This window comes from Prorops nasuta, unplaced genomic scaffold (assembly GCF_024137725.1).
Source record: "Prorops nasuta isolate Cenicafe-Biocafe unplaced genomic scaffold, Cenicafe_Pnas_1.2 PNAS00058, whole genome shotgun sequence".
In the NCBI taxonomy this organism is placed as follows: Eukaryota; Metazoa; Arthropoda; class Insecta; order Hymenoptera; family Bethylidae; genus Prorops; species Prorops nasuta.
Window position 1 is genome coordinate 86,796 of NW_027116855.1, and position 72,089 is coordinate 158,884.

Genomic DNA, 72,089 nt, shown 5'->3' on the forward strand with positions numbered 1-72,089 from the left:
GCCCCTCTATAAGTACTCCCTGATCACAAGTGAGTTACCCTAGTCCCATATAAGTACTCCCTGACACAAAGTGAGTTACCCAAGCCCCTTTATTAGTACTCCCTGACCCCAAGTAAGTTACCCTGGTCCCAAATAAGTACTCCCTGACGCAAAGTGAGTTACCCAAGACCCTTTATTATTACTCCCTAACCCCAAGTGAGTTACCCTAGTCCCATATGAGTACTCCTTTGACCCCAAGTGAGTTACCCTAGTCCCATATAAGTACTCCCTGACCCCAAGTGAGTTACCCTAGTCCCATATAAGTACTCCCTGACCCCAAGTGAGTTATACTAGTCCCATATAAGTACTCCCTGACCCCAAGTGAGTTACCCTAGTCCCATATAAGTACTCCCTGACCCAAAGTGAGTTACCCTAGTCCCATATAAGTACTCCCTGACCCCAAGTGAGTTACCCTAGTACAGTATAAGTACTCCCTGACCCCAACTAAGTTACCCTAGCCCCATATAAGTACTCCATGATACCAAGTGAGTTACTCTAGTCCCATATAAATACTCCCTGACCCCAAGTGAAATACACTAGTCCCATATAATTACTCCCTGACCCCAAGTGAGTTACCCTAGTCCCATATAAGTACTCCCTGACCCAAAGTGAGTTACCCTAGTCCCATATAAATACTCCCTGACCCCAAGTGAGTTACACTAGTCCCATATAAGTACTCCCTGACACCAAGTGAGTTACCCTAGTCCTAAATAAGTACTCCCTGACCCAAAGTCAGTTACCCAAGACCTTTCATTATTACTCCCTGTCCCCAAGTGAGTTACCTTAGTCCCATATAGGTACTCCCTTATCCTAATTGAGTTACCCCAGCCCTTTTATAATTACTCCTTGACCCCAAGTGAGTTACCCCTGTGCCATATAAGTACTCCCTGACCTAATGCGGGTTACTCTAGTCCCATATAAGTACTCCCTGACCCCAAGTAAGTTACACTAGTCCTATATATGTATTCCCTGACCCCAAGTGAGTTACCCTAGTCCCTTTATAAAAACTCCCTGACCCCAACTGAGTTACCCTAGCCCCTCTATAAGTACTCCCTGATCACAAGTGAGTTACCCTAGTCCCATATAAGTACTCCCTGACACAAAGTGAGTTACCCAAGCCCCTTTATTAGTACTCCCTGACCCCAAGTAAGTTACCCTGGTCCCAAATAAGTACTCCCTGACGCAAAATGAGTTACCCAAGACCCTTTATTATTACTCCCTAACCCCAAGTGAGTTACCCTAGTCCCATATGAGTACTCCTTTGACCCCAAGTGAGTTACCCTAGTCCCATATAAGTACTCCCTGACCCCAAGTGAGTTACCCTAGTCCCATATAAGTACTCCCTGACCCCAAGTGAGTTATACTAGTCCCATATAAGTACTCCCTGACCCCAAGTGAGTTACCCTAGTACAGTATAAGTACTCCCTGACCCCAAGTAAGTTACCCTAGCCCCATATAAGTACTCCATGATACCAAGTGAGTTACCCTAGTCCCATATAAGTACTCCCTGACACCAAGTGAGTTACCCTAGTCCTAAATAAGTACTCCCTGACCCCAAGTAAGTTACCCTAGCCCCATATAAGTACTCCATGATACCAAGTGAGTTACCCTAGTCCCATATAAGTACTCCCTGACACCAAGTGAGTTACCCTAGTCCTAAATAAGTACTCCCTGACCCAAAGTCAGTTACCCAAGACCTTTCATTATTACTCCCTGTCCCCAAGTGAGTTACCCTAGTCCCATATAAGTACTCCCTGACCCCAAGCGAATTACCCTAGTCCTATATAGGTATTCCCTGACCCCAAGTGAGTTACCCTAGTCCCATATATGTACTCCCTGACCCCAAGTGAGTTACACTAGTCCCATATAGTTACTCCCTTACCCTAATTGAGTTACCCTAGCCCTTTTATAATTACACCCTGACCCCAAGTGAGTTACCCTAGTCCCATATAAGTACTCCCTGACCCCAAGTGAGTTACCCTAGTCCGATATAAGTACTCCCTGACCCCAAGTGAGTTACCCTAGTCCCATATAAGTACTCCCTGACCCAAAGTGAGTTACACTAGTCCCATATAAGTGCTCCCTGACCCCCAAGTGAGTTACCCTAGTACCATATAAGTACTCCCTGACCCCAAGTGAGTTACCCTAGTACAGTATAAGTACTCCCTGACCCCAACTAAGTTACCCTAGCCCCATATAAGTACTCCATGATACCAAGTGAGTTACTCTAGTCCCATATAAATACTCCCTGACCCCAAGTGAAATACACTAGTCCCATATAATTACTCCCTGACCCCAAGTGAGTTACCCTAGTCCCATATAAGTACTCCCTGACCCAAAGTGAGTTACCTTAGTCCCATATAAATACTCCCTGACCCCAAGTGAGTTACACTAGTCCCATATAAGTACTCCCTGACACCAAGTGAGTTACCCTAGTCCTAAATAAGTACTCCCTGACCCAAAGTCAGTTACCCAAGACCTTTCATTATTACTCCCTGTCCCCAAGTGAGTTACCCTAGTCCCATATAAGTACTCCCTGACCCCAAGCGAATTACCCTAGTCCTATATAGGTATTCCCTGACCCCAAGTGAGTTACCTTAGTCCCATTTAGGTACTCCATGACCCAAAGCGAGTTACCGTAGTCCCATATAAGTACTCCCTGACCACAAGCGAGTTACCCTTGCCCCTTTATAAGTACTCCCTGACCCCAAGTGAGTTACCCTAGCCCCATATAAGTACTCCATGATCCCAAGTGAGTTACTCTAGTCCCATATAAGTACTCCCTGACCCCCAACTGAGTTACCCTAGTACCATATAAGTACTCCCTGACCAAAAGTGAGTTATCCTATTCCCATATAAGTACTCCCTGACCCCAAGTGAGTTACCCTAGTCCCTTTATGAGTACTCCCTGACCCCAACTGAGTTACCCTAGCCCCTCTATAAGTACTCCCTGACCACAAGTGAGTTACCCTAGTCCCATATAAGTACTTCCTGACCCCAAGTGAGTTACACTAGTCCCATATAAGTACTCCCTGACCCCAAGTGAGTTACCCTAGTACAGTATAAGTACTCCCTGACCCCAAGTAAGTTACCCTAGCCCCATATAAGTACTCCATGATACCAAGTGAGTTACCCTAGTCCCATATAAGTACTCCCTGACACCAAGTGAGTTACCCCAGTGCCATATAATTACTCCCTGACCCCAAGTGAGTTACCCTAGTCCCATATAAGTACTCCCTGACCCAAAGTGAGTTACCCTAGTCCCATATAAGTACTCCCTGACCCCAAGTGAGTTACACTAGTCCCATATAAGTGCTCCCTGACCCCCAAGTGAGTTACCCTAGTCCCATATAAGTACTCCCTGACCCCAAGTGAGTTACCCTAGTACAGTATAAGTACTCCCTGACCCCAACTAAGTTACCCTAGCCCCATATAAGTACTCCATGATACCAAGTGAGTTACTCTAGTCCCATATAAATACTCCCTGACCCCAAGTGAAATACACTAGTCCCATATAATTACTCCCTGACCCCAAGTGAGTTACCCTAGTCCCATATAAGTACTCCCTGACCCAAAGTGAGTTACCCTAGTCCCATATAAATACTCCCTGACCCCAAGTTAGTTACACTAGTCCCATATAAGTACTCCCTGACCCCAAGTAAGTTACCCTAGCCCCATATAAGTACTCCATGATCCCAAGTGAGTTACTCTAGTCCCATATAAGTACTCCCTGACCCCAAGTGAGTTACCCTATTCCTATATAGGTATTCCCTGACCCCAAGTGAGTTACCTTAGTCCCATATAGGTACTCCCTTACCCTAATTGAGTTACCCTAGTACAGTATAAGTACTCCCTGACCCCAAGTAAGTTACCCTAGCCCCATATAAGTACTCCATGATACCAAGTGAGTTACCCTAGTCCCATATAAGTACTCCCTGACACCAAGTTAGTTATCCTATTCCCATATAAGTACTCCCTGACCCCAAGTGAGTTACCCTAGTCCCTTTATAAGTACTCCCTGACCCCAACTGAGTTATCCTAGCCCCTCTATAAGTACTCCCTGACCACAAGTGAGTTACCCTAGTCCCATATAAGTACTCCCTCACCCCAAGTTAGTTACACTAATCCCATATAAGTACTCCCTGACCCCAAGTAAGTTACCCTAGCCCCATATAAGTACTCCATGATCCCAAGTGAGTTACTCTAGTCCCATATAAGTACTCCCTGACCCCAAGTGAGTTACCCTATTCCTATATAGGTATTCCCTGACCCCAAGTGAGTTACCTTAGTCCCATATAGGTACTCCCTTACCCTAATTGTATTACCCCAGCCCTTTTATAATTACTCCTTGACCCCAAGTGAGTTACCCCAGTGCCATATAAGTACTCCCTGACCTAATGCGAGTTACTCTAGTCCCATATAAGTACTCCCTGACCCCAAGTGAGTTACCCTAGTCCTATATAGGTATTCCCTGACCCCAAGTGAGTTACCCTAGTCCCTTTATAAGTACTCCCTGACCCCAACTGAGTTACCCTAGCCCCTCTATAAGTACTCCCTGACCACAAGTTAGTTACCCTAGTCCCATATAAGTACTCCCTGACACAAAGTGAGTTACCCAAGCCCCTTTATTAGTACTCTCTGACCCCAAGTAGGTTACCCTGGTCCCAAATAAGTACTCCCTGACGCAAAGTGAGTTACCCAAGACCCTTTATTATTACTCCTGACCCCAAGTGAGTTACCCTAGTCCCATATAAGTACTCCCTTGACCCCAAGTGAGTTACCCTAGTCCAATATAAGTACTCCCAGACCCCAAGTAAGTTACCCTAATCCCATATAAGTACTCCCTGACCCCAAGTGAGTTACCCTAGTACAGTATAAGTACTCCCTGACCCCAACTAAGTTACCCTAGCCCCATATAAGTACTCCATGATACCAAGTGAGTTACTCTAGTCCCATATAAATACTCCCTGACCCCAAGTGAAATACACTAGTCCCATATAATTACTCCCTGACCCCAAGTGAGTTACCCTAGTCCCATATAAGTACTCCCTGACCCAAAGTGAGTTACCCTAGTCCCATATAAATACTCCCTGACCCCAAGTTAGTTACACTAGTCCCATATAAGTACTCCCTGACCCCAAGTAAGTTACCCTAGCCCCATATAAGTACTCCATGATCCCAAGTGAGTTACTCTAGTCCCATATAAGTACTCCCTGACCCCAAGTGAGTTACCCTATTCCTATATAGGTATTCCCTGACCCCAAGTGAGTTACCTTAGTCCCATATAGGTACTCCCTTACCCTAATTGAGTTACCCTAGTACAGTATAAGTACTCCCTGACCCCAAGTAAGTTACCCTAGCCCCATATAAGTACTCCATGATACCAAGTGAGTTACCCTAGTCCCATATAAGTACTCCCTGACACCAAGTTAGTTATCCTATTCCCATATAAGTACTCCCTGACCCCAAGTGAGTTACCCTAGTCCCTTTATAAGTACTCCCTGACCCCAACTGAGTTATCCTAGCCCCTCTATAAGTACTCCCTGACCACAAGTGAGTTACCCTAGTCCCATATAAGTACTCCCTCACCCCAAGTTAGTTACACTAATCCCATATAAGTACTCCCTGACCCCAAGTAAGTTACCCTAGCCCCATATAAGTACTCCATGATCCCAAGTGAGTTACTCTAGTCCCATATAAGTACTCCCTGACCCCAAGTGAGTTACCCTATTCCTATATAGGTATTCCCTGACCCCAAGTGAGTTACCTTAGTCCCATATAGGTACTCCCTTACCCTAATTGTATTACCCCAGCCCTTTTATAATTACTCCTTGACCCCAAGTGAGTTACCCCAGTGCCATATAAGTACTCCCTGACCTAATGCGAGTTACTCTAGTCCCATATAAGTACTCCCTGACCCCAAGTGAGTTACCCTAGTCCTATATAGGTATTCCCTGACCCCAAGTGAGTTACCCTAGTCCCTTTATAAGTACTCCCTGACCCCAACTGAGTTACCCTAGCCCCTCTATAAGTACTCCCTGACCACAAGTTAGTTACCCTAGTCCCATATAAGTACTCCCTGACACAAAGTGAGTTACCCAAGCCCCTTTATTAGTACTCTCTGACCCCAAGTAAGTTACCCTGGTCCCAAATAAGTACTCCCTGACGCAAAGTGAGTTACCCAAGACCCTTTATTATTACTCCCTGACCCCAAGTGAGTTACCCTAGTCCCATATAAGTACTCCCTTGACCCCAAGTGAGTTACCCTAGTCCAATATAAGTACTCCCAGACCCCAAGTAAGTTACCCTAATCCCATATAAGTACTCCCTGACCCCAAGTGAGTTACACTAGTCCCATATAAGTGATCCCTGACACCAAGTGAGTTACCTTAGTCCCATATAGGTACTCCCTAACCCAATGCGAGTTACCCTAGTCCCATATAAGTACTCCCTCACCCCAAGTTAGTTACACTAGTCCCATATAAGTACTCCCTGACCCCAAGTGAGTTACCCTAGTCCCATATAAGTACTCCCTGACCCCAAGTGAGTTATACTAGTCCCATATAAGTACTCCCTGACCCAAAGTGAGTTACCCTAGTCCCATATAAGTACTCCCTGACCCCAAGTGAGTTACACTAGTCCCATATAAGTGCTCCCTGACCCACAAGTGAGTTACCCTAGTACCACATAAGTACTCCCTGACCCAAAGTGAGTTACCCTAGTCCCATATAAGTACTCCCTGACTCAAAGTGAGTTACCCTAGTCCCATATAAGTACTCCCTGACCCCAAGTGAGTTACCCTAGTCCCATTTAGGTATTCCCTGACCCCAAGTGAGTTACCTTAGTCCCATATAGGTACTCCCTTACCCTAATTGAGTTACCCTAGTACAGTATAAGTACTCCCTGACCCCAAGTAAGTTACCCTAGCCCCATATAAGTACTCCATGATACCAAGTGAGTTACCCTAGTCCCATATAAGTACTCCCTGACACCAAGTTAGTTACCCTAGTCCCATATAAGTACTCCCTCACCCAAAGTGAGTTACCCTAGTCGCTTTATTAGTACTCCCTGACCCCAAGTAAGTTACCCTGGTCCCAAATAAGTACTCCCTGACGCAAAGTGAGTTACCCAAGACCCTTTATTATTACTCCCTAACCCCAAGTGAGTTACCCTAGTCCCATATAAGTACTCCCTTGACCCCAAGTGAGTTACCCTAGTCCCATATAAGTACTCCCTTGACCCCAAGTGAGTTACCCTAGTCCCATATAAGTACTCCCTGACCCCAAGTAAGTTACCCTTTTTTTTTTTTTTTTTTTTTTTTTTTTTTTCCGACGCTTTGCGAGGTAGGGGGAAACTTCTTAAAGCCTTACGGCTTGTTAAGTACCTCCGGCGGCCGATGTTTTGGCCAGAGGTTATGTGGGATTCTAACCCACCAAAACCCCCTACCTGCCCCCCTACCCGGTACCAAGCATAGCTTATAACATCAGGTAGGAGGGTATACGCTCTACTCTACGACCGTATGCGGTCATCCCAAGACAAACAAAAACCCCAGACTCTACCCCACCCCAGAGGAGAGAGCAGCAGCCTCCTCAGCTCGGACTCTACTGTCCTTGGAGGTGAGGACCCTAACCGAGAAGCTGGAAAATGCATTCCAAGCTCTCGGCGTACTCGTAACATGGGACACAAGGGTCTCCACCTCCAACGAGGGCACACCTAAAGCATCACAGAGTTCTGCTCTTTCGCATTCCCACAGGGGACACCACAACAGCGTGTGCTCCGCCGTATCCGCGACCGGATTCGGGGAGCACCAGCAGTCGGGAGTCGCCCTGCGGCCCACCCTCGCGCGATGACTCATGAAACTACCATGCCCCAGGAGCATCTGGGAAACATGGTAGTTCAAGCTTCTACAATTAGCAGCCAGCCAGGACCGGATGTCCGGGATGAGGCGGTGGGTCCACCTACCCCGACCATCCGAGTCCCATGCTGCCTGCCATCTCTCTACTAAATTAGCCCTCGCCAATCTCCGCGCTTCGGCCACGCCAGCCGAGGAGCCACCCGCACGCGACGCATCGTACACCTCCCTGCGCTCCAAAGCTAAAAGATGGGCCGGTGGTATGCCCGAGATTACTAATAGCGCACAGGACGAAGCCGTACGACACGCGCGGGAAACCCTCAGCGCCATGACCCTCTGCGCGGAGATTAGGGACCTCGCAATGGTTGGGCGAGAGGCAGCCTCAGCCCAACAAGGCGCCCCGTAAAGAAGAATGCTGTGCACTAAATTCGTGTACAACATCCTTCCCGAGACCCCCGACCCACCCACGTTCGGCAATAAATTACTCAACGCCCACCCAGCCTTTTTGGCTTTTCCCACCATGCAATCAATGTGAAACTTGAAGGAAAGACGACGATCCAACCACACACCGAGGTATTTCGCCCGCGGGGAGACGGAAACCGTCTCGCCCCCGACCGAAAACCGCGGAGCCCGATCAGACCGCCTCCTAGAGAAGAAAACAGCCTCCGATTTGGAGACGTTCACCTCCAGGTTCCTCCCCTCAAGCCACAGAACGATACGCGACAAAGCCCTGTTAGCCTTCAACTGCAAGGACCCGACGCTTCCCGCAGACACACACAATGCCGTATCGTCCGCGTAACAAGTCAACGTGCAGCCCTCCGGGAGACTCAACCGCAGCAGACCGTCGAAACAAATGTTCCACAGGAGAGGTCCTAAGACCGATCCCTGCGGAACACCCGCCCCAACGCGCCACTGCCGTCCAGCGCACTCAATGACCCGGTCCCCCAGGTAACTGCGGACTATATCCACAATCACCCCCGGGACCGCGCCATTGGCGGCCAGGGCCTCCAAGATGGCCGCATGCGACACAGAATTGAACGCGTTCTTAATGTCGAGAAGGATTACGGCCACGCGTTTGCTCCGGTACACAGACCCCCGAAGGGCGATCCGAATAAAATTCTGGACAGCCGATACGGCATCCATGGTACTTCTACCAGGACGGAACCCGTATTGACCGTCCGCGAGAGGTGCGACCCCCTCATAAACCTCCGTAAGACGAGCGACAACTACCCTCTCGAACAACTTCCCCACCACCGGTAGGAGAGATATGGGTCTGAAGCCCCCGATCCCTTTCGGGATTAGGACAACCCTCGCCCTCCTCCAGATAGCGGGAAAGTCGCCGAGTTCCAGGCAGCGGTTGAACAACCGGGCAAAATCAGCGGGGCAGCTCATTGCTGCAACCTTAACCACTTCCGGGAGAATGCCATCGACACCAGGGGCCCCCTTTGCAGGGGACCTCCCGGCAGCCATGACAATCTCTGTTTCCGTGATGAGATCAGACTCCAAGATCGGCCTGGTGTTACCGCGAAACACGAATGGAACGCCCCCAGGCCTCACTTGCGACGTCGAGAAAAGACTCTCAATCGCAACCACCGTCTCAGACTCCGTCAGACTAGCAGATGTCTGTCTCTTCAATCTCTTGTAGGCCACCCAGAAGGGGCGACCCCAAGGATCTGCCTCCACTTCATTCACCAGCGCCAACCATGCGGCCCGCTTCCTCTCGCGTATAGCGGAGGAGAAAGCGGTTCTCGCCGTCTTATAGGCTTCGCGCAAGTGAACTTCCGTATTGGCACCCCTCGACCTCGACCACCTCCTGCGGGCAGCATTCGCTGCCTTACAGAGACGGTCGAGGTCCTCACACCACCAATACGCTGCTTTCCAGCGCTTGGCAGTTCCGTGAGCCCTGGGCATAGAAGCGTCGGACGCCCCGACGAGTCTCCGGAGATAACCCTCCGGCGAGACGCCCGAGCCGTCACCGCCGACGTCCGCCCCGGCCCTCCCCCGCCCGGACGGAGGGGAAGCTGAGCTGCTCGAGGCTATTCCCCACGCAAATGCCAATTCGCATAAGAGTGGGTCGAACCTCGAGCGAACCCAGCGCACCCCCCGCTCCGGCGAGGCAGGGCCAGGACCCCCATCCGTGAGAATCCACTGGATGAAGCGGTGATCGCTCAGAGTCTCGTCATCGAGCACCTCCCAAGAGACTACTCTCGAGGCGATCGACGACGATACCCAGGTGAGATCTATTATACTACCACGGTCGCCTGAGACGAAGGTCGGAGAACGACCTCGGTTGAGCAATGTCAACCCGAGCTGACCGCCCCATTCCTCAACAAGCTCTCCACGTCGGTTAGTGCAACCGGATCCCCATGATGTCGACCACGAGTTGAAGTCTCCACCAATGAGGACCGGCACCCCATGCTCCCTGACACTCCCCGCCAAGTCCTCCAGGAAAGCCTCGAACTCCCCGATGGGGGCATTAGGGGTAAAGTAAACACTGTAAACCCTAATGTCCCCAACGAGAGACGAACAAAACCCCCGACCGGACGAGACGGATGCCAGTTTGCACGAAGCACCGGGCAGCATAGCCGAATCCCCCCCGACATCCTCCAAGCCGGTGCTTGGGAAATTACTATTCCTATGCTGCTCTGAGACAAGGCAGACCGTGTACTCGCCAGAGTACGTGCAATGGACGGCCAAGTCCTGAGCAGATCGCGAACGATTGACATTGATCTGGAGACCCTTCATGTACGTCTCGATCCTCTCCACACCCCGATCGATCCGCACGCTGAAGAGCCCCCAGCGTGATCATGCGCAAGCCCCGAGTCCCTACAGGCGAGACAACAAGGAGAACCCCTACAACTGGCAGAGGCATGACCCCCCTCCCCGCATCTCCAACACAGCCCCGAACGGTCTGTGCTGAATTTGCAGCTACCCGAGGTGTGACCGAAGTGGTGACACCTCTTGCACCGCACGATACTGGTCGCAGGGCGAACCCTGCAGACCACCCACCCAACGCGAACGCGCCCAAGCCGCAACAACTTGCCAGCCACCTCGGGTGGCATGGAAGCGCCGACGGCCCAGGAGCCCCCACCAGTTCTTCGCGGCGCGGAGACTCTAACCCCGGCTGCCTCCTCGCCCAGTGCGGCCAGAAGGGCCGCACGCACATCCTCACCAGACGAAACCCCATCGAGGTCCCGGATCTCCACCCTCTCCATCGGAGAGAGAGCAGAGACCGGAATCCCGTTACCCAACGCCTCCGCGACCGCCCCCGCGAGCGTGGACGCGGAGCACCCTCCTTTGTTCAGCTCAATCAGGAGGTCTCCCCTGCGAGTCCTCCTGATCGACCTGACCTCAACCCCGACCTTACCGGGGTCCACCCTTTCCTTCAGCAACCTCATCGCCCCCCCGTACCCATCCGACCCGCACGCTACGAGCACGGCATGGGCACGGGGGCGACGAGGAGGTCCCCCAACACTACCCGAATGAGGAGGACGGGATATCGGGGCCGGCCCCAAATCCCTCCTCCCCCTTCCCTTCCGCCCAGCCACGACCGACCATTGCACCCCCTCCTCCCGCGGAGGAGATGCCGTAGCCACTGGTGGCGGGCCAGCTGCCCCAGAGGCCCCCTCCTTCGGCGGAGAAGGCGTCCCCAGGGCAGCTCCCCTTTTCGAAGTAAGTTACCCTAGCCCCATATAAGTACTCCATGAAACCAAGTGAGTTACCCTAATCCCATATAAGTACTCCCTGACACCAAGTGAGTTACCCTAGTCCTAAATAAGTACTCCCTGACCCAAAGTCAGTTACCCAAGACCTTTCATTATTACGCCCTGACCCCAAGTGAGTTACTCCAGTGCCATATAAGTACTCCCTGACCCAATGGGAGTTACTCTAGTCCCATATAAATATTCCCTGACCCCAAGTGAATTACACTAGTCCCATATAAGTACTCCCTGACCCTAAGTGAGTTACCCTAGTCCCATATAAGTACTCCCTGACCCCAAGTGAGTTACCCTAGTACAGTATAAATACTCCCTGACCCCAAGTAAGTTACCCTAGCCCCATATAAGTACTCCATGATACCAAGTGAGTTACCCTAGTCCTAAATAAGTACTCCCTGACCCAAAGTCAGTTACCCAAGACCTTTCATTATTACTCCCTGTCCCCAAGTGAGTTACCCTAGTCCCATATAAGTACTCCCTGACCCCAAGCGAATTACCCTAGTCCTATATAGGTATTCCCTGACCCCAAGTGAGTTACCTTAGTCCCATATAGGTACTCCATGACCCAAAGCGAGTTACCGTAGTCCCATATAAGTACTCCCTGACCACAAGCGAGTTACCCTTGCCCCTTTATAAGTACTCCCTGACCCCAAGTGAGTTACCCTAGTCCCATATAAGTACTCCCTGACCCCAAGTGAGTTACACTAGTCCCATATAGTTACTCCCTTACCCTAATTGAGTTACCTAGCCCTTTTATAATTACTCCCTGACCCCAAGTAAGTTACCCTAGCCCCATATAAGTACTCCATGATACCAAGTGAGTTACCCTAGTCCCATATAAGTACTCCCTGACACCAAGTGAGTTACCCTAGTCCTAAATAAGTACTCCCTGACCCAAAGTCAGTTACCCAAGACCTTTCATTATTACTCCCTGTCCCCAAGTGAGTTACCCTAGTCCCATATAAGTACTCCCTGACCCCAAGCGAATTACCCTAGTCCTATATAGGTATTCCCTGACCCCAAGTGAGTTACCTTAGTCCCATATAGGTACTCCATGACCCAAAGCGAGTTACCGTAGTCCCATATAAGTACTCCATGATACCAAGTGAGTTACCCTAGTCCCATATAAGTACTCCCTGACACCAAGTGAGTTACCCCAGTGCCATATAATTACTCCCTGACCCCAAGTGAGTTACCCTAGTCCCATATAAGTACTCCCTGACCCAAAGTGAGTTACCCTAGTCCCATATAAGTACTCCCTGACCCCAAGTGAGTTACACTAGTCCCATATAAGTGCTCCCTGACCCCCAAGTGAGTTACCCTAGTCCCATATAAGTACTCCCTGACCCCAAGTGAGTTACCCTAGTACAGTATAAGTACTCCCTGACCCCAACTAAGTTACCCTAGCCCCATATAAGTACTCCCTGACCCCAAGTAAGTTACCCTAGCCCCATATAAGTACTCCATGATACCAAGTGAGTTACCCTAGTCCCATATAAGTACTCCCTGACACCAAGTGAGTTACCCCAGTGCCATATAATTACTCCCTGACCCCAAGTGAGTTACCCTAGTCCCATATAAGTACTCCCTGACCCAAAGTGAGTTACCCTAGTCCCATATAAGTACTCCCTGACCCCAAGTGAGTTACACTAGTCCCATATAAGTGCTCCCTGACCCCCAAGTGAGTTACCCTAGTCCCATATAAGTACTCCCTGACCCCAAGTGAGTTACCCTAGTACAGTATAAGTACTCCCTGACCCCAACTAAGTTACCCTAGCCCCATATAAGTACTCCATGATACCAAGTAAGTTACTCTAGTCCCATATAAATACTCCCTGACCCCAAGTGAAATACACTAGTCCCATATAATTACTCCCTGACCCCAAGTGAGTTACCCTAGTCCCATATAAGTACTCCCTGACCCAAAGTGAGTTACCCTAGTCCCATATAAATACTCCCTGACCCCAAGTGAGTTACACTAGTCCCATATAAGTGCTCCCTGACCCCCAAGTGAGTTACCCTAGTACCACATAAGTACTCCCTGACCCAAAGTGAGTTACCCTAGTCCCATATAAGTACTCCCTGACCCAAAGTGAGTTACCCTAGTCCCATATAAGTACTCCCTGACCCCAAGTGAGTTACCCTAGTCCCATTTAGGTATTCCCTGACCCCAAGTGAGTTACCTTAGTCCCATATAGGTACTCCCTTACCCTAATTGAGTTACCCTAGTACAGTATAAGTACTCCCTGACCCCAAGTAAGTTACCCTAGCCCCATATAAGTACTCCCTGACCCCAAGTGAGTTATACTAGTCCCATATAAGTACTCCCTGACCCCAAGTGAGTTACCCTAGTCCCATATAATTACTCCCTGACCCAAAGTGAGTTACCCTAGTCCCATATAAGTACTCCCTGACCCCAAGTGAGTTACACTAGTCCCATATAAGTGCTCCCTGACCCCCAAGTGAGTTACCCTAGTACCACATAAGTACTCTCTGACCCAAAGTGAGTTACCCTAGTCCCATATAAGTACTCCCTGACCCAAAGTGAGTTACCCTAGTCCCATATAAGTACTCCCTGACCCCAAGTGAGTTACCCTAGTCCCATTTAGGTATTCCCTGACCCCAAGTGAGTTACCTTAGTCCCATATAGGTACTCCCTTACCCTAATTGAGTTACCCTAGTACAGTATAAGTACTCCCTGACCCCAAGTAAGTTACCCTAGCCCCATATAAGTACTCCATGATACCAAGTGAGTTACCCTAGTCCCATATAAGTACTCCCTGACACCAAGTTAGTTACCCTAGTCCCATATAGGTACTCCCTGACCCAAAGTGAGTTACCCTAGTCGCTTTATAAGTACTCCCTGACCCCCAAGTGAGTTACCCTAGTACCATATAAGTACTCCCTGACAAAAAGTGAGTTATCCTATTCCCATATAAGTACTCCCTGACCCCAAGTGAGTTACCCTAGTCCCTTTATGAGTACTCCCTGACCCCAACTGAGTTACCCTAGCCCCTCTATAAGTACTCCCTGACCAAAAGTGAGTTATCCTATTCCCATATAAGTACTCTCTGACCCAAAGTGAGTTACCCTAGTCCCATATAAGTACTCCCTGACCAAAAGTGAGTTATCCTACTCCCATATAAGTACTCCCTGACCCCAAGTGAGTTACCCTAGTCCCTTTATGAGTACTCCCTACCCCAACTGAGTTACCCTAGCCCCTCTATATGTACTCCCTGACCCCAAGTAAGTTACCCTAGCCCCATATAAGTACTCCATGATCCCAAGTGAGTTACTCTAGTCCCATATAAGTACTCCCTGACCCCAAGTGAGCTACCCTAGTTCCTATATAGGTATTCCCTGACCCCAAGTGAGTTACCTTAGTCCCATATAGGTACTCCCTTACCCTAATTGAGTTACCCCAGCCCTTTTATAATTACTCCTTGACCCCAAGTGAGTTACCCCTGTGCCATATAAGTACTCCCTGACCTAATGCGGGTTACTCTAGTCCCATATAAGTACTCCCTGACCCCAAGTAAGTTACACTAGTCCTATATATGTATTCCCTGACCCCAAGTGAGTTACCCTAGTCCCTTTATAAAAACTCCCTGACCCCAACTGAGTTACCCTAGCCCCTCTATAAGTACTCCCTGATCACAAGTGAGTTACCCTAGTCCCATATAAGTACTCCCTGACACAAAGTGAGTTACCCAAGCCCCTTTATTAGTACTCCCTGACCCCAAGTAAGTTACCCTGGTCCCAAATAAGTACTCCCTGACGCAAAGTGAGTTACCCAAGACCCTTTATTATTACTCCCTAACCCCAAGTGAGTTACCCTAGTCCCATATGAGTACTCCTTTGACCCCAAGTGAGTTACCCTAGTCCCATATAAGTACTCCCTGACCCCAAGTGAGTTACCCTAGTCCCATATAAGTACTCCCTGACCCCAAGTGAGTTATACTAGTCCCATATAAGTACTCCCTGACCCCAAGTGAGTTACCCTAGTCCCATATAAGTACTCCCTGACCCAAAGTGAGTTACCCTAGTCCCATATAAGTACTCCCTGACCCCAAGTGAGTTACCCTAGTACAGTATAAGTACTCCCTGACCCCAACTAAGTTACCCTAGCCCCATATAAGTACTCCATGATACCAAGTGAGTTACTCTAGTCCCATATAAATACTCCCTGACCCCAAGTGAAATACACTAGTCCCATATAATTACTCCCTGACCCCAAGTGAGTTACCCTAGTCCCATATAAGTACTCCCTGACCCAAAGTGAGTTACCCTAGTCCCATATAAATACTCCCTGACCCCAAGTGAGTTACACTAGTCCCATATAAGTACTCCCTGACACCAAGTGAGTTACCCTAGTCCTAAATAAGTACTCCCTGACCCAAAGTCAGTTACCCAAGACCTTTCATTATTACTCCCTGTCCCCAAGTGAGTTACCTTAGTCCCATATAGGTACTCCCTTATCCTAATTGAGTTACCCCAGCCCTTTTATAATTACTCCTTGACCCCAAGTGAGTTACCCCTGTGCCATATAAGTACTCCCTGACCTAATGCGGGTTACTCTAGTCCCATATAAGTACTCCCTGACCCCAAGTAAGTTACACTAGTCCTATATATGTATTCCCTGACCCCAAGTGAGTTACCCTAGTCCCTTTATAAAAACTCCCTGACCCCAACTGAGTTACCCTAGCCCCTCTATAAGTACTCCCTGATCACAAGTGAGTTACCCTAGTCCCATATAAGTACTCCCTGACACAAAGTGAGTTACCCAAGCCCCTTTATTAGTACTCCCTGACCCCAAGTAAGTTACCCTGGTCCCAAATAAGTACTCCCTGACGCAAAATGAGTTACCCAAGACCCTTTATTATTACTCCCTAACCCCAAGTGAGTTACCCTAGTCCCATATGAGTACTCCTTTGACCCCAAGTGAGTTACCCTAGTCCCATATAAGTACTCCCTGACCCCAAGTGAGTTACCCTAGTCCCATATAAGTACTCCCTGACCCCAAGTGAGTTATACTAGTCCCATATAAGTACTCCCTGACCCCAAGTGAGTTACCCTAGTACAGTATAAGTACTCCCTGACCCCAAGTAAGTTACCCTAGCCCCATATAAGTACTCCATGATACCAAGTGAGTTACCCTAGTCCCATATAAGTACTCCCTGACACCAAGTGAGTTACCCTAGTCCTAAATAAGTACTCCCTGACCCCAAGTAAGTTACCCTAGCCCCATATAAGTACTCCATGATACCAAGTGAGTTACCCTAGTCCCATATAAGTACTCCCTGACACCAAGTGAGTTACCCTAGTCCTAAATAAGTACTCCCTGACCCAAAGTCAGTTACCCAAGACCTTTCATTATTACTCCCTGTCCCCAAGTGAGTTACCCTAGTCCCATATAAGTACTCCCTGACCCCAAGCGAATTACCCTAGTCCTATATAGGTATTCCCTGACCCCAAGTGAGTTACCCTAGTCCCATATATGTACTCCCTGACCCCAAGTGAGTTACACTAGTCCCATATAGTTACTCCCTTACCCTAATTGAGTTACCCTAGCCCTTTTATAATTACACCCTGACCCCAAGTGAGTTACCCTAGTCCCATATAAGTACTCCCTGACCCCAAGTGAGTTACCCTAGTCCGATATAAGTACTCCCTGACCCCAAGTGAGTTACCCTAGTCCCATATAAGTACTCCCTGACCCAAAGTGAGTTACACTAGTCCCATATAAGTGCTCCCTGACCCCCAAGTGAGTTACCCTAGTACCATATAAGTACTCCCTGACCCAAAGTGAGTTACCCCAGTCCCATATAAGTACTCCCTGACCCCAAGTGAGTTACCCTAGTCCCATTTAGGTGTTCCCTGACCCCAAGTGAGTTACCTTAGTCCCATATAGGTACTCCCTTACTTTAATTGAGTTACCCAAGTACAGTATATGTACTCCCTGACCCCAAGTAAGTTACCCTAGCCCCATATAAGTACTCCATGATACCAAGTGAGTTACCCTAATCCCATATAAGTACTCCCTGACATCAAGTGAGTTACCCTAGTCCTAAATAAGTACTCCCTGACCCAAAGTCAGTTACCCAAGACCATTCATTATTACGCCCTGACCACAAGTGAGTTACTCCAGTGCCATATAAGTACTCCCTGACCCAATGCGAGTTACTCTAGTCCCATATAAATATTCCCTGACCCCAAGTGAATTACACTAGTCCCATATAAGTACTCCCTGACCCCAAGTGAGTTACCCTAGTACAGTATAAGTACTCCCTGACCCCAAGTAAGTTACCCTAGCCCCATATAAGTACTCCATGATACCAAGTGAGTTACCCTAGTCCTATATAAGTACTCCCTGACACCAAGTGAGTTACCCTAGTCCCATATAAGTGCTCCCTGACCCCCAAGTGAGTTACCCTAGTACCATATAAGTACTCCCTGACCCAAAGTGAGTTACCTTAGTCCCATATAAGTACTCCCTGACCCCAAGCGAGTTACCCAAGCCACTTTATAAGTACTCCCTGACCCCAAGTGAGTTACCCTAATCCAATATAAGTACTCCCTGACCCCAAGTGAGTTACACTAGTCCCATATAAGTACTCCCTGACCCCAAGTGAGTTACCCTAGTACAGTATAAGTACTCCCTGACCCCAAGTAAGTTACCCTAGCCCCATATAAGTACTCCATGATACCAAGTGAGTTACCCTAGTCCCATATAAGTACTCCCTGACCCCAAGTGAGTTACACTAGTCCCATATAGTTACTCCCTTACCCTAATTGAGTTACCTAGCCCATTTATAATTACTCCCTGACCCCAAGTGAGTTACCCTAGTCCCATATAAGTACTCCCTGACCCCAAGTGAGTTACCCTAGTCCCATATAAGTACTCCCTGACCCCAAGTGAGTTACCCTAGTCCCATATAAGTACTCCCTGACCCAAAGTGAGTTACACTAGTCCCATATAAGTACTCCCTGACCCCAAGTGAGTTACCCTAGTACAGTATAAGTACTCCCTGACCCCAAGTAAGTTACCCTAGCTCCATATAAGTACTCCATGATACCAAGTGAGTTACCCTAGTCCCATATAAGTACTCCCTGACACCAAGTGAGTTACCCTAGTCCTAAATAAGTACTCCCTGACCCAAAGTCAGTTACCCAAGACCTTTCATTATTACTCCCTGTCCCCAAGTGAGTTACCCTAGTCCCATATAAGTACTCCCTGACCCCAAGCGAATTACCCTAGTCCTATATAGGTATTCCCTGACCCTAAGTGAGTTACCTTAGTCCCATATAGGTACTCCCTGACCCAAAGCGAGTTACCTTTGCCCCTTTATAAGTACTCCCTGACCCCAAGTGAGTTACCCTAGTCCCATATAAGTACTCCCTGACCCCAAGTGAGTTACACTAGTCCCATATAGTTACTCCCTTACCCTAATTGAGTTACCTAGCCCTTTTATAATTACTCCCTGACCCCAAGTGAGTTACCCTAGTCCCATATAAGTACTCCCTGACCCCAAGTGAGTTACCCTAGTCCCATATAAGTACTCCCTGACCCAAAGTGAGTTACCCTAGTCCCTTTATAAGTACTCCCTGACCCCAAGTGAGTTACCCTAGTACAGTATAAGTACTCCCTGACCCCAAGTAAGTTACCCTAGCCCCATATAAATACTCCATGGTACCAAGTGAGTTACCCTAGTCCCATATAAGTACTCCCTGACACCAAGTGAGTTACCCTAGTCCTAAATAAGTACTCCCTGACCCAAAGTCAGTTACCCAAGACCTTTCATTATTACTCCCTGTCCCCAAGTGAGTTACCCTAGTCCCATATAAGTACTCCCTGACCCCAAGCGAATTACCCTAGTCCTATATAGGTATTCCCTGACCCCAAGTGAGTTACCTTAGTCCCATATAGGTACTCCCTGACCCAAAGCGAGTTACCTTTGTCCCTTTATAAGTACTCCCTGACCCCAAGTGAGTTACCCTAGTCCCATATAAGTACTCCCTGACCCCAAGTAAGTTACCCTAGCCCCATATAAGTACTCCCTGACCCCAAGTGAGTTACCCTAGTACAGTATAAGTACTCCCTGACCCCAAGTAAGTTACCCTAGCCCCATATAAGTACTCCATGATACCAAGTGAGTTACCCTAGTCCCATATAAGTACTCCCTGACACCAAGTGAGTTACCCTAGTCCTAAATAAGTACTCCCTGACCCCAAGTAAGTTACCCTAGCCCCATATAAGTACTCCATGATACCAAGTGAGTTACCCTAGTCCCATATAAGTACTCCCTGACACCAAGTGAGTTACCCTAGTCCTAAATAAGTACTCCCTGACCCAAAGTCAGTTACCCAAGACCTTTCATTATTACTCCCTGTCCCCAAGTGAGTTACCCTAGTCCCATATAAGTACTCCCTGACCCCAAGCGAATTACCCTAGTCCTATATAGGTATTCCCTGACCCCAAGTGAGTTACCCTAGTCCCATATATGTACTCCCTGACCCCAAGTGAGTTACACTAGTCCCATATAGTTACTCCCTTACCCTAATTGAGTTACCCTAGCCCTTTTATAATTACACCCTGACCCCAAGTGAGTTACCCTAGTCCCATATAAGTACTCCCTGACCCCAAGTGAGTTACCCTAGTCCGATATAAGTACTCCCTGACCCCAAGTGAGTTACCCTAGTCCCATATAAGTACTCCCTGACCCAAAGTGAGTTACACTAGTCCCATATAAGTGCTCCCTGACCCCCAAGTGAGTTACCCTAGTACCATATAAGTACTCCCTGACCCAAAGTGAGTTACCCCAGTCCCATATAAGTACTCCCTGACCCCAAGTGAGTTACCCTAGTCCCATTTAGGTGTTCCCTGACCCCAAGTGAGTTACCTTAGTCCCATATAGGTACTCCCTTACTTTAATTGAGTTACCCAAGTACAGTATATGTACTCCCTGACCCCAAGTAAGTTACCCTAGCCCCATATAAGTACTCCATGATACCAAGTGAGTTACCCTAATCCCATATAAGTACTCCCTGACATCAAGTGAGTTACCCTAGTCCTAAATAAGTACTCCCTGACCCAAAGTCAGTTACCCAAGACCATTCATTATTACGCCCTGACCACAAGTGAGTTACTCCAGTGCCATATAAGTACTCCCTGACCCAATGCGAGTTACTCTAGTCCCATATAAATATTCCCTGACCCCAAGTGAATTACACTAGTCCCATATAAGTACTCCCTGACCCCAAGTGAGTTACCCTAGTACAGTATAAGTACTCCCTGACCCCAAGTAAGTTACCCTAGCCCCATATAAGTACTCCATGATACCAAGTGAGTTACCCTAGTCCTATATAAGTACTCCCTGACACCAAGTGAGTTACCCTAGTCCCATATAAGTGCTCCCTGACCCCCAAGTGAGTTACCCTAGTACCATATAAGTACTCCCTGACCCAAAGTGAGTTACCTTAGTCCCATATAAGTACTCCCTGACCCCAAGCGAGTTACCCAAGCCACTTTATAAGTACTCCCTGACCCCAAGTGAGTTACCCTAATCCAATATAAGTACTCCCTGACCCCAAGTGAGTTACACTAGTCCCATATAAGTACTCCCTGACCCCAAGTGAGTTACCCTAGTACAGTATAAGTACTCCCTGACCCCAAGTAAGTTACCCTAGCCCCATATAAGTACTCCATGATACCAAGTGAGTTACCCTAGTCCCATATAAGTACTCCCTGACACCAAGTGAGTTACCCCAGTGCCATATAAGTACTCCCTGACCCCAAGCGAATTACCCTAGTCCTATATAGGTATTCCCTAACCCCAAGTGAGTTACCTTAGTCCCATATAGGTACTCCCTGACCCAAAGCGAGTTACCTTTGCCCCTTTATAAGTACTCCCTGACCCCAAGTGAGTTACCCTAGTCCCATATAAGTACTCCCTGACCCCAAGTGAGTTACCCTAGTACAGTATAAGTACTCCCTGACCCCAAGTAAGTTACCCTAGCCCCATATAAGTACTCCCTGACCCCAAGTGAGTTACCCTAGTACAGTATAAGTACTCCCTGACCCCAAGTAAGTTACCCTAGCCCCATATAAGTACTCCATGATACCAAGTGAGTTACCCTAGTCCCATATAAGTACTCCCTGACACCAAGTGAGTTACCCTAGTCCTAAATAAGTACTCCCTGACCCCAAGTAAGTTACCCTAGCCCCATATAAGTACTCCATGATACCAAGTGAGTTACCCTAGTCCCATATAAGTACTCCCTGACACCAAGTGAGTTACCCTAGTCCTAAATAAGTACTCCCTGACCCAAAGTCAGTTACCCAAGACCTTTCATTATTACTCCCTGTCCCCAAGTGAGTTACCCTAGTCCCATATAAGTACTCCCTGACCCCAAGCGAATTACCCTAGTCCTATATAGGTATTCCCTGACCCCAAGTGAGTTACCCTAGTCCCATATATGTACTCCCTGACCCCAAGTGAGTTACACTAGTCCCATATAGTTACTCCCTTACCCTAATTGAGTTACCCTAGCCCTTTTATAATTACTCCCTGACCCCAAGTGAGTTACCCTAGTCCCATATAAGTACTCCCTGACCCCAAGTGAGTTACCCTAGTCCGATATAAGTACTCCCTGACCCCAAGTGAGTTACCCTAGTCCCATATAAGTACTCCCTGACCCAAAGTGAGTTACACTAGTCCCATATAAGTGCTCCCTGACCCCCAAGTGAGTTACCCTAGTACCATATAAGTACTCCCTGACCCAAAGTGAGTTACCCCAGTCCCATATAAGTACTTCCTGGCCCCAAGTGAGTTACACTAGTCCCATATAAGTACTCCCTGACCCCAAGTGAGTTACCCTAGTCCCATTTAGGTGTTCCCTGACCCCAAGTGAGTTACCTTAGTCCCATATAGGTACTCCCTTACTTTAATTGAGTTACCCAAGTACAGTATATGTACTCCCTGACCCCAAGTAAGTTACCCTAGCCCCATATAAGTACTCCATGATACCAAGTGAGTTACCCTAATCCCATATAAGTACTCCCTGACCCAATGCGAGTTACTCTAGTCCCATATAAATATTCCCTGACCCCAAGTGAATTACACTAGTCCCATATAAGTACTCCCTGACCCCAAGTGAGTTACCCTAGTACAGTATAAGTACTCCCTGACGCCAAGTAAGTTACCCTAGCCCCATATAAGTACTCCATGATACCAAGTGAGTTACCCTAGTCCTATATAAGTACTCCCTGACACCAAGTGAGTTACCCTAGTCCCATATAAGTGCTCCCTGACCCCCAAGTGAGTTACCCTAGTACCATATAAGTACTCCCTGACCCAAAGTGAGTTACCTTAGTCCCATATAAGTACTCCCTGACCCCAAGCGAGTTACCCAAGCCACTTTATAAGTACTCCCTGACCCCAGGTGAGTTACCCTAATCCAATATAAGTACTCCCTGACCCCAAGTGAGTTACACTAGTCCCATATAAGTACTCCCTGACCCCAAGTGAGTTACCCTAGTACAGTATAAGTACTCCCTGACCCCAAGTAAGTTACCCTAGCCCCATATAAGTACTCCATGATACCAAGTGAGTTACCCTAGTCCCATATAAGTACTCCCTGACACCAAGTGAGTTACCCCAGTGCCATATAAGTACTCCCTGACCCAATGCGAGTTACTCTAGTCCCATATAAATACTCCCTGACCCCAAGTGAATTACACTAGTCCCATATAAGTACTCCCTGACCCCAAGTGAGTTACCCTAGTCCCATATAAGTGCTCCCTGACCCCCAAGTGAGTTACCCTAGTACCATATAAGTACTCCCTGACCCAAAGTGAGTTACCTTAGTCCCATATAAGTACTCCCTGACCCCAAGCGAGTTACCCAAGCCACTTTATAAGTACTCCCTGACCCCAAGTGAGTTACCCTAATCCAATATAAGTACTCCCTGACCCCAAGTGAGTTACACTAGTCCCATATAAGTACTCCCTGACCCCAAGTGAGTTACCCTAGTACAGTATAAGTACTCCCTGACCCCAAGTAAGTTACCCTAGCCCCATATAAGTACTCCATGATACCAAGTGAGTTACCCTAGTCCCATATAAGTACTCCCTGACACCAAGTGAGTTACCCCAGTGCCATATAAGTACTCCCTGACCCAATGCGAGTTACTCTAGTCCCATATAAATACTCCCTGACCCCAAGTGAATTACACTAGTCCCATATAAGTACTCCCTGACCCCAAGTGAGTTACCCTAGTCCCATATAAGTACTCCCTGACCCAAAGTGAGTTACCCTAGTCCCATATAAGTACTCCCTGACCCCAAGTGAGTTACACTAGTCCCATATAAGTGCTCCCTGACCCCCAAGTGAGTTACCCTAGTACCACATAAGTACTCCCTGACCCAAAGTGAGTTACCCTAGTCCCATATAAGTACTCCCTGACCCAAAGTGAGTTACCCTAGTCCCATATAAGTACTCCCTGACCCCAAGTGAGTTACCCTAGTCCCATTTAGGTATTCCCTGACCCCAAGTGAGTTACCTTAGTCCCATATAGGTACTCCCTTACCCTAATTGAGTTACCCTAGTACAGTATAAGTACTCCCAGACCCCAAGTAAGTTACCCTAGCCCCATATAAGTACTCCCTGACCCCAAGTGAGTTATACTAGTCCCATATAAGTACTCCCTGACCCCAAGTGAGTTACCCTAGTCCCATATAAGTACTCCCTGACCCAAAGTGAGTTACCCTAGTCCCATATAAGTACTCCCTGACCCCTAGTGAGTTACACTAGTCCCATATAAGTGCTCCCTGACCCCCAAGTGAGTTACCCTAGTACCACATAAGTACTCTCTGACCCAAAGTGAGTTACCCTAGTCCCATATAAGTACTCCCTGACCCAAAGTGAGTTACCCTAGTCCCATATAAGTACTCCCTGACCCCAAGTGAGTTACCCTAGTCCCATTTAGGTATTCCCTGACCCCAAGTGAGTTACCTTAGTCCCATATAGGTACTCCCTTACCCTAATTGAGTTACCCTAGTACAGTATAAGTACTCCCTGACCCCAAGAAAGTTACCCTAGCCCCATATAAGTACTCCATGATACCAAGTGAGTTACCCTAGTCCCATATAAGTACTCCTTTGACCCCAAGTGAGTTACCCTAGTCCCATATAAGTACTCCCTGACCCCAAGTGAGTTACCCTAGTCCCATATAAGGACTCCCTGACCCCAAGTGAGTTATACTAGTCCCATATAAGTACTCCCTGACCCCAAGTGAGTTAACCTAGTCCCATATAAGTACTCCCTGACCCCAACTGAGTTACCCTAGCCCCTTTATGAGTACTCCCTGACCAAAAGTGAGTTACCCTATTCCCATATAAGTACTCCCTGACACAAAGTGAGTTACCCAAGCCCCTTTATTAGTACTCCCTTACCCCAAGTGAGTTACCCTAGTCCCATATAAGTACTCCCTGACCCCAAGTGAGTTACCCTAGCCCCATATAAGTACTCCATAATACCAAGTGAGTTACCCTAGTCCCATATAAGTACTCCCTGACACCAAGTGAGTTACCCTAGTCCTAAATAAGTACTCCCTGACCCAAAGTCAGTTACCCAAGACCTTTCATTATTACTCCCTGTCCCCAAGTGAGTTACCCTAGTCCCATATAAGTACTCCCTGTCCCCAAGCGAATTACCCTAGTCCTATATAGGTATTCCCTGACCCCAAGTGAGTTACCTTAGTCCCATATAGGTACTCCCTGATCCAAAGCGAGTTACCGTAGTCCCATATAAGTACTCCCTGACCACAAGCAAGTTACCCTTGCCCCTTTATAAGTACTCCCTGACCCCAAGTGAGTTACCCTAGTCCCATATAAGTACTCCCTGACCCCAAGTGAGTTACCCTAGTACCATATAAGTACTCCCTGACCCAAAGTGAGTTACCCCAGTCCCATATAAGTACTTCCTGGCCCCAAGTGAGTTACACTAGTCCCATATAAGTACTCCCTGACCCCAAGTGAGTTACCCTAGTCCCATTTAGGTATTCCCTGACCCCAAGTGAGTTACCTTAGTCCCATATAGGTACTCCCTTACTTTAATTGAGTTACCCTAGTACAGTATAAGTACTCTCTGACCCCAAGTAAGTTACCCTAGCCCCATATAAGTACTCCATGATACCAAGTGAGTTACCCAAGTCCCATATAAGTACTCCCTGACACCAAGTGAGTTACCCTAGTCCTAAATAAGTACTCCCTGACCCAAAGTCAGTTACCCAAGACCTTTCATTATTACGCCCTGAACCCAAGTGAGTTACTCCAGTGCCATATAAATACTCCCTGACCCAATGCGAGTTACTCTAGTCCCATATAAATATTCCCTGACCCCAAGTGAATTACACTAGTCCCATATAAGTACTCCCTGACCCCAAGTTAGTTACCCTAGTCCCATATAAGTACTCCCTGACCCCAAGTGAGTTACCCTAGTACAGTATAAGTACTCCCTGACCCCAAGTAAGTTACCCTAGCCCCATATAAGTACTCCATGATACCAAGTGAGTTACCCTAGTCCTATATAAGTGCTCCCTGACACCAAGTGAGTTACCCTAGTCCTAAACAAGTACTCCCTGACCCAAAGTCAGTTACCCAAGACCTTTCATTATTACTCCCTGTCCCCAAGTGAGTTACCCTAGTCCCATATAAGTACTCCCTGACCCCAAGCGAATTACCCTAGTCCTAAATAGGTATTCCCTGACCCCAAGTGAGTTACCTTAGTCCCATATAGGTACTCCCTGACCCAAAGCGAGTTGCCGTAGTCCCATATAAGTACTCCCTGACCACAAGCGAGTTACCCTTGCCCCTTTATAAGTACTCCCTGACCCCAAGTGAGTTACCCTAGTCCCATATAAGTGCTCCCTGACCCCAAGTGAGTTACACTAGTCCCATATAGTTACTCCCTTACCCTAATTGAGTTACCTAGCCCTTTTATAATTACTCCCTGACCCCAAGTGAGTTACCCTAGTCCCATATAAGTACTCCCTGACCCCAAGTGAGTTACCCTAGTCCCATATAAGTACTCCTTGACCCAAAGTGAGTTACACTAGTCCCATATAAGTACTCCCTGACCCCAAGTGAGTTACCCTAGTACAGTATAAGTACTCCCTGACCCCAAGTAAGTTACCCTAGCCCCATATAAGTACTCCATGATACCAAGTGAGTTACCCTAGTCCCATATAAGTACTCCCTGACACCAAGTGAGTTACCCTAGTCCTAAATAAGTACTCCCTGACCCAAAGTCAGTTACCCAAGACCTTTCATTATTACTCCCTGTCCCCAAGTGAGTTACCCTAGTCCCATATAAGTACTCCCTGACCCCAAGCGAATTACCCTAGTCCTATATAGGTATTCCCTGACCCCAAGTGAGTTACCTTAGTCCCATATAGGTACTCCCTGACCCCAATTGTGTTACCCTAGCCCCTCTATAAGTACTCCCTGACCCCAATTGTGTTACCCTAGTCCCACATAAGTACTCCCTGACCCTAAGTGAGTTACCCTAGTCCCAAATAAGTACTCCCTGACCTAAAGCGAGTTTCTCTAGTCCCATATAAGTAATCCCTGACACCAAGTGAGTTACCTTAGTCCCATATAGGTACTCCCTAACCCAATGCGAGTTACCCTAGTCCCATATAAGTACTCCCTCACCCCAAGTTAGTTACACTAGTCCCATTTAAGTACTCCCTGACCCCAAGTGAGTTACCCAAGTCCCATATAAATACTCCCTGACCCCAAGTGAGTTACCCTAGTACAATATAAGTACTCCCAGACCCCAAGTAAGTTACCCTAATCCCATATAAGTACTCCCTGACCCCAAGTGAGTTACCCTAGTCCCTTTATAAGTATTCCCTGACCCCAACTGAGTTACCCTAGCCCCTCTATAAGTACTCCCTGACCACAAGTGAGTTACCCTAGTCCCATATAAGTACTCCCTGACCCCAAGTGAGATACCCTAGTCCCATATAGATACTCCCTTACCCTAATTGAGTTACCCTAGCCTTTTTATAATTACTCCTTGACCCCAAGTGAGTTACCCCAGTGCCAAATAAGTACTCCCTGACCCAATGCGAGTTACTCTAGTCCCATATAAGTACTCCCTGACCCCAAGTGAGTTACCCTAGTCCTATATAGGTATTCCCTGACCCCAAGTGAGTTACCTTAGTCCCATATAGGTACTCCCTTACCCTAATTGAGTTACCCCAGCCCTTTTATAATTACTCCTTGACCCCAAGTGAGTTACCCCAGTGCCATATAAGTACTCCCTGACCCAATGCGAGTTACTCTAGTCCCATATAAGTACTCCCTGACCCCAAGTGAGTTACCCTAGTCCTATATAGATATTCCCTGACCCCAAGTGAGTTACCCTAGTCCCTTTATAAGTACTCCCTGACCCCAACTGAGTTACCCTAGCCCCTCTATAAGTACTCCCTGACCACAAGTGTGTTAACCTAGTCCCATATAAGTACTCCCTGACACAAAGTGAGTTACCCAAGCCCCTTTATTAGTACTCCCTGACCCTAAGTGAGTTTTCCTAGTCACATATAAGTACTCCCTGACACCAAGTGAGTTACCCTAGCCGCTTTATAAGTACTCCCTGACCCCAACTGAGTTACCCTAGCCCCTATATAAGTACTCCCTGACCACAAGTGTGTTACCCTAGTGCCATATAAGTACTCCCTGACCCCAAGTGAGTTACCCTAGTCCCATATAGGTACTCCCTTACCCTAATTGAGTTACCCTAACCTTTTTATAATTACTCCTTGACCCCAAGTGAGTTACCCCAGTGCCATATATGTACTCCCTGATCCCAAGTGAGTTACTCTAGTCCCATATAAGTACTCCCAGACACCAAGTGAGTTACCCTAGTCCTAAATAAGTACTCACTGACCCAAAGTCAGTTACCCAAGACCTTTCATTATTACTCCCTGACCCCAAGTGAGTTACCCTAGTCCCATATAAATACTCCCTGTCCCCAAGTGAGTTACCCTAGTACAATATAAGTACTCCCAGACCCCAAGTAAGTTACCCTAATCCCATATAAGTACTCCCTGACCCCAAGTGAGTTACCCTAGTCCAATATAAGTACTACCTGACCCCAAGTGAGTTACACTAGTCACATATAAGTACTCCCTAACCCCAAGTGAGTTACCCTAGTCCCATATAAGTACTCCCTGACCCAAAGTGTGTTACAATAGCCCCTTATAAGTACTCCCTGACCCAAAGCGAGTAACCCTAGTCCCATATAAGTACTCCCTGACCCCAAGCGAGTTACCCTAGTCCTATATAGGTATTCCCTGACCCCAAGTGAGTTACCTTAGTCCCTTTATAAGTACTCCCTGACCCCAACTGAGTTACCCTAGCCCCTTTATAAGTACTCCCTGACCAAAAGTTAGTTACCCTAGTTCCATATAAGAATTCCCTGACCCAAAGTGAGTTACACTATTCCCATATAAGTGCTCCCTGACCCCCAAGTGAGTTACCCTAGTCCCATATAAGTACACCCTGACACAATGTGAGTTACCCAAGCCCCTTTATTAGTACTCCCTGACACCAAGTGAGTTACCCTAGCCCCTTTATAAGTACTCCCTGACCCCAACTTAGTTACCCTAGCCCCTTTATAAGTACTCTCTGACCACAAGTGAGTTACCCTAGTCACATATAAGTACTCCCTGAACCCAAGTGAGTTACCCTAGTCCCATATAGGTACTCCCTTACCCTAATTGAGTTACCCTAGCCCTTTTATAATTACTCCCTGACCCCAAGTGAGTTACCCTAGTCCCATATAAGTACTCCCTGACACCAAGTGAGTTACTCTAGTCCCATATAAGTACTCCCTGACCCCAAGTGAGTTACCCTAGTCCCATATAAGTACTCCCTGACCCAAAGTGAGTTACACTAGTCCCATATAAGTGCTCCCTGACCCCCAAGTGAGTTACCCTAGTCCCATATAAGTACTCCCTGACACCAAGTGAGTTACCCTAGTCCTAAATAAGTACTCCCTGACCCAAAGTCAGTTACCCAAGACCTTTCATTATTACTCCCTGTCCCCAAGTTAGTTACACTAGTCCCATATAAGTACTCCCTGACCCCAAGTAAGTTACCTTAGCCCCATATAAGTACTCCATGATCCCAAGTGAGTTACTCTAGTCCCATATAAGTACTCCCTGACCCCAAGTGAGTTACCCTAGCCCCTCTATAAGTACTCCCTGACCACAAGTGAGTTACCCTAGTCCCATATAAGTACTCCCTCACCCCAAGTTAGTTACACTAGTCCCATATAAGTACTCCCTGACCCCAAGTAAGTTACCCTAGCCCCATATAAGTACTCCATGATCCCAAGCGAGTTACTCTAGTCGCATATAAGTACTCCCTGACCCCAAGTGAGTTACCCTAGTCCTATATAGGTTTTCCCTGACCCCAAGTGAGTTACCTTAGTCCCATATAGGTACTCCCTTACCCTAATTGAGTTACCCCAGCCCTTTTATAATTACTCCTTGACCCCAAGTGAGTTATCCCAGTGCCATATAAGTACTCCCTGACCTAATGCGAGTTACTCTAGTCCCATATAAGTACTCCTTGACCCCAAGTGAGTTACCCTAGTCCTATATAGGTATTCCCTGACCCCAAGTGAGTTACCCTAGTCCCTTTATAAGTACTCCCTGACTCCAACTGAGTTACCCTAGCCCCTCTATAAGTACTCCCTAACCACAAGTGAGTTACCCTAGTCCCATATAAGTACTCCCTGACACAAAGTGAGTTACCCAAGCCCCTTTATTAGTACTCCCTGACCCCAAGTAAGTTACCCTGGTCCCAAATAAGTACTCCCTGACGCAAAGTGAGTTAACCAAGACCCTTTATTATTACTCCCTGACCCCAAGTGAGTTACCCTAGTCCCATATAAGTACTCCTTTGACCCCAAGTAAGTTACCCTAGTCCCATATAAGTACTCCCTGACCCCAAGTGAGTTACCCTAGTCCCATATAAGTACTCCCTGACCCCAAGTGAGTTATACTAGTCCCATATAAGTACTCCCTGACCCCAAGTGAGTTATCCTAGTCCCATATAAGTACTCCCTGACCCAAAGTGAGTTACCCTAGTCCCATATAAGTACTCCCTGACCCCAAGTGAGTTACACTAGTCCCATATAAGTGCTCCCTGACCCCCAAGTGAGTTACCCTAATACCACATAAGTACTCCCTCACCCAAAGTGAGTTACCCTAGTCCCATATAAGTACTCCCTGACCCAAAGTGAGTTACCCTAGTCCCATATAAGTACTCCCTGACCCCAAGTGAGTTACACTAGTCACATATAAGTGCTCCCTGACCCCACAAGTGAGTTACCCTAGTACCACATAAGTACTCCCTGACCCCAAGTGAGTTATACTAGTCCCATATAAGTACTCCCTGACCCCAAGTGAGTTACCCTAGTCCCATATAAGTACTCCCTGACCCCAAGTGAGTTACACTAGTCCCATATAAGTGCTCCCTGACCCCAAGTAAGTTACCCTAGCCCCATATAAGTACTCCATGATACCAAGTGAGTTACCCTAGTCCCATATAAGTACTCCCTGACACCAAGTTAGTTACCCTAGTCCCATATAAGTACTCCCTGACCCAAAGTGAGTTACCCTAGTCGCTTTATAAGTACTCCCTGACCCCAACTGAGTTACCCTAGCCCCTTTATAAGTACTCCCTGACCAAAAGTGAGTTACCCTACTCCCATATAAGTACTCCCTGACACAAAGTGAGTTACCCAAGCCCCTTTATTAGTACTCCCTTACCCCAAGTGAGTTACCCTAGTCCCATATAAGTACTCCCTGACCCAAAGTGAGTTACCCTAGTACAGTATAAGTACTCCCTGACCCCAAGTAAGTTACCCTAGCCCCATATAAGTACTGCATGATACCAAGTGAGTTACCCTAGTCCCATATAAGTACTCCCTGACACCAAGTGAGTTACCCTAGTCCTAAATAAGTACTCCCTGACCCAAAGTCAGTTACCCAAGACCTTTCATTATTACTCCCTGTCCCCAAGTGAGTTACCCTAGTCCCATATAAGTACTCCCTGACCCCAAGCGAATTACCCTAGTCCTATATAGGTATTCCCTGACCCCAAGTGAGTTACCTTAGTCCCATATAGGTACTCCCTGACCCAAAGCGAGTTACCGTAGTCCCATATAAGTACTCCCTGACCACAAGCAAGTTACCCTTGCCCCTTTATAAGTACTCCCTAACCCCAAGTGAGTTACCCTAGTCCCATATAAGTACTCCCTGACCCCAAGTGAGTTACCCTAGTACCATATAAGTACTCCCTGACCCAAAGTGAGTTACCCCAGTCCCATATAAGTACTTCCTGGCCCCAAGTGAGTTACACTAGTCCCATATAAGTACTCCCTGACCCCAAGTGAGTTACCCTAGTCCCATTTAGGTATTCCCTGACCCCAAGTGAGTTACCTTAGTCCCATATAGGTACTCCCTTACTTTAATTGAGTTACCCTAGTACAGTATAAGTACTCTCTGACCCCAAGTAAGTTACCCTAGCCCCATATAAGTACTCCATGATACCAAGTGAGTTACCCTAGTCCCATATAAGTAATCCCTGACACCAAGTGAGTTACCTTAGTCCCATATAGGTACTCCCTAACCCAATGCGAGTTACCCTAGTCCCATATAAGTACTCCCTCACCACAAGTTAGTTACAATAGTCCCATTTAAGTACTCCCTGACCCCAAGTGAGTTACCCTAGTCCCATATAAATACTCCCTGTCCCCAAGTGAGTTACCCTAGTACAATATAAGTACTCCCAGACCCCAAGTAAGTTACCCTAATCCCATATAAGTACTCCCTGACCCCAAGTGAGTTACCCTAGTCCAATATAAGTACTACCTGACCCCAAGTGAGTTACACTAGTCACATATAAGTACTCCCTAACCCCAAGTGAGTTACCCTAGTCCCATATAAGTACTCCCTGACCCCAAGTGAGTTACACTAGTCCCAAATAAGTACTCCCTGACCCCAAGTATGGTACCCTAGTACCATATAAGTACTCCCTGACCCAAAGTGTGTTACAATAGCCCCTTATAAGTACTCCCTGACCCAAAGCGAGTAACCCTAGTCCCATATAAGTACTCCCTGACCCCAAGCGAGTTACCCTAGTCCTATATAGGTATTCCCTGACCCCAAGTGAGTTACCTTAGTCCCTTTATAAGTACTCCCTGACCCCAACTGAGTTACCCTAGCCCCTTTATAAGTACTCCCTGACCAAAAGTTAGTTACCCTAGTCCCATATAAGAATTCCCTGACCCAAAGTGAGTTACACTAGTCCCATATAAGTGCTCCCTGACCCCCAAGTGAGTTACCCTAGTCCCATATAAGTACACCCTGACACAATGTGAGTTACCCAAGCCCCTTTATTAGTAATCCCTGACACCAAGTGAGTTACCCTAGCCCCTTTATAAGTACTCCCTGACCCCAACTTAGTTACCCTAGCCCCTTTATAAGTACTCTCTGACCACAAGTGAGTTACCCTAGTCACATATAAGTACTCCCTGAACCCAAGTGAGTTACCCTACTCCCATATAGGTACTCCCTTACCCTAATTGAGTTACCCTAGCCCTTTCATTATTACTCCCTGTCCCCAAGTTAGTTACACTAGTCCCATATAAGTACTCCCTGACCCCAAGTAAGTTACCTTAGTCCCATATAAGTACTCCCTGACCCCAAGTAAGTTACCTTAGCCCCATATAAGTACTCCATGATCCCAAGTGAGTTACTCTAGTCTCATATAAGTACTCCCTGACCCCAAGCGAGTTACTCTAGTCCCATATAAGTACTCCCTGACCCCAAGTGAGTTACCCTAGTCCTATATAGGTATTCCCTGACCCCAAGTGAGTTACCTTAGTCCCATATAGGTACTCCCTTACCCTAATTGAGTTACCCCAGCCCTTTTATAATTACTCCTTGACCCCAAGTGAGTTATCCCAGTGCCATATAAGTACTCCCTGACCTAATGCGAGTTACTCTAGTCCCATATAAGTACTCCTTGACCCCAAGTGAGTTACCCTAGTCCTATATAGGTATTCCCTGACCCCAAGTGAGTTACCCTAGTCCCTTTATAAGTACTCCCTGACCCCAACTGAGTTACCCTAGCCCCTCTATAAGTACTCCCTGACCACAAGTGAGTTACCCTAGTCCCATATAAGTACTCCCTGACACAAAGTGAGTTAACCAAGACCCTTTATTATTACTCCCTGACCCCAAGTGAGTTACCCTGGTCCCAAATAAGTACTCCCTGACGCAAAGTGAGTTAACCAAGACCCTTTATTATTACTCCCTGACCCCAAGTGAGTTACCCTAGTCCCATATAAGTACTCCTTTGACCCCAAGTAAGTTACCCTAGTCCCATATAAGTACTCCCTGACCCCAAGTGAGTTACCCTAGTCCCATATAAGTACTCCCTGACCCCAAGTGAGTTATACTAGTCCCATATAAGTACTCCCTGACCCCAAGTGAGTTACCCTAGTCCCATATAAGTACTCCCTGACCCAAAGTGAGTTACCCTAGTCGCTTTATAAGTACTCCCTGACCCCAACTGAGTTACCCTAGCCCCTTTATAAGTACTCCCTGACCAAAAGTGAGTTACCCTATTCCCATATAAGTACTCCCTGACACAAAGTGAGTTACCCAAGCCCTTTTATTAGTACTCCCTTACCCCAAGTGAGTTACCCTAGTCCCATATAAGTACTCCCTGACCCAAAGTGAGTTACCCTAGTACAGTATAAGTACTCCCTGACCCCAAGTAAGTTACCCTAGCCCCATATAAGTACTGCATGATACCAAGTGAGTTACCCTAGTCCCATATAAGTACTCCCTGACACCAAGTGAGTTACCCTAGTCCTAAATAAGTACTCCCTGACCCAAAGTCAGTTACCCAAGACCTTTCATTATTACTCCCTGTCCCCAAGTGAGTTACCCTAGTCCCATATAAGTACTCCCTGACCCCAAGCGAATTACCCTAGTCCTATATAGGTATTCCCTGACCCCAAGTGAGTTACCTTAGTCCCATATAGGTACTCCCTGACCCAAAGCGAGTTACCGTAGTCCCATATAAGTACTCCCTGACCACAAGCAAGTTACCCTTGCCCCTTTATAAGTACTCCCTGACCCCAAGTGAGTTACCCTAGTCCCATATAAGTACTCCCTGACCCCAAGTGAGTTACCCTAGTACCATATAAGTACTCCCTGACCCAATGCGAGTTACTCTAGTCCCATATAAATACTCCCTGACCCCAAGTGAATTACACTAGTCCCATATAAGTACTCCCTGACCCCAAGTGAGTTACCCTAGTCCCATATAAGTACTCCCTGACCCAAAGTGAGTTACCCTAGTCCCATATAAGTACTCCCTGACCCCAAGTGAGTTACACTAGTCCCATATAAGTGCTCCCTGACCCCCAAGTGAGTTACCCTAGTACCACATAAGTACTCCCTGACCCAAAGTGAGTTACCCTAGTCCCATATAAGTACTCCCTGACCCAAAGTGAGTTACCCTAGTCCCATATAAGTACTCCCTGACCCCAAGTGAGTTACCCTAGTCCCATTTAGGTATTCCCTGACCCCAAGTGAGTTACCTTAGTCCCATATAGGTACTCCCTTACCCTAATTGAGTTACCCTAGTACAGTATAAGTACTCCCTGACCCCAAGTAAGTTACCCTAGCCCCATATAAGTACTCCCTGACCCCAAGTGAGTTATACTAGTCCCATATAAGTACTCCCTGACCCCAAGTGAGTTACCCTAGTCCCATATAAGTACTCCCTGACCCAAAGTGAGTTACCCTAGTCACATATAAGTACTCCCTGAACCCAAGTGAGTTACCCTAGTCCCATATAGGTACTCCCTTACCCTAATTGAGTTACCCTAGCCCTTTTATAATTACTCCCTGACCCCAAGTGAGTTACCCTAGTCCCATATAAGTACTCCCTGACACCAAGTGAGTTACTCTAGTCCCATATAAGTACTCCCTGACCCCAAGTGAGTTACCCTAGTCCCATATAAGTACTCCCTGACCCAAAGTGAGTTACACTAGTCCCATATAAGTGCTCCCTGACCCCCAAGTGAGTTACCCTAGTCCCATATAAGTACTCCCTGTCCCCAAGTGAGTTACCCTAGTACAATATAAGTACTCCCAGACCCCAAGTAAGTTACCCTAATCCCATATAAGTACTCCCTGACCCCAAGTGAGTTACCCTAGTCCAATATAAGTACTACCTGACCCCAAGTGAGTTACACTAGTCACATATAAGTACTCCCTAACCCCAAGTGAGTTACCCTAGTCCCATATAAGTACTCCCTGACCCCAAGTGAGTTACACTAGTCCCAAATAAGTACTCCCTGACCCCAAGTATGGTACCCTAGTACCATATAAGTACTCCCTGACCCAAAGTGTGTTACAATAGCCCCTTATAAGTACTCCCTGACCCAAAGCGAGTAACCCTAGTCCCATATAAGTACTCCCTGACCCCAAGCGAGTTACCCTAGTCCTATATAGGTATTCCCTGACCCCAATTGAGTTACCTTAGTCCCTTTATAAGTACTCCCTGACCCCAACTGAGTTACCCTAGCCCCTTTATAAGTACTCCCTGACCAAAAGTTAGTTACCCTAGTCCCATATAAGAATTCCCTGACCCAAAGTGAGTTACACTAGTCCCATATAAGTGCTCCCTGACCCCCAAGTGAGTTACCCTAGTCCCATATAAGTACACCCTGACACAATGTGAGTTACCCAAGCCCCTTTATTAGTAATCCCTGACACCAAGTGAGTTACCCTAGCCCCTTTATAAGTACTCCCTGACCCCAACTTAGTTACCCTAGCCCCTTTATAAGTACTCTCTGACCACAAGTGAGTTACCCTAGTCACATATAAGTACTCCCTGAACCCAAGTGAGTTACCCTAGTCCCATATAGGTACTCCCTTACCCTAATTGAGTTACCCTAGCCCTTTTATAATTACTCCCTGACCCCAAGTGAGTTACCCTAGTCCCATATAAGTACTCCCTGACACCAAGTGAGTTACTCTAGTCCCATATAAGTACTCCCTGACCCCAAGTGAGTTACCCTAGTCCCATATAAGTACTCCCTGACCCAAAGTGAGTTACACTAGTCCCATATAAGTGCTCCCTGACCCCCAAGTGAGTTACCCTAGTCCCATATAAGTACTCCCTGACACCAAGTGAGTTACCCTAGTCCTAAATAAGTACTCCCTGACCCAAAGTCAGTTACCCAAGACCTTTCATTATTACTCCCTGTCCCCAAGTTAGTTACACTAGTCCCATATAAGTACTCCCTGACCCCAAGTAAGTTACCTTAGTCCCATATAAGTACTCCCTGACCCCAAGTAAGTTACCTTAGCCCCATATAAGTACTCCATGATCCCAAGTGAGTTACTCTAGTCTCATATAAGTACTCCCTGACCCCAAGCGAGGTACTCTAGTCCCATATAAGTACTCCCTGACCCCAAGTGAGTTACCCTAGTCCTATATAGGTATTCCCTGACCCCAAGTGAGTTACCTTAGTCCCATATAGGTACTCCCTTACCCTAATTGAGTTACCCCAGCCCTTTTATAATTACTCCTTGACCCCAAGTGAGTTATCCCAGTGCCATATAAGTACTCCCTGACCTAATGCGAGTTACTCTAGTCCCATATAAGTACTCCTTGACCCCAAGTGAGTTACCCTAGTCCTATATAGGTATTCCCTGACCCCAAGTGAGTTACCCTAGTCCCTTTATAAGTACTCCCTGACCCCAACTGAGTTACCCTAGCCCCTCTATAAGTACTCCCTGACCACAAGTGAGTTACCCTAGTCCCATATAAGTACTCCCTGACACAAAGTGAGTTACCCAAGCCCCTTTATTAGTACTCCCTGACCCCAAGTAAGTTACCCTGGTCCCAAATAAGTACTCCCTGACGCAAAGTGAGTTAACCAAGACCCTTTATTATTACTCCCTGACCCCAAGTGAGTTACCCTAGTCCCATATAAGTACTCCTTTGACCCCAAGTAAGTTACCCTAGTCCCATATAAGTACTCCCTGACCCCAAGTGAGTTACCCTAGTCCCATATAAGTACTCCCTGACCCCAAGTGAGTTATACTAGTCCCATATAAGTACTCCCTGACCCCAAGTGAGTTACCCTAGTCCCATATAAGTACTCCCTGACCCAAAGTGAGTTACCCTAGTCGCTTTATAAGTACTCCCTGACCCCAACTGAGTTACCCTAGCCCCTTTATAAGTACTCCCTGACCAAAAGTGAGTTACCCTATTCCCATATAAGTACTCCCTGACACAAAGTGAGTTACCCAAGCCCCTTTATTAGTACTCCCTTACCCCAAGTGAGTTACCCTAGTCCCATATAAGTACTCCCTGACCCAAAGTGAGTTACCCTAGTACAGTATAAGTACTCCCTGACCCCAAGTAAGTTACCCTAGCCCCATATAAGTACTGCATGATACCAAGTGAGTTACCCTAGTCCCATATAAGTACTCCCTGACACCAAGTGAGTTACCCTAGTCCTAAATAAGTACTCCCTGACCCAAAGTCAGTTACCCAAGACCTTTCATTATTACTCCCTGTCCCCAAGTGAGTTACCCTAGTCCCATATAAGTACTCCCTGACCCCAAGCGAATTACCCTAGTCCTATATAGGTATTCCCTGACCCCAAGTGAGTTACCTTAGTCCCATATAGGTACTCCCTGACCCAAAGCGAGTTACCGTAGTCCCATATAAGTACTCCCTGACCACAAGCAAGTTACCCTTGCCCCTTTATAAGTACTCCCTGACCCCAAGTGAGTTACCCTAGTCCCATATAAGTACTCCCTGACCCCAAGTGAGTTACCCTAGTACCATATAAGTACTCCCTGACCCAATGCGAGTTACTCTAGTCCCATATAAATACTCCCTGACCCCAAGTGAATTACACTAGTCCCATATAAGTACTCCCTGACCCCAAGTGAGTTACCCTAGTCCCATATAAGTACTCCCTGACCCAAAGTGAGTTACCCTAGTCCCATATAAGTACTCCCTGACCCCAAGTGAGTTACACTAGTCCCATATAAGTGCTCCCTGACCCCCAAGTGAGTTACCCTAGTACCACATAAGTACTCCCTGACCCAAAGTGAGTTACCCTAGTCCCATATAAGTACTCCCTGACCCAAAGTGAGTTACCCTAGTCCCATATAAGTACTCCCTGACCCCAAGTGAGTTACCCTAGTCCCATTTAGGTATTCCCTGACCCCAAGTGAGTTACCTTAGTCCCATATAGGTACTCCCTTACCCTAATTGAGTTACCCTAGTACAGTATAAGTACTCCCTGACCCCAAGTAAGTTACCCTAGCCCCATATAAGTACTCCCTGACCCCAAGTGAGTTATACTAGTCCCATATAAGTACTCCCTGACCCCAAGTGAGTTACCCTAGTCCCATATAAGTACTCCCTGACCCAAAGTGAGTTACCCTAGTCCCATATAAGTACTCCCTGACCCCAAGTGAGTTACACTAGTCCCATATAAGTGCTCCCTGACCCCCAAGTGAGTTACCCTAGTACCACATAAGTACTCTCTGACCCAAAGTGAGTTACCCTAGTCCCATATAAGTACTCCCTGACCCAAAGTGAGTTACCCTAGTCCCACATAAGTACTCCCTGACCCCAAGTGAGTTACCCTAGTCCCATTTAGGTATTCCCTGACCCCAAGTGAGTTACCTTAGTCCCATATAGGTACTCCCTTACCCTAATTGAGTTACCCTAGTACAGTATAAGTACTCCCTGACCCCAAGTAAGTTACCCTAGCCCCATATAAGTACTCCATGATACCAAGTGAGTTACCCTAGTCCCATATAAGTACTCCCTGACACCAAGTTAGTTACCCTAGTCCCATATAGGTACTCCCTGACCCAAAGTGAGTTACCCTAGTCGCTTTATAAGTACTCCCTGACCCCCAAGTGAGTTACCCTAGTACCATATAAGTACTCCCTGACCAAAAGTGAGTTATCCTATTCCCATATAAGTACTCCCTGACCCCAAGTGAGTTACCCTAGTCCCTTTATGAGTACTCCCTGACCCCAACTGAGTTACCCTAGCCCCTCTATAAGTACTCCCTGACCATAAGTGAGTTTTCCTATTCCCATATAAGTACTCTCTGACCCAAAGTGAGTTACCCTAGTCCCATATAATTACTCCCTGACCAAAAGTGAGTTATCCTACTCCCATATAAGTACTCCCTCACCCCAAGTGAGTTACCCTAGTCCCTTTATGAGTACTCCCTGACCCCAACTGAGTTACCCTAGCCCCTCTATATGTACTCCCTGACCCCAAGTAAGTTACCCTAGCCCCATATAAGTACTCCATGATCCCAAGTGAGTTACTCTAGTCCCATATAAGTACTCCCTGACCCCAAGTGAGCTACCCTAGTCCTATATAGGTATTCCCTGACCCCAAGTGAGTTACTTTAGTCCCATATAGGTACTCCCTTACTCTAATTGAGTTACCCCAGCCCTTTTATAATTACTCCTTGTACCCCAAGTGAGTTACCCCAGTGCCATATAAGTACTCCCTGACCTAATGCGGGTTACTCTAGTCCCATATAAGTACTCCCTGACCCCAAGTGAGTTACCCTAGTCCTATATATGTATTCCCTGACCCCAAGTGAGTTACCCTAGTCCCTTTATAAGTACTCCCTGACCCCAACTGAGTTACCCTAGCCCCTCTATAAGTACTCCCTGACCACAAGTGAGTTACCCTAGTCCCATATAAGTACTCCCTGACACAAAGTGAGTTACCCAAGCCCCTTTATTAGTACTCCCTGACCCCAAGTAAGTTACCCTGGTCCCAAATAAGTACTCCCTGACTCAAAGTGAGTTACCCAAGACCCTTTATTATTACTCCCTGACCCCAAGTGAGTTACCCTAGTCCCATATAAGTACCCCCTTGACCCCAAGTGAGTTACCCTAGTCCAATATAAGTACTCCCTGACCCCAAGTGAGTTATACTAGTCCCATATAAGTACTCCCTGACCCCAAGTGAGTTACCCTAGTCCCATATAAGTACTCCCTGACCCAAAGTGAGTTACCCTAGTCCCATATAAGTACTCCCTGACCCCAAGTGAGTTACCCTAGTCCCATATAAGTACTCCCTGACCCCAAGTGAGTTATACTAGTCCCATATAAGTACTCCCTGACCCCAAGTGAGTTACCCTAGTCCCATATAAGTACTCCCTGACCCAAAGTGAGTTACCCTATTCCCATATAAGTACTCCCTGACCCCTAGTGAGTTACACTAGTCCCATATAAGTGCTCCCTGACCCCCAAGTGAGTTACCCTAGTACCACATAAGTACTCTCTGACCCAAAGTGAGTTACCCTAGTCCCATATAAGTACTCCCTGACCCAAAGTGAGTTACCCTAGTCCCATATAAGTACTCCCTGACCCCAAGTGAGTTACCCTAGTCCCATTTAGGTATTCCCTGACCCCAAGTGAGTTACCTTAGTCCCATATAGGTACTCCCTTACCCTAATTGAGTTACCCTAGTACAGTATAAGTACTCCCTGACCCCAAGAAAGTTACCCTAGCCCCATATAAGTACTCCATGATACCAAGTGAGTTACCCTAGTCCCATATAAGTACTCCCTGACCCCAAGTGAGTTACCCCATTCCCATATAAGGACTCCCTGACCCCAAGTGAGTTATACTAGTCCCAAATAAGTACTCCCTGACGCAAAGTGAGTTACCCAAGACCCTTTATTATTACTCCCTGACCCCAAGTGAGTTACCCTAGTCCCATATAAGTACTCCTTTGACCCCAAGTGAGTTACCCTAGTCCCATATAAGTACTCCCTGACCCCAAGTGAGTTACCCTAGTCCCATATAAGGACTCCCTGACCCCAAGTGAGTTATACTAGTCCCATATAAGTACTCCCTGACCCCAAGTGAGTTAACCTAGTCCCATATAAGTACTCCCTGACCCCAACTGAGTTACCCTAGCCCCTTTATGAGTACTCCCTGACCAAAAGTGAGTTACCCTATTCCCATATAAGTACTCCCTGACACAAAGTGAGTTACCCAAGCCCCTTTATTAGTACTCCCTTACCCCAAGTGAGTTACCCTAGTCCCATATAAGTACTCCCTGACCCCAAGTGAGTTACCCTAGCCCCATATAAGTACTCCATGATACCAAGTGAGTTACCCTAGTCCCATATAAGTACTCCCTGACACCAAGTGAGTTACCCTAGTCCTAAATAAGTACTCCCTGACCCAAAGTCAGTTACCCAAGACCTTTCATTATTACTCCCTGTCCCCAAGTGAGTTACCCTAGTCCCATATAAGTACTCCCTGTCCCCAAGCGAATTACCCTAGTCCTATATAGGTATTCCCTGACCCCAAGTGAGTTACCTTAGTCCCATATAGGTACTCCCTGATCCAAAGCGAGTTACCGTAGTCCCATATAAGTACTCCCTGACCACAAGCAAGTTACCCTTGCCCCTTTATAAGTACTCCCTGACCCCAAGTGAGTTACCCTAGTCCCATATAAGTACTCCCTGACCCCAAGTGAGTTACCCTAGTACCATATAAGTACTCCCTGACCCAAAGTGAGTTACCCCAGTCCCATATAAGTACTTCCTGGCCCCAAGTGAGTTACACTAGTCCCATATAAGTACTCCCTGACCCCAAGTGAGTTACCCTAGTCCCATTTAGGTATTCCCTGACCCCAAGTGAGTTACCTTAGTCCCATATAGGTACTCCCTTACTTTAATTGAGTTACCCTAGTACAGTATAAGTACTCTCTGACCCCAAGTAAGTTACCCTAGCCCCATATAAGTACTCCATGATACCAAGTGAGTTACCCAAGTCCCATATAAGTACTCCCTGACACCAAGTGAGTTACCCTAGTCCTAAATAAGTACTCCCTGACCCAAAGTCAGTTACCCAAGACCTTTCATTATTACGCCCTGAACCCAAGTGAGTTACTCCAGTGCCATATAAATACTCCCTGACCCAATGCGAGTTACTCTAGTCCCATATAAATATTCCCTGACCCCAAGTGAATTACACTAGTCCCATATAAGTACTCCCTGACCCCAAGTTAGTTACCCTAGTCCCATATAAGTACTCCCTGACCCCAAGTGAGTTACCCTAGTACAGTATAAGTACTCGCTGACCCCAAGTAAGTTACCCTAGCCCCATATAAGTACTCCATGATACCAAGTGAGTTACCCTAGTCCTATATAAGTGCTCCCTGACACCAAGTGAGTTACCCTAGTCCTAAACAAGTACTCCCTGACCCAAAGTCAGTTACCCAAGACCTTTCATTATTACTCCCTGTCCCCAAGTGAGTTACCCTAGTCCCATATAAGTACTCCCTGACCCCAAGCGAATTACCCTAGTCCTAAATAGGTATTCCCTGACCCCAAGTGAGTTACCTTAGTCCCATATAGGTACTCCCTGACCCAAAGCGAGTTGCCGTAGTCCCATATAAGTACTCCCTGACCACAAGCGAGTTACCCTTGCCCCTTTATAAGTACTCCCTGACCCCAAGTGAGTTACCCTAGTCCCATATAAGTGCTCCCTGACCCCAAGTGAGTTACACTAGTCCCATATAGTTACTCCCTTACCCTAATTGAGTTACCTAGCCCTTTTATAATTACTCCCTGACCCCAATTGAGTTACCCTAGTCCCATATAAGTACTCCTTGACCCAAAGTGAGTTACACTAGTCCCATATAAGTACTCCCTGACCCCAAGTGAGTTACCCTAGTACAGTATAAGTACTCCCTGACCCCATGTAAGTTACCCTAGCCCCATATAAGTACTCCATGATACCAAGTGAGTTACCCTAGTCCCATATAAGTACTCCCTGACACCAAGTGAGTTACCCTAGTCCTAAATAAGTACTCCCTGACCCAAAGTCAGTTACCCAAGACCTTTCATTATTACTCCCTGTCCCCAAGTGAGTTACCCTAGTCCCATATAAGTACTCCCTGACCCCAAGCGAATTACCCTAGTCCTATATAGGTATTCCCTGACCCCAAGTGAGTTACCTTAGTCCCATATAGGTACTCCCTGACCCCAATTGTGTTACCCTAGCCCCTCTATAAGTACTCCCTGACCCCAATTGTGTTACCCTAGTCCCACATAAGTACTCCCTGACCCTAAGTGAGTTACCCTAGTCCCAAATAAGTACTCCCTGACCTAAAGCGAGTTTCCCTAGTCCCATATAAGTAATCCCTGACACCAAGTGAGTTACCTTAGTCCCATATAGGTACTCCCTAACCCAATGCGAGTTACCCTAGTCCCATATAAGTACTCCCTCACCCCAAGTTAGTTACACTAGTCCCATTTAAGTACTCCCTGACCCCAAGTGAGTTACCCAAGTCCCATATAAATACTCCCTGACCCCAAGTGAGTTACCCTAGTACAATATAAGTACTCCCAGACCCCAAGTAAGTTACCCTAATCCCATATAAGTACTCCCTGACCCCAAGTGAGTTACCCTGGTCCCTTTATAAGTATTCCCTGACCCCAACTGAGTTACCCTAGCCCCTCTATAAGTACTCCCTGACCACAAGTGAGTTACCCTAGTCCCATATAAGTACTCCCTGACCCAAAGTGAGTTACCCTAGTCCCACATAAGTACTCCCTGACCCCAAGTGAGTTACCCTAGTCCCATTTAGGTATTCCCTGACCCCAAGTGAGTTACCTTAGTCCCATATAGGTACTCCCTTACCCTAATTGAGTTACCCTAGTACAGTATAAGTACTCCCTGACCCCAAGTAAGTTACCCTAGCCCCATATAAGTACTCCATGATACCAAGTGAGTTACCCTAGTCCCATATAAGTACTCCCTGACACCAAGTTAGTTACCCTAGTCCCATATAGGTACTCCCTGACCCAAAGTGAGTTACCCTAGTCGCTTTATAAGTACTCCCTGACCCCCAAGTGAGTTACCCTAGTACCATATAAGTACTCCCTGACCAAAAGTGAGTTATCCTATTCCCATATAAGTACTCCCTGACCCCAAGTGAGTTACCCTAGTCCCTTTATGAGTACTCCCTGACCCCAACTGAGTTACCCTAGCCCCTCTATATGTACTCCCTGACCATAAGTGAGTTTTCCTATTCCCATATAAGTACTCTCTGACCCAAAGTGAGTTACCCTAGTCCCATATAATTACTCCCTGACCAAAAGTGAGTTATCCTACTCCCATATAAGTACTCCCTCACCCCAAGTGAGTTACCCCAGTCCCTTTATGAGTACTCCCTGACCCCAACTGAGTTACCCTAGCCCCTCTATATGTACTCCCTGACCCCAAGTAAGTTACCCTAGCCCCATATAAGTACTCCATGATCCCAAGTGAGTTACTCTAGTCCCATATAAGTACTCCCTGACCCCAAGTGAGCTACCCTAGTCCTATATAGGTATTCCCTGACCCCAAGTGAGTTACTTTAGTCCCATATAGGTACTCCCTTACTCTAATTGAGTTACCCCAGCCCTTTTATAATTACTCCTTGACCCCAAGTGAGTTACCCCAGTGCCATATAAGTACTCCCTGACCTAATTCGGGTTACTCTAGTCCCATATAAGTACTCCCTGACCCCAAGTGAGTTACCCTAGTCCTATATATGTATTCCCTGACCCCAAGTGAGTTACCCTAGTCCCTTTATAAGTACTCCCTGACCCCAACTGAGTTACCCTAGCCCCTCTATAAGTACTCCCTGACCACAAGTGAGTTACCCTAGTCCCATATAAGTACTCCCTGACACAAAGTGAGTTACCCAAGCCCCTTTATTAGTACTCCCTGACCCCAAGTAAGTTACCCTGGTCCCAAATAAGTACTCCCTGACTCAAAGTGAGTTACCCAAGACCCTTTATTATTACTCCCTGACCCCAAGTGAGTTACCCTAGTCCCATATAAGTACCCCCTTGACCACAAGTGAGTTACCCTAGTCCAATATAAGTACTCCCTGACCCCAAGTGAGTTATACTAGTCCCATATAAGTACTCCCTGACCCCAAGTGAGTTACCCTAGTCCCATATAAGTACTCCCTGACCCAAAGTGAGTTACCCTAGTCCCATATAAGTACTCCCTGACCCCAAGTGAGTTACCCTAGTCCCATATAAGTACTCCCTGACCCCAAGTGAGTTATACTAGTCCCATATAAGTACTCCCTGACCCCAAGTGAGTTACCCTAGTCCCATATAAGTACTCCCTGACCCAAAGTGAGTTACCCTATTCCCATATAAGTACTCCCTGACCCCTAGTGAGTTACACTAGTCCCATATAAGTGCTCCCTGACCCCCAAGTGAGTTACCCTAGTACCACATAAGTACTCTCTGACCCAAAGTGAGTTACCCTAGTCCCATATAAGTACTCCCTGACCCAAAGTGAGTTACCCTAGTCCCATATAAGTACTCCCTGACCCCAAGTGAGTTACCCTAGTCCCATTTAGGTATTCCCTGACCCCAAGTGAGTTACCTTAGTCCCATATAGGTACTCCCTTACCCTAATTGAGTTACCCTAGTACAGTATAAGTACTCCCTGACCCCAAGAAAGTTACCCTAGCCCCATATAAGTACTCCATGATACCAAGTGAGTTACCCTTTTTTTTTTTTTTTTTTTTTTTTTTTTTTTTTTTTTTTTCCGACGCTTTGCGAGGTAGGGGGAAACTTCTTAAAGCCTTACGGCTTGTTAAGTACCTCGGGCGGCCGATGTTTTGGCCAGAGGTTATGTGGGATTCTAACCCACCAAAACCCCCTACCTGCCCCCCTACCCGGTACCAAGCATAGCTTATAACATCAGGTAGGAGGGTATACGCTCTACTCTACGACCGTATGCGGTCATCCCAAGACAAACAAAAACCCCAGACTCTACCCCACCCCAGAGGAGAGAGCAGCAGACTCCTCAGCTCGGACTCTACTGTCCTTGGAGGTGAGGACCCTAACCGAGAAGCTGGAAAATGCATTCCAAGCTCTCGGCGTACTCGTAACATGGGACACAAGGGTCTCCACCTCCAACGAGGGCACACCTAAAGCATCACAGAGTTCTGCTCTTTCGCATTCCCACAGGGGACACCACAACAGCGTGTGCTCCGCCGTATCCGCGACCGGATTCGGGGAGCACCAGCAGTCGGGAGTCGCCCTGCGGCCCACCCTCGCGCGATGACTCATGAAACTACCATGCCCCAGGAGCATCTGGGAAACATGGTAGTTCAAGCTTCTACAATTAGCAGCCAGCCAGGACCGGATGTCCGGGATGAGGCGGTGGGTCCACCTACCCCGACCATCCGAGTCCCATGCTGCCTGCCATCTCTCTACTAAATTAGCCCTCGCCAATCTCCGCGCTTCGGCCACGCCAGCCGAGGAGCCACCCGCACGCGACGCATCGTACACCTCCCTGCGCTCCAAAGCTAAAAGATGGGCCGGTGGTATGCCCGAGATTACTAATAGCGCACAGGACGAAGCCGTACGACACGCGCGGGAAACCCTCAGCGCCATGACCATCTGCGCGGAGATTAGGGACCTCGCAATGGTTGGGCGAGAGGCAGCCTCAGCCCAGCAAGGCGCCCCGTAAAGAAGAATGCTGTGCACTAAATTCGTGTACAACATCCTTCCCGAGACCCCCGACCCACCCACGTTCGGCAATAAATTACTCAACGCCCACCCAGCCTTTTTGGCTTTTCCCACCATGCAATCAATGTGAAACTTGAAGGAAAGACGACGATCCAACCACACACCGAGGTATTTCGCCCGCGGGGAGACGGAAACCGTCTCGCCCCCGACCGAAAACCGCGGAGCCCGATCAGACCGCCTCCTAGAGAAGAAAACAGCCTCCGATTTGGAGACGTTCACCTCCAGGTTCCTCCCCTCAAGCCACAGAACGATACGCGACAAAGCCCTGTTAGCCTTCAACTGCAAGGACCCGACGCTTCCCGCAGACACACACAATGCCGTATCGTCCGCGTAACAAGTCAACGTGCAGCCCTCCGGGAGACTCAACCGCAGCAGACCGTCGAAACAAATGTTCCACAGGAGAGGTCCTAAGACCGATCCCTGCGGAACACCCGCCCCAACGCGCCACTGCCGTCCAGCGCACTCAATGACCCGGTCCCCCAGGTAACTGCGGACTATATCCACAATCACCCCCGGGACCGCGCCATTGGCGGCCAGGGCCTCCAAGATGGCCGCATGCGACACAGAATTGAACGCGTTCTTAATGTCGAGAAGGATTACGGCCACGCGTTTGCTCCGGTACACAGACCCCCGAAGGGCGATCCGAATAAAATTCTGGACAGCCGATACGGCATCCATGGTACTTCTACCAGGACGGAACCCGTATTGACCGTCCGCGAGAGGTGCGACCCCCTCATAAACCTCCGTAAGACGAGCGACAACTACCCTCTCGAACAACTTCCCCACCACCGGTAGGAGAGATATGGGTCTGAAGCCCCCGATCCCTTTCGGGATTAGGACAACCCTCGCCCTCCTCCAGATAGCGGGAAAGTCGCCGAGTTCCAGGCAGCGGTTGAACAACCGGGCAAAATCAGCGGGGCAGCTCATTGCTGCAACCTTAACCACTTCCGGGAGAATGCCATCGACACCAGGGGCCCCCTTTGCAGGGGACCTCCCGGCAGCCATGACAATCTCTGTTTCCGTGATGAGATCAGACTCCAAGATCGGCCTGGTGTTACCGCGAACCACGAATGGAACGCCCCCAGGCCTCACTTGCGACGTCGAGAAAAGACTCTCAATCGCAACCACCGTCTCAGACTCCGTCAGACTAGCAGATGTCTGTCTCTTCAATCTCTTGTAGGCCACCCAGAAGGGGCGACCCCAAGGATCTGCCTCCACTTCATTCACCAGCGCCAACCATGCGGCCCGCTTCCTCTCGCGTATAGCGGAGGAGAAAGCGGTTCTCGCCGTCTTATAGGCTTCGCGCAAGTGAACTTCCGTATTGGCACCCCTCGACCTCGACCACCTCCTGCGGGCAGCATTCGCTGCCTTACGGAGACGGTCGAGGTCCTCACACCACCAATACGCTGCTTTCCAGCGCTTGGCAGTTCCGTGAGCCCTGGGCATAGAAGCGTCGGACGCCCCGACGAGTCTCCGGAGATAACCCTCCGGCGAGACGCCCGAGCCGTCACCGCCGACGTCCGCCCCGGCCCTCCCCCGGCCGGACGGAGGGGAAGCCGAGCTGCTCGAGGCTATTCCCCACGCAAATGCCAATTCGCATAAGAGTGGGTCGAACCTCGAGCGAACCCAGCGCACCCCCCGCTCCGGCGAGGCAGGGCCAGGACCCCCATCCGTGAGAATCCACTGGATGAAGCGGTGATCGCTCAGAGTCTCGTCATCGAGCACCTCCCAAGAGACTACTCTCGAGGCGATCGACGACGATACCCAGGTGAGATCTATTATACTACCACGGTCGCCTGAGACGAAGGTCGGAGAACGACCTCGGTTGAGCAATGTCAACCCGAGCTGACCGCCCCATTCCTCAACAAGCTCTCCACGTCGGTTAGTGCAACCGGATCCCCATGATGTCGACCACGAGTTGAAGTCTCCACCAATGAGGACCGGCACCCCATGCTCCCTGACACTCCCCGCCAAGTCCTCCAGGAAAGCCTCGAACTCCCCGATGGGGGCATTAGGGGTAAAGTAAACACTGTACACCCTAATGCCCCCAACGAGAGACGAACAAAACCCCCGACCGGACGAGACGGATGCCAGTTTGCACGAAGCACCGGGCAGCATAGCCGAATCCCCCCCGACATCCTCCAAGCCGGTGCTTGGGAAATTACTATTCCTATGCTGCTCTGAGACAAGGCAGACCGTGTACTCGCCAGAGTACGTGCAATGGACGGCCAAGTCCTGAGCAGATCGCGAACGATTGACATTGATCTGGAGACCCTTCATGTACGTCTCGATCCTCTCCACACCCCGATCGATCCGCACGCTGAAGAGCCCCCAGCGTGATCATGCGCAAGCCCCGAGTCCCTACAGGCGAGACAACAAGGAGAACCCCTACAACTGGCAGAGGCATGACCCCCCTCCCCGCATCTCCAACACAGCCCCGAACGGTCTGTGCTGAATTTGCAGCTACCCGAGGTGTGACCGAAGTGGTGACACCTCTTGCACCGCACGATACTGGTCGCAGGGCGAACCCTGCAGACCACCCACCCAACGCGAACGCGCCCAAGCCGCAACAACTTGCCAGCCACCTCGGGTGGCATGGAAGCGCCGACGGCCCAGGAGCCCCCACCAGTTCTTCGCGGCGCGGAGACTCTAACCCCGGCTGCCTCCTCGCCCAGTGCGGCCAGAAGGGCCGCACGCACATCCTCCCCGGACGAAACCCCATCGAGGTCCCGGATCTCCACCCTCTCCATCGGAGAGAGAGCAGAGACCGGAATCCCGTTACCCAACGCCTCCGCGACCGCCCCCGCGAGCGTGGACGCGGAGCCCCCTCCTTTGTTCAGCTCAATCAGGAGGTCTCCCCTGCGAGTCCTCCTGATCGACCTGACCTCAACCCCGACCTTACCGGGGTCCACCCTTTCCTTCAGCAACCTCATCGCCCCCCCATACCCATCCGACCCGCACGCTACGAGCACGGCCTGGGCACGGGGGCGACGAGGAGGTGCCCCAACCCTACCCGAATGAGGAGGACGGGATATCGGGGCCGGCCCCAAATCCCTCCTCCCCCTTCCCTTCCGCCCAGCCACGACCGACCATTGCACCCCCTCCTCCCGCGGAGGAGATGCCGTAGCCACTGGTGGCGGGCCAGCTGCCCCAGAGGCCCCCTCCTTCGGCGGAGAAGGCGTCCCCAGGGCAGCTCCCCTTTTCGCGCCCCTTTCCCTATTGCCGCTTCCACCCGACTTAATCGAAACCCCCCTCCCCCCTTTAGAAGTCGGTGGAAGCGGAAGCGACGTCTGCGTACCCTTATTCTTCAGCGCTGGCCGTTGCACCTCTTCTCGCGCTTCGTCCCGCTCCCTCGTCTCAAGAAGCACAGGGAGAAGTGACCCACAATCCTGGGTCGCAGCTCCCTGCACCTCCTGCACAGCGGAGACGACGAGATCCCGCAGGTCCCTCACTTTTCCCTGGATGCTCCTCTTGACGCCCTTTCTCCCGTCCGTGAGTCCAAGAAGCTCCGTCATTGCTACTGACATACGCTGGATGAGCGTATGCAGTTCCTGCGCACTTCTGTCACGGGCCTCCAGGCGCAGCCGCACCTCCTCCAAGTCCATGGCTCTGGAGCCCGATCCTGCGCTAACGCCGTTACCTGTAGGGGAAGCATAAGAAGAAGTTTGGTTTTCCATAAATTAATAAATAATCACCAGCATGCGGAGCGTCTCCGAACGCGCCGCCTCAGGAAGTGGAGGGGTGATCACCATGATGCCTACCTCCATCAGACACCATGGCTTGGGGCTCAAGCCCGGGGACAAACATCCAGGCCGCCTTACACCTTCTTCCATCACTGGCATTCCGCATACCTCCGTGGGAGGACGGTGCGTAGACACCGGGATCCGACACGAGCACGACCTTACTGGAATCATCCACACATCCCTTTCGGGCAGTGTCAACACAGAGGCCGTACCCGTGTCCCCTGAAATGGGTGAAATGAGAAAAGTGATGTTATGGGGCCCTCGTCCGGAATCCGTACGACGGCAGATGACACATGAGAATGAAATGAGGCGAGGGTGAGAATACCATTTTGGTTCGCGACTGCTTATTCGTCCGTATGAAACGGCTTATTTCGCAGCTAACCGGCATATCTGCCGGCCGTCCCCCTATCCACCACCCGGGGACGCGCCTGGTAGCGTGGTAAACCGCCCCAGGAAGTGAGTTACCCTAGTCCCATATAAGTACTCCCTGACCCCAAGTGAGTTACCCTAGTCCCATATAAGGACTCCCTGACCCCAAGTGAGTTATACTAGTCCCAAATAAGTACTCCCTGACGCAAAGTGAGTTACCCAAGACCCTTTATTATTACTCCCTGACCCCAAGTGAGTTACCCTAGTCCCATATAAGTACTCCTTTGACCCCAAGTGAGTTACCCTAGTCCCATATAAGTACTCCCTGACCCCAAGTGAGTTACCCTAGTCCCATATAAGGACTCCCTGACCCCAAGTGAGTTATACTAGTCCCATATAAGTACTCCCTGACCCCAAGTGAGTTAACCTAGTCCCATATAAGTACTCCCTGACCCCAACTGAGATACCCTAGCCCCTTTATGAGTACTCCCTGACCAAAAGTGAGTTACCCTATTCCCATATAAGTACTCCCTGACACAAAGTGAGTTACCCAAGCCCCTTTATTAGTACTCCCTTACCCCAAGTGAGTTACCCTAGTCCCATATAAGTACTCCCTGACCCCAAGTGAGTTACCCTAGCCCCATATAAGTACTCCATGATACCAAGTGAGTTACCCTAGTCCCATTTAAGTACTCCCTGACACCAAGTGAGTTACCCTAGTCCTAAATAAGTACTCCCTGACCCAAAGTCAGTTACCCAAGACCTTTCATTATTACTCCCTGTCCCCAAGTGAGTTACCCTAGTCCCATATAAGTACTCCCTGTCCCCAAGCGAATTACCCTAGTCCTATATAGGTATTCCCTGACCCCAAGTGAGTTACCTTAGTCCCATATAGGTACTCCCTGATCCAAAGCGAGTTACCGTAGTCCCATATAAGTACTCCCTGACCACAAGCAAGTTACCCTTGCCCCTTTATAAGTACTCCCTGACCCCAAGTGAGTTACCCTAGTCCCATATAAGTACTCCCTGACCCCAAGTGAGTTACCCTAGTACCATATAAGTACTCCCTGACCCAAAGTGAGTTACCCCAGTCCCATATAAGTACTTCCTGGCCCCAAGTGAGTTACACTAGTCCCATATAAGTACTCCCTGACCCCAAGTGAGTTACCCTAGTCCCATTTAGGTATTCCCTGACCCCAAGTGAGTTACCTTAGTCCCATATAGGTACTCCCTTACTTTAATTGAGTTACCCTAGTACAGTATAAGTACTCTCTGACCCCAAGTAAGTTACCCTAGCCCCATATAAGTACTCCATGATACCAAGTGAGTTACCCAAGTCCCATATAAGTACTCCCTGACACCAAGTGAGTTACCCTAGTCCTAAATAAGTACTCCCTGACCCAAAGTCAGTTACCCAAGACCTTTCATTATTACGCCCTGAACCCAAGTGAGTTACTCCAGTGCCATATAAATACTCCCTGACCCAATGCGAGTTACTCTAGTCCCATATAAATATTCCCTGACCCCAAGTGAATTACACTAGTCCCATATAAGTACTCCCTGACCCCAAGTTAGTTACCCTAGTCCCATATAAGTACTCCCTGACCCCAAGTGAGTTACCCTAGTACAGTATAAGTACTCCCTGACCCCAAGTAAGTTACCCTAGCCCCATATAAGTACTCCATGATACCAAGTGAGTTACCCTAGTCCTATATAAGTGCTCCCTGACACCAAGTGAGTTACCCTAGTCCTAAACAAGTACTCCCTGACCCAAAGTCAGTTACCCAAGACCTTTCATTATTACTCCCTGTCCCCAAGTGAGTTACCCTAGTCCCATATAAGTACTCCCTGACCCCAAGCGAATTACCCTAGTCCTAAATAGGTATTCCCTGACCCCAAGTGAGTTACCTTAGTCCCATATAGGTACTCCCTGACCCAAAGCGAGTTGCCGTAGTCCCATATAAGTACTCCCTGACCACAAGCGAGTTACCCTTGCCCCTTTATAAGTACTCCCTGACCCCAAGTGAGTTACCCTAGTCCCATATAAGTGCTCCCTGACCCAAAGTGAGTTACACTAGTCCCATATAGTTACTCCCTTACCCTAATTGAGTTACCTAGCCCTTTTATAATTACTCCCTGACCCCAAGTGAGTTACCCTAGTCCCATATAAGTACTCCCTGACCCCAAGTGAGTTACCCTAGTCCCATATAAGTACTCCTTGACCCAAAGTGAGTTACACTAGTCCCATATAAGTACTCCCTGACCCCAAGTGAGTTACCCTAGTACAGTATAAGTACTCCCTGACCCCAAGTAAGTTACCCTAGCCCCATATAAGTACTCCATGATACCAAGTGAGTTACCCTAGTCCCATATAAGTACTCCCTGACACCAAGTGAGTTACCCTAGTCCTAAATAAGTACTCCCTGACCCAAAGTCAGTTACCCAAGACCTTTCATTATTACTCCCTGTCCCCAAGTGAGTTACCCTAGTCCCATATAAGTACTCCCTGACCCCAAGCGAATTACCCTAGTCCTATATAGGTATTCCCTGACCCCAAGTGAGTTACCTTAGTCCCATATAGGTACTCCCTGACCCCAATTGTGTTACCCTAGCCCCTCTATAAGTACTCCCTGACCCCAATTGTGTTACCCTAGTCCCACATAAGTACTCCCTGACCCTAAGTGAGTTACCCTAGTCCCAAATAAGTACTCCCTGACCTAAAGCGAGTTTCCCTAGTCCCATATAAGTAATCCCTGACACCAAGTGAGTTACCTTAGTCCCATATAGGTACTCCCTAACCCAATGCGAGTTACCCTAGTCCCATATAAGTACTCCCTCACCCCAAGTTAGTTACACTAGTCCCATTTAAGTACTCCCTGACCCCAAGTGAGTTACCCAAGTCCCATATAAATACTCCCTGACCCCAAGTGAGTTACCCTAGTACAATATAAGTACTCCCAGACCCCAAGTAAGTTACCCTAATCCCATATAAGTACTCCCTGACCCCAAGTGAGTTACCCTAGTCCCTTTATAAGTATTCCCTGACCCCAACTGAGTTACCCTAGCCCCTCTATAAGTACTCCCTGACCACAAGTGAGTTACCCTAGTCCCATATAAGTACTCCCTGACCCCAAGTGAGATACCCTAGTCCCATATAGATACTCCCTTACCCTAATTGAGTTACCCTAGCCTTTTTATAATTACTCCTTGACCCCAAGTGAGTTACCCCAGTGCCAAATAAGTACTCCCTGACCCAATGCGAGTTACTCTAGTCCCATATAAGTACTCCCTGACCCCAAGTGAGTTACCCTAGTCCTATATAGGTATTCCCTGACCCCAAGTGAGTTACCTTAGTCCCATATAGGTACTCCCTTACCCTAATTGAGTTACCCCAGCCCTTTTATAATTACTCCTTGACCCCAAGTGAGTTACCCCAGTGCCATATAAGTACTCCCTGACCCAATGCGAGTTACTCTAGTCCCATATAAGTACTCCCTGACCCCAAGTGAGTTACCCTAGTCCTATATAGATATTCCCTGACCCCAAGTGAGTTACCCTAGTCCCTTTATAAGTACTCCCTGACCCCAACTGAGTTACCCTAGCCCCTCTATAAGTACTCCCTGACCACAAGTGTGTTAACCTAGTCCCATATAAGTACTCCCTGACACAAAGTGAGTTACCCAAGCCCCTTTATTAGTACTCCCTGACCCTAAGTGAGTTTTCCTAGTCACATATAAGTACTCCCTGACACCAAGTGAGTTACCCTAGCCGCTTTATAAGTACTCCCTGACCCCAACTGAGTTACCCTAGCCCCTATATAAGTACTCCCTGACCACAAGTGTGTTACCCTAGTGCCATATAAGTACTCCCTGACCCCAAGTGAGTTACCCTAGTCCCATATAGGTACTCCCTTACCCTAATTGAGTTACCCTAACCTTTTTATAATTACTCCTTGACCCCAAGTGAGTTACCCCAGTGCCATATATGTACTCCCTGATCCCAAGTGAGTTACTCTAGTCCCATATAAGTACTCCCAGACACCAAGTGAGTTACCCTAGTCCTAAATAAGTACTCACTGACCCAAAGTCAGTTACCCAAGACCTTTCATTATTACTCCCTGACCCCAAGTGAGTTACCCTAGTCCCATATAAATACTCCCTGTCCCCAAGTGAGTTACCCTAGTACAATATAAGTACTCCCAGACCCCAAGTAAGTTACCCTAATCCCATATAAGTACTCCCTGACCCCAAGTGAGTTACCCTAGTCCAATATAAGTACTACCTGACCCCAAGTGAGTTACACTAGTCACATATAAGTACTCCCTAACCCCAAGTGAGTTACCCTAGTCCCATATAAGTACTCCCTGACCCCAAGTGAGTTACACTAGTCCCAAATAAGTACTCCCTGACCCCAAGTATGGTACCCTAGTACCATATAAGTACTCCCTGACCCAAAGTGTGTTACAATAGCACCTTATAAGTACTCCCTGACCCAAAGCGAGTAACCCTAGTCCCATATAAGTACTCCCTGACCCCAAGCGAGTTACCCTAGTCCTATATAGGTATTCCCTGACCCCAAGTGAGTTACCTTAGTCCCTTTATAAGTACTCCCTGACCCCAACTGAGTTACCCTAGCCCCTTTATAAGTACTCCCTGACCAAAAGTTAGTTACCCTAGTCCCATATAAGAATTCCCTGACCCAAAGTGAGTTACACTAGTCCCATATAAGTGCTCCCTGACCCCCAAGTGAGTTACCCTAGTCCCATATAAGTACACCCTGACACAATGTGAGTTACCCAAGCCCCTTTATTAGTACTCCCTGACACCAAGTGAGTTACCCTAGCCCCTTTATAAGTACTCCCTGACCCCAACTTAGTTACCCTAGCCCCTTTATAAGTACTCTCTGACCACAAGTGAGTTACCCTAGTCACATATAAGTACTCCCTGAACCCAAGTGAGTTACCCTAGTCCCATATAGGTACTCCCTTACCCTAATTGAGTTACCCTAGCCCTTTTATAATTACTCCCTGACCCCAAGTGAGTTACCCTAGTCCCATATAAGTACTCCCTGACACCAAGTGAGTTACTCTAGTCCCATATAAGTACTCCCTGACCCCAAGTGAGTTACCCTAGTCCCATATAAGTACTCCCTGACCCAAAGTGAGTTACACTAGTCCCATATAAGTGCTCCCTGACCCCCAAGTGAGTTACCCTAGTCCCATATAAGTACTCCCTGACACCAAGTGAGTTACCCTAGTCCTAAATAAGTACTCCCTGACCCAAAGTCAGTTACCCAAGACCTTTCATTATTACTCCCTGTCCCCAAGTTAGTTACACTAGTCCCATATAAGTACTCCCTGACCCCAAGTAAGTTACCTTAGCCCCATATAAGTACTCCATGATCCCAAGTGAGTTACTCTAGTCCCATATAAGTACTCCCTGACCCCAAGTGAGTTACCCTAGCCCCTCTATAAGTACTCCCTGACCACAAGTGAGTTACCCTAGTCCCATATAAGTACTCCCTCACCCCAAGTTAGTTACACTAGTCCCATATAAGTACTCCCTGACCCCAAGTAAGTTACCCTAGCCCCATATAAGTAATCCATGATCCCAAGCGAGTTACTCTAGTCGCATATAAGTACTCCCTGACCCCAAGTGAGTTACCCTAGTCCTATATAGGTATTCCCTGACCCCAAGTGAGTTACCTTAGTCCCATATAGGTACTCCCTTACCCTAATTGAGTTACCCCAGCCCTTTTATAATTACTCCTTGACCCCAAGTGAGTTATCCCAGTGCCATATAAGTACTCCCTGACCTAATGCGAGTTACTCTAGTCCCATATAAGTACTCCTTGACCCCAAGTGAGTTACCCTAGTCCTATATAGGTATTCCCTGACCCCAAGTGAGTTACCCTAGTCCCTTTATAAGTACTCCCTGACTCCAACTGAGTTACCCTAGCCCCTCTATAAGTACTCCCTAACCACAAGTGAGTTACCCTAGTCCCATATAAGTACTCCCTGACACAAAGTGAGTTACCCAAGCCCCTTTATTAGTACTCCCTGACCCCAAGTAAGTTACCCTGGTCCCAAATAAGTACTCCCTGACGCAAAGTGAGTTAACCAAGACCCTTTATTATTACTCCCTGACCCCAAGTGAGTTACCCTAGTCCCATATAAGTACTCCTTTGACCCCAAGTAAGTTACCCTAGTCCCATATAAGTACTCCCTGACCCCAAGTGAGTTACCCTAGTCCCATATAAGTACTCCCTGACCCCAAGTGAGTTATACTAGTCCCATATAAGTACTCCCTGACCCCAAGTGAGTTACCCTAGTCCCATATAAGTACTCCCTGACCCAAAGTGAGTTACCCTAGTCCCATATAAGTACTCCCTGACCCCAAGTGAGTTACACTAGTCCCATATAAGTGCTCCCTGACCCCCAAGTGAGTTACCCTAATACCACATAAGTACTCCCTCACCCAAAGTGAGTTACCCTAGTCCCATATAAGTACTCCCTGACCCAAAGTGAGTTACCCTAGTCCCATATAAGTACTCCCTGACCCCAAGTGAGTTACCCTAGTCCCATTTAGGTATTCTCTGACCTCATGTGAGTTACCTTAGTCCCATATAGGTACTCCCTTACCCTAATTGAGTTACCCTAGTCCCATATAAGTACTCCCTGACTCCAAGTGAGTTATACTAGTCCCATATAAGTACTCCCTGACCCCAAGTGAGTTACCCTAGTCCCATATAAGTACTCCCTGACCCAAAGTGAGTTACCCTAGTCCCATATAAGTACTCCCTGACCCCAAGTGAGTTACACTAGTCACATATAAGTGCTCCCTGACCCCCAAGTGAGTTACCCTAGTACCACATAAGTACTCCCTGACCCCAAGTGAGTTATACTAGTCCCATATAAGTACTCCCTGACCCCAAGTGAGTTACCCTAGTCCCATATAAGTACTCCCTGACCCCAAGTGAGTTACACTAGTCCCATATAAGTGCTCCCTGACCCCAAGTAAGTTACCCTAGCCCCATATAAGTACTCCATGATACCAAGTGAGTTACCCTAGTCCCATATAAGTACTCCCTGACACCAAGTTAGTTACCCTAGTCCCATATAAGTACTCCCTGACCCAAAGTGAGTTACCCTAGTCGCTTTATAAGTACTCCCTGACCCCAACTGAGTTACCCTAGCCCCTTTATAAGTACTCCCTGACCAAAAGTGAGTTACCCTATTCCCATATAAGTACTCCCTGACACAAAGTGAGTTACCCAAGCCCCTTTATTAGTACTCCCTTACCCCAAGTGAGTTACCCTAGTCCCATATAAGTACTCCCTGACCCAAAGTGAGTTACCCTAGTACAGTATAAGTACTCCCTGACCCCAAGTAAGTTACCCTAGCCCCATATAAGTACTGCATGATACCAAGTGAGTTACCCTAGTCCCATATAAGTACTCCCTGACACCAAGTGAGTTACCCTAGTCCTAAATAAGTACTCCCTGACCCAAAGTCAGTTACCCAAGACCTTTCATTATTACTCCCTGTCCCCAAGTGAGTTACCCTAGTCCCATATAAGTACTCCCTGACCCCAAGCGAATTACCCTAGTCCTATATAGGTATTCCCTGACCCCAAGTGAGTTACCTTAGTCCCATATAGGTACTCCCTGACCCAAAGCGAGTTACCGTAGTCCCATATAAGTACTCCCTGACCACAAGCAAGTTACCCTTGCCCCTTTATAAGTACTCCCTGACCCCAACTGAGTTACCCTAGCCCCTCTATAAGTACTCCCTGACCACAAGTGTGTTAACCTAGTCCCATATAAGTACTCCCTGACACAAAGTGAGTTACCCAAGCCCCTTTATTAGTACTCCCTGACCCTAAGTGAGTTTTCCTAGTCACATATAAGTACTCCCTGACCCCAAGTGAGTTACCCTAGTCCCATTTAGGTATTCCCTGACCCCAAGTGAGTTACCTTAGTCCCATATAGGTACTCCCTTACTTTAATTGAGTTACCCTAGTACAGTATAAGTACTCTCTGACCCCAAGTAAGTTACCCTAGCCCCATATAAGTACTCCCTGACCCCAAGTGAGTTACCCTAGTCCCATTTAGGTATTCCCTGACCCCAAGTGAGTTACCCTAGTCCCATATAAGTAATCCCTGACACCAAGTGAGTTACCTTAGTCCCATATAGGTACTCCCTAACCCAATGCGAGTTACCCTAGTCCCATATAAGTACTCCCTCACCACAAGTTAGTTACACTAGTCCCATTTAAGTACTCCCTGACCCCAAGTGAGTTACCCTAGTCCCATATAAATACTCCCTGTCCCCAAGTGAGTTACCCTAGTACAATATAAGTACTCCCAGACCCCAAGTAAGTTACCCTAATCCCATATAAGTACTCCCTGACCCCAAGTGAGTTACCCTAGTCCAATATAAGTACTACCTGACCCCAAGTGAGTTACACTAGTCACATATAAGTACTCCCTAACCCCAAGTGAGTTACCCTAGTCCCATATAAGTACTCCCTGACCCCAAGTGAGTTACACTAGTCCCAAATAAGTACTCCCTGACCCCAAGTATGGTACCCTAGTACCATATAAGTACTCCCTGACCCAAAGTGTGTTACAATAGCCCCTTATAAGTACTCCCTGACCCAAAGCGAGTAACCCTAGTCCCATATAAGTACTCCCTGACCCCAAGCGAGTTACCCTAGTCCTATATAGGTATTCCCTGACCCCAAGTGAGTTACCTTAGTCCCTTTATAAGTACTCCCTGACCCCAACTGAGTTACCCTAGCCCCTTTATAAGTACTCCCTGACCAAAAGTTAGTTACCCTAGTCCCATATAAGAATTCCCTGACCCAAAGTGAGTTACACTAGTCCCATATAAGTGCTCCCTGACCCCCAAGTGAGTTACCCTAGTCCCATATAAGTACACCCTGACACAATGTGAGTTACCCAAGCCCCTTTATTAGTAATCCCTGACACCAAGTGAGTTACCCTAGCCCCTTTATAAGTACTCCCTGACCCCAACTTAGTTACCCTAGCCCCTTTATAAGTACTCTCTGACCACAAGTGAGTTACCCTAGTCACATATAAGTACTCCCTGAACCCAAGTGAGTTACCCTAGTCCCATATAGGTACTCCCTTACCCTAATTGAGTTACCCTAGCCCTTTTATAATTACTCCCTGACCCCAAGTGAGTTACCCTAGTCCCATATAAGTACTCCCTGACACCAAGTGAGTTACTCTAGTCCCATATAAGTACTCCCTGACCCCAAGTGAGTTACCCTAGTCCCATATAAGTACTCCCTGACCCAAAGTGAGTTACACTAGTCCCATATAAGTGCTCCCTGACCCCCAAGTGAGTTACCCTAGTCCCATATAAGTACTCCCTGACACCAAGTGAGTTACCCTAGTCCTAAATAAGTACTCCCTGACCCAAAGTCAGTTACCCAAGACCTTTCATTATTACTCCCTGTCCCCAAGTTAGTTACACTAGTCCCATATAAGTACTCCCTGACCCCAAGTAAGTTACCTTAGTCCCATATAAGTACTCCCTGACCCCAAGTAAGTTACCTTAGCCCCATATAAGTACTCCATGATCCCAAGTGAGTTACTCTAGTCTCATATAAGTACTCCCTGACCCCAAGCGAGTTACCCTAGTCCCATTTAGGTATTCCCTGACCCCAAGTGAGTTACCTTAGTCCCATATAGGTACTCCCTTACTTTAATTGAGTTACCCTAGTACAGTATAAGTACTCTCTGACCCCAAGTAAGTTACCCTAGCCCCATATAAGTACTCCATGATACCAAGTGAGTTACCCTAGTCCCATATAAGTAATCCCTGACACCAAGTGAGTTACCTTAGTCCCATATAGGTACTCCCTTACCCAATGCGAGTTACCCTAGTCCCATATAAGTACTCCCTCACCACAAGTTAGTTACACTAGTCCCATTTAAGTACTCCCTGACCCCAAGTGAGTTACCCTAGTCCCATATAAATACTCCCTGTCCCCAAGTGAGTTACCCTAGTACAATATAAGTACTCCCAGACCCCAAGTAAGTTACCCTAATCCCATATAAGTACTCCCTGACCCCAAGTGAGTTACCCTAGTCCAATATAAGTACTACCTGACCCCAAGTGAGTTACACTAGTCACATATAAGTACTCCCTAACCCCAAGTGAGTTACCCTAGTCCCATATAAGTACTCCCTGACCCCAAGTGAGTTACACTAGTCCCAAATAAGTACTCCCTGACCCCAAGTATGGTACCCTAGTACCATATAAGTACTCCCTGACCCAAAGTGTGTTACAATAGCCCCTTATAAGTACTCCCTGACCCAAAGCGAGTAACCCTAGTCCCATATAAGTACTCCCTGACCCCAAGCGAGTTACCCTAGTCCTATATAGGTATTCCCTGACCCCAAGTGAGTTACCTTAGTCCCTTTATAAGTACTCCCTGACCCCAACTGAGTTACCCTAGCCCCTTTATAAGTACTCCCTGACCAAAAGTTAGTTACCCTAGTCCCATATAAGAATTCCCTGACCCAAAGTGAGTTACACTAGTCCCATATAAGTGCTCCCTGACCCCCAAGTGAGTTACCCTAGTCCCATATAAGTACACCCTGACACAATGTGAGTTACCCAAGCCCCTTTATTAGTAATCCCTGACACCAAGTGAGTTACCCTAGCCCCTTTATAAGTACTCCCTGACCCCAACTTAGTTACCCTAGCCCCTTTATAAGTACTCTCTGACCACAAGTGAGTTACCCTAGTCACATATAAGTACTCCCTGAACCCAAGTGAGTTACCCTAGTCCCATATAGGTACTCCCTTACCCTAATTGAGTTACCCTAGCCCTTTTATAATTACTCCCTGACCCCAAGTGAGTTACCCTAGTCCCATATAAGTACTCCCTGACACCAAGTGAGTTACTCTAGTCCCATATAAGTACTCCCTGACCCCAAGTGAGTTACCCTAGTCCCATATAAGTACTCCCTGACCCAAAGTGAGTTACACTAGTCCCATATAAGTGCTCCCTGACCCCCAAGTGAGTTACCCTAGTCCCATATAAGTACTCCCTGACACCAAGTGAGTTACCCTAGTCCTAAATAAGTACTCCCTGACCCAAAGTCAGTTACCCAAGACCTTTCATTATTACTCCCTGTCCCCAAGTTAGTTACACTAGTCCCATATAAGTACTCCCTGACCCCAAGTAAGTTACCTTAGTCCCATATAAGTACTCCCTGACCCCAAGTAAGTTACCTTAGCCCCATATAAGTACTCCATGATCCCAAGTGAGTTACTCTAGTCTCATATAAGTACTCCCTGACCCCAAGCGAGTTACTCTAGTCCCATATAAGTACTCCCTGACCCCAAGTGAGTTACCCTAGTCCTATATAGGTATTCCCTGACCCCAAGTGAGTTACCTTAGTCCCATATAGGTACTCCCTTACCCTAATTGAGTTACCCCAGCCCTTTTATAATTACTCCTTGACCCCAAGTGAGTTATCCCAGTGCCATATAAGTACTCCCTGACCTAATGCGAGTTACTCTAGTCCCATATAAGTACTCCTTGACCCCAAGTGAGTTACCCTAGTCCTATATAGGTATTCCCTGACCCCAAGTGAGTTACCCTAGTCCCTTTATAAGTACTCCCTGACCCCAACTGAGTTACCCTAGCCCCTCTATAAGTACTCCCTGACCACAAGTGAGTTACCCTAGTCCCATATAAGTACTCCCTGACACAAAGTGAGTTACCCAAGCCCCTTTATTAGTACTCCCTGACCCCAAGTAAGTTACCCTGGTCCCAAATAAGTACTCCCTGACGCAAAGTGAGTTAACCAAGACCCTTTATTATTACTCCCTGACCCCAAGTGAGTTACCCTAGTCCCATATAAGTACTCCTTTGACCCCAAGTAAGTTACCCTAGTCCCATATAAGTACTCCCTGACCCCAAGTGAGTTACCCTAGTCCCATATAAGTACTCCCTGACCCCAAGTGAGTTATACTAGTCCCATATAAGTACTCCCTGACCCCAAGTGAGTTACCCTAGTCCCATATAAGTACTCCCTGACCCAAAGTGAGTTACCCTAGTCCCATAAAAGTACTCCCTGACCACAAGTGAGTTACACTAGTCCCATATAAGTGCTCCCTGACCCCCAAGTGAGTTACCCTAATACCACATAAGTACTCCCTCACCCAAAGTGAGTTACCCTAGTCCCATATAAGTACTCCCTGACCCAAAGTGAGTTACCCTAGTCCCATATAAGTACTCCCTGACCCCAAGTGAGTTACCCTAGTCCCATTTAGGTATTCCCTGACCTCATGTGAGTTACCTTAGTCCCATATAGGTACTCCCTTACCCTAATTGAGTTACCCTAGTCCCATATAAGTACTCCCTGACTCCAAGTGAGTTATACTAGTCCCATATAAGTACTCCCTGACCCCAAGTGAGTTACCCTAGTCCCATATAAGTACTCCCTGACCCAAAGTGAGTTACCCTAGTCCCATATAAGTACTCCCTGACCCCAAGTGAGTTACACTAGTCCCATATAAGTGCTCCCTGACCCCCAAGTGAGTTACCCTAGTACCACATAAGTACTCCCTGACCCCAAGTGAGTTATACTAGTCCCATATAAGTACTCCCTGACCCCAAGTGAGTTACCCTAGTCCCATATAAGTACTCCCTGACCCAAAGTGAGTTACCCTAGTCGCTTTATAAGTACTCCCTGACCCCAACTGAGTTACCCTAGCCCCTTTATAAGTACTCCCTGACCAAAAGTGAGTTACCCTATTCCCATATAAGTACTCCCTGACACAAAGTGAGTTACCCAAGCCCCTTTATTAGTACTCCCTTACCCCAAGTGAGTTACCCTAGTCCCATATAAGTACTCCCTGACCCCAAGTGAGTTACCCTAGTACCATATAAGTACTCCCTGACCCAAAGTGAGTTACCCCAGTCCCATATAAGTACTTCCTGGCCCCAAGTGAGTTACACTAGTCCCATATAAGTACTCCCTGACCCCAAGTGAGTTACCCTAGTCCCATTTAGGTATTCCCTGACCCCAAGTGAGTTACCTTAGTCCCATATAGGTACTCCCTTACTTTAATTGAGTTACCCTAGTACAGTATAAGTACTCTCTGACCCCAAGTAAGTTACCCTAGCCCCATATAAGTACTCCATGATACCAAGTGAGTTACCCTAGTCCTAAATAAGTACTCCCTGACCCAAAGTCAGTTACCCAAGACCTTTCATTATTACGCCCTGACCCCAAGTGAGTTACTCCAGTGCCATATAAGTACTCCCTGACCCAATGCGAGTTACTCTAGTCCTAAATAGGTACTCCCTGACCCAAAGCGAGTTACCGTAGTCCCATATAAGTACTCCCTGACCACAAGCGAGTTACCCTTGCCCCTTTATAAGTACTCCCTGACCCCAAGTGAGTTACCCTAGTCCCATATAAGTGCTCCCTGACCCCAAGTGAGTTACACTAGTCCCATATAGTTACTCCCTTACCCTAATTGAGTTACCTAGCCCTTTTATAATTACTCCCTGACCCCAAGTGAGTTACCCTAGTCCCATATAAGTACTCCCTGACCCCAAGTGAGTTACCCTAGTCCCATATAAGTACTCCCTGACCCCAAGTGAGTTACCCTAGTCCCATATAAGTACTCCCTGACCCCAAGTGAGTTACCCTAGTACAGTATAAGTACTCCCTGACCCCAAGTAAGTTACCCTAGCCCCATATAAGTACTCCATGATACCAAGTGAGTTACCCTAGTCCCATATAAGTACTCCCTGACACCAAGTGAGTTACCCTAGTCCTAAATAAGTACTCCCTGACCCAAAGTCAGTTACCCAAGACCTTTCATTATTACTCCCTGTCCCCAAGTGAGTTACCCTAGTCCCATATAAGTACTCCCTGACCCCAAGCGAATTACCCTAGTCCTATATAGGTATTCCCTGACCCCAAGTGAGTTACCTTAGTCCCATATAGGTACTCCCTGACCCCAATTGTGTTACCCTAGCCCCTCTATAAGTACTCCCTGACCCCAATTGTGTTACCCTAGTCCCACATAAGTACTCCCTGACCCTAAGTGAGTTACCCTAGTCCCAAATAAGTACTCCCTGACCTAAAGCGAGTTTCCCTAGTCCCATATAAGTAATCCCTGACACCAAGTGAGTTACCTTAGTCCCATATAGGTACTCCCTAACCCAATGCGAGTTACCCTAGTCCCATATAAGTACTCCCTCACCCCAAGTTAGTTACACTAGTCCCATTTAAGTACTCCCTGACCCCAAGTGAGTTACCCAAGTCCCTTTATAAGTACTCCCTGACCCCAACTGAGTTACCCTAGCCCCTCTATAAGTACTCCCTGACCACAAGTGTGTTAACCTAGTCCCATATAAGTACTCCCTGACACAAAGTGAGTTACCCAAGCCCCTTTATTAGTACTCCCTGACCCTAAGTGAGTTTTCCTAGTCACATATAAGTACTCCCTGACACCAAGTGAGTTACCCTAGCCGCTTTATAAGTACTCCCTGACCCCAACTGAGTTACCCTAGCCCCTATATAAGTACTCCCTGACCACAAGTGTGTTACACTAGTGCCATATAAGTACTCCCTGACCCCAAGTGAGTTACCCTAGTCCCATATAGGTACTCCCTAACCCAATGCGAGTTACCCTAGTCCCATATAAGTAATCCCTGACACCAAGTGAGTTACCCTAGTCCCATATAAGTACTCCCTGACACCAAGTGAGTTACCCTAGTCCTAAATAAGTACTCCCTGACCCAAAGTCAGTTACCCAAGACCTTTCATTATTACTCCCTGTCCCCAAGTGAGTTATCCTAGTACAATATAAGTACTCCCAGACCCCAAGTAAGTTACCCTAATCCCATATAAGTACTCCCTGACCCCAAGTGAGTTACCCTAGTCCCTTTATAAGTATTCCCTGACCCCAACTGAGTTACCCTAGCCCCTCTATAAGTACTCCCTGACCACAAGTGAGTTACCCTAGTCCCATATAAGTACTCCCTGACCCCAATTGAGATACCCTAGTCCCATATAGATACTCCCTTACCCTAATTGAGTTACCCTAGCCTTTTTATAATTACTCCTTGACCCCAAGTGAGTTACCCCAGTGCCAAATAAGTACTCTCTGACCCAATGCGAGTTACTCTAGTCCCATATAAGTACTCCCTGACCCCAAGTGAGTTACCCTAGTCCTATATAGGTATTCCCTGACCCCAAGTGAGTTACCTTAGTCCCATATAGGTACTCCCTTACCCTAATTGAGTTACCCCAGCCCTTTTATAATTACTCCTTGACCCCAAGTGAGTTACCCCAGTGCCATATAAGTACTCCCTGACCCAATGCGAGTTACTCTAGTCCCATATAAGTACTCCCTGACCCCAAGTGAGTTACCCTAGTCCTATATAGATATTCCCTGACCCCAAGTGAGTTACCCTAGTCCCTTTATAAGTACTCCCTGACCCCAACTGAGTTACCCTAGCCCCTCTATAAGTACTCCCTGACCACAAGTGTGTTAACCTAGTCCCATATAAGTACTCCCTGACACAAAGTGAGTTACCCAAGCCCCTTTATTAGTACTCCCTGACCCTAAGTGAGTTTTCCTAGTCACATATAAGTACTCCCTGACACCAAGTGAGTTACCCTAGCCGCTTTATAAGTACTCCCTGACCCCAACTGAGTTACCCTAGCCCCTATATAAGTACTCCCTGACCACAAGTGTGTTACACTAGTGCCATATAAGTACTCCCTGACCCCAAGTGAGTTACCCTAGTCCCATATAGGTACTCCCTTACCCTAATTGAGTTACCCTAACCTTTTTATAATTACTCCTTGACCCCAAGTGAGTTACCCCAGTGCCATATATGTACTCCCTGATCCCAAGTGAGTTACTCTAGTCCCATATAAGTACTCCCAGACACCAAGTGAGTTACCCTAGTCCTAAATAAGTACTCACTGACCCAAAGTCAGTTACCCAAGACCTTTCATTATTACTCCCTGACCCCAAGTGAGTTACCCTAGTCCCATATAAGTACTTCCTGACCCCAAGTGAGTAACCTTAGTACCTTATAAGTACTCCCTGACTTCAAGCGAGTTACCCTAGCCCCTTTATAAGTACTCCCTGACCCCAATTGTGTTACCCTAGTCCCACATAAGTACTCCCTGATCCTAAGTGAGTTACCCTAGTCCCAAATAAGTACTCCCTGACATAAAGCGAGTTTCCCTAGTCCCATATAAGTAATCCCTGACACCAAGTGAGTTACCTTAGTCCCATATAGGTACTCCCTAACCCAATGCGAGTTACCCTAGTCCCATATAAATACTCCCTGTCCCCAAGTGAGTTACCCTAGTACAATATAAGTACTCCCAGACCCCAAGTAAGTTACCCTAATCCCATATAAGAATTCCCTGACCCAAAGTGAGTTACACTAGTCCCATATAAGTGCTCCCTGACCCCCAAGTGAGTTACCCTAGTCCCATATAAGTACACCCTGACACAATGTGAGTTACCCAAGCCCCTTTATTAGTACTCCCTGACACCAAGTGAGTTACCCTAGCCCCTTTATAAGTACTCCCTGACCCCAACTTAGTTACCCTAGCCCCTTTATAAGTACTCTCTGACCACAAGTGAGTTACCCTAGTCACATATAAGTACTCCCTGAACCCAAGTGAGTTACCCTAGTCCCATATAGGTACTCCCTTACCCTAATTGAGTTACCCTAGCCCTTTTATAATTACTCCCTGACCCCAAGTGAGTTACCCTAGTCCCATATAAGTACTCCCTGACCCCAAGTGAGTTACCCTAGTCCTATATAGGTATTCCCTGACCCCAAGTGAGTTACCCTAGTCCCTTTATAAGTACTCCCTGACCCCAACTGAGTTACCCTAGCCCCTCTATAAGTACTCCCTGACCCCAAGTGAGTTACACTAGTCCCATATAAGTGCTCCCTGACCCCCAAGTGAGTTACCCTAATACCACATAAGTACTCCCTCACCCAAAGTGAGTTACCCTAGTCCCATATAAGTACTCCCTGACCCAAAGTGAGTTACCCTAGTCCCATATAAGTACTCCCTGACCCCAAGTGAGTTACCCTAGTCCCATTTAGGTATTCCCTGACCTCATGTGAGTTACCTTAGTCCCATATAGGTACTCCCTGACCCCAAGTGAGTTACCCTAGTCCCATATAAGTACTCCCTGACCCAAAGTGAGTTACCCTAGTCCCATATAAGTACTCCCTGACCCAAAGTGAGTTACACTAGTCCCATATAAGTGCTCCCTGACCCCCAAGTGAGTTACCCTAGTACCACATAAGTACTCCCTGACCCCAAGTGAGTTATACTAGTCCCATATAAGTACTCCCTGACCCCAAGTGAGTTACCCTAGTCCCATATAAGTACTCCCTGACCCCAAGTGAGTTACACTAGTCCCATATAAGTGCTCCCTGACCCCAAGTTAGTTACCCTAGCCCCATATAAGTACTCCATGATACCAAGTGAGTTACCCTAGTCCCATATAAGTACTCCCTGACACCAAGTTAGTTACCCTAGTCCCATATAAGTACTCCCTGACCCAAAGTGAGTTACACTAGTCGCTTTATAAGTACTCCCTGACCCCAACTGAGTTACCCTAGCCCCTTTATAAGTACTCCCTGACCAAAAGTGAGTTACCCTATTCCCATATAAGTACTCCCTGACACAAAGTGAGTTACCCAAGCCCCTTTATTAGTACTCCCTTACCCCAAGTGAGTTACCCTAGTCCCATATAAGTACTCCCTGACCCAAAGTGAGTTACCCTAGTACAGTATAAGTACTCCCTGACCCCAAGTAAGTTACCCTAGCCCCATATAAGTACTGCATGATACCAAGTGAGTTACCCTAGTCCCATATATGTACTCCCTGACACCAAGTGAGTTACCCTAGTCCTAAATAAGTACTCCCTGACCCAAAGTCAGTTACCCAAGACCTTTCATTATTACTCCCTGTCCCCAAGTGAGTTACCCTAGTCCCATATAAGTACTCCCTGACCCCAAGCGAATTACCCTAGTCCTATATAGGTATTCCCTGACCCCAAGTGAGTTACCTTAGTCCCATATAGGTACTCCCTGACCCAAAGCGAGTTACCGTAGTCCCATATAAGTACTCCCTGACCACAAGCAAGTTACCCTTGCCCCTTTATAAGTACTCCCTGACCCCAAGTGAGTTACCCTAGTCCCATATAAGTACTCCCTGACCCCAAGTGAGTTACCCTAGTACCATATAAGTACTCCCTGACCCAAAGTGAGTTACCCCAGTCCCATATAAGTACTTCCTGGCCCCAAGTGAGTTACACTAGTCCCATATAAGTACTCCCTGACCCCAAGTGAGTTACCCTAGTCCCATTTAGGTATTCCCTGACCCCAAGTGAGTTACCTTAGTCCCATATAGGTACTCCCTTACTTTAATTGAGTTACCCCAGTACAGTATAAGTACTCTCTGACCCCAAGTAAGTTACCCTAGCCCCATATAAGTACTCCATGATACCAAGTGAGTTACCCTAGTCCCATATAAGTACTCCCTGACACCAAGTGAGTTACCCTAGTCCTAAATAAGTACTCCCTGACCCAAAGTCAGTTACCCAAGACCTTTCATTATTACGCCCTGACCCCAAGTGAGTTACTCCAGTGCCATATAAGTGCTCCCTGACCCAATGCGAGTTACTCTAGTCCCATATAAATATTCCCTGACCTCAAGTGAATTACACTAGTCCCATATAAGTACTCCCTGACCCCAAGTTAGTTACCCTAGTCCCATATAAGTACTCCCTGACCCCAAGTGAGTTACCCTAGTACAGTATAAGTACTCCCTGACCCCAAGTAAGTTACCCTAGCCCCATATAAGTACTCCATGATACCAAGTGAGTTACCCTAGTCCTATATAAGTGCTCCCTGACACCAAGTGAGTTACCCTAATACTAAACAAGTACTCCCTGACCCAAAGTCAGTTACCCAAGACCTTTCATTATTACTCCCTGTCCCCAAGTGAGTTACCCTAGTCCCATATAAGTACTCCCTGACCCCAAGCGAATTACCCTAGTCCTAAATAGGTATTCCCTGACCCCAAGTGAGTTACCTTAGTCCCATATAGGTACTCCCTGACCCAAAGCGAGTTACCGTAGTCCCATATAAGTACTCCCTGACCACAAGCGAGTTACCCTTGCCCCTTTATAAGTACTCCCTGACCCCAAGTGAGTTACCCTAGTCCCATATAAGTGCTCCCTGACCCCAAGTGAGTTACACTAGTCCCATATAGTTACTCCCTTACCCTAATTGAGTTACCTAGCCCTTTTATAATTACTCCCTGACCCCAAGTGAGTTACCCTAGTCCCATATAAGTACTCCCTGACCCCAAGTGAGTTACCCTAGTACAGTATAAGTACTCCCTGACCCCAAGTAAGTTACCCTAGCCCCATATAAGTACTCCATGATACCAAGTGAGTTACCCTAGTCCCATATAAGTACTCCCTGACACCAAGTGAGTTACCCTAGTCCTAAATAAGTACTCCCTGACCCAAAGTCAGTTACCCAAGACCTTTCATTATTACTCCCTGTCCCCAAGTGAGTTACCCTAGTCCCATATAAGTACTCCCTGACCACAAGCGAGGTACCCTTGCCCCTTTATAAGTACTCCCTGACCCCAAGTGAGTTACCCTAGTCCCATATAAGTACTCCCTGACCCCAAGTGAGTTACCCTAGTACAGTATAAGTACTCCCTGACCCCAAGTAAGTTACCCTAGCCCCATATAAGTACTCCATGATACCAAGTGAGTTACTCTAGTCCTATATAAGTACTCCCTGACACCAAGTGAGTTACCCCAGTCCTAAATAAGTACTCCCTGACCCAAAGTCAGTTACCCAAGACCTTTCATTATTACTCCCTGTCCCCAAGTGAGTTACCCTAGTCCCATATAAGTACTCCCTGACCCCAAGCGAATTACCCTAGTCCTATATAGGTATTCCCTGACCCCAAGTGAGTTACCTTAGTCCCATATAGGTACTCCCTGACCCAAAGCGAGTTACCGTAGTCCCATATAAGTACTCCCTGACCACAAGCAAGTTACCCTTGCCCCTTTATAAGTACTCCCTGACCCCAAGTGAGTTACCCTAGTCCCATATAAGTACTCCCTGACCCCAAATGAGTTACCCTAGTACAGAATAAGTACTCCCTGACCCCAAGTAAGTTACCCTAGCGCCATATAAGTACTCCATGATACCAAGTGAGTTACCCTAGTCCCATATAAGTACTCCCTGACACCAAGTTAGTTACCCTAGTCCCATATAAGTACTCCCTGACCCAAAGTGAGTTACCCTAGTCGCTTTATAAGTACTCCCTGACCCCAACTGAGTTACCCTAGCCCCTTTATAAGTACTCCCTGACCAAAAGTGAGTTACCCTATTCCCATATAAGTACTCCCTGACACAAAGTGAGTTACCCAAGCCCCTTTATTAGTACTCCCTTACTCCAAGTGAGTTACCCTAGTCCCATATAAGTACTCCCTGACCCCAAGTGAGTTACCCTAGTACAGTATAAGTACTCCCTGACCCCAAGT